Source organism: Myripristis murdjan, chromosome 5 (assembly GCF_902150065.1).
Source record: "Myripristis murdjan chromosome 5, fMyrMur1.1, whole genome shotgun sequence".
In the NCBI taxonomy this organism is placed as follows: domain Eukaryota; kingdom Metazoa; phylum Chordata; class Actinopteri; order Holocentriformes; family Holocentridae; genus Myripristis; species Myripristis murdjan.
Window position 1 is genome coordinate 31280226 of NC_043984.1, and position 60948 is coordinate 31341173.

Here is a 60948-nt window from a genome sequence, read left to right on the forward strand (position 1 = left end):
ATAACAGATGTTCGTAAATTTGGAGTAACTTTGCTATTTTATGCTTTTTTTTTTTTTGCCGTGAAATCATTAATGAAAATGTCATATTTAATGTCAGTTCAAGAGGGCATCCGTTTTGTTACGACCTCAGTCTGTTCAAGGTTCAGCCGAGCAAAATCTGGGCTCCTATCATTTAAAGTAATTTATAAATGTATAAATTTATTTCTGCTGTGTGTACGGTGCCAGAGCCACGTTGCCGTTGGGTTATTTTTATCGCCTGGGTTTCAGCCAATTAAAAACGACTTGTTAATTAAGCTTCACGTATTAGACACCTTGTCCACACTGTGTGTCAGTGTAGTGGACGGCACAGGCGTGTCCAGACAGCAAAGAAATAATAGAAAGAAATAATTCTGACCCTCAGAGCACCACATTTTTTTAAAAAAAGTGGTGAAAAACAACTCAAAACGCGTGCACTCCTACAGTTTCAGTTGTTGTGTTGCCATGATAAACCGAATCATATCAGATAGAAACTTCTGTAATTACAGAGTGGTAATTAATAATTGCAAAGCTGCTACTGTGCATCGTATTCCATGTGTTTCCAGTTATAATTAAAGCAGAGGGACACAATGTGACTTTATTGTTTTTAGATTAGTTTACATTAATTCTCCACAGTATACCATCAGAACATACCAGGTGGTGTGTTCTTTTTTTTTGTGATGCAGGCTTTAATGACTTGCTCTTACAATATGTAAATTATCAAAAGGAGTGGGAATATGTTGAAAATGTTGAAATAAACGCTGATAACCACCTGGTTTTTTATGTTTATGAATGGGAAAACACCCTACCATGAGGGTACCTGGCCCTAATGTAACACTAAACCTGTCATTAAGTTTTATGTCTGCCCTACATGGTGATCTGAACAGCCGATTATGATTTCCTGAGCACCACCGTCTTCTTTAGACCGCCGGATCTGAGGTGTCATTAATATTTTGAGCAAGACAAAACAAAACAAATGCACATGACACATTTATATAGGTCAGGGAAATTTAACATCTTAGTCAAGGAAAGTAAGAGAATTTTACATTTTGACACGAGAAAAAGAAAGTAGCAACGTTTAATGGTAGAAAATAGTTGTTATATCTGTTATAATGCATCTTTATTGACGATACTGTCCCTTTATGAATCATATATGTTTTTGAATTGTAAGAATTCACTGCATATGGTGTGTTTGTGGCCTCTTTTGTCCACAGTGAGAAGTGAGAGTCCAGAGTCTATTTGATCCTTTTTGTCTCTAGACTAGCCTGCTTCAGTCTCCACCTCCACCCCCACCACCACCACCACCTGCACCTTCGCTCCTACCCTCAGCTGCAGACCCTCTGGGGCCCAGAAAGTGAGCCCTGGCCCGGCCATAATGCCCCCGTTGTGCTGGCCTGTTGGCTGCGGAGCCTGGGAATAGATTAGAGGCCTCCTTTCCCGCTCTGTGACGCCCGTCCAGCCATACCTGCGTGCAAGACAATCTCCCAAGAATGTCCCGGCTCGTCTGAGGGACTGTTGTTGTTTTTGTCTCTCGCCATTCCCAGACTGCTGCGAGGCCCAAGGCCAGACCTGTGGGAGTATTGGCTTGTCGCACCGAAAAACAGAAATACATTTTTTTCCTTTTAGTTTATGGGGGAATTCTCCTACTCGGCTTACCTCTCTCCTTTGACTCTTTTTTTTTTAATAGAAAAGCATTGTGTGAGATTGAGGTGAGCAAAGAAAGAGAAAGGGGGAAATATGATGGTCAGTGAAGTCTACTCAGAGGGAGGAGAGAGGGGAAAGTAAAGGGAGAGAGTGCGAGATGTGAGGTGAGGTGAGGAGCAGCGGGGAGGAGGAGGAGGAGATTGGGGATTTAGTTTGGGGGAGAGGGAGGGTGAGGAGGAGAGGAGAGATGGAGCGGGGAGATTTTGTCTCCCCATCAGGGTGCTGTCAGGTTTATAAATAACAGTAATCAATGGCTCAGCTGGCTCTGTCCTCTGCACTAATTGCTTTAAGTGCTTAAAAACCAGCGCAGGCCCTTTTTTTTTTTCCAGGAGAGGACGGCTATTGAGCCACCACTGTGCTTTTGTCTCGTCCGCTGCTTTTTGCTGTTTGGTCCAACTTGTTGTTTTCGAACGCGGCGGTCACGGGAGTGCAGCTGCTTTGTAAAGAAAGACGTTATTTTGTGCTTACTAAGGTGGCCTTGGCCTTGAACCACTTAGTCCCCATTATGATGTATTTATTTGGAGTCTTGATGTTTACTCGTCGCTGTTTTTCATTCTTGTGCTTTGTTGTCAGGTTGTATGGCTGTTTTTTTGTTTTTTTTGTTTTTTTTTTACTATTATGATAAATATTAGTATTATTAGTTTTATATTTAAATACTGCAAGAGAAATCTCTCTTAACAAGTCATTAAGTGTGTAGTGAACATATTAAGTCTTAAAATCTCATTTTCTTAAAAAAAAAAAAATCTTGGAAAAAAAAAAGTGAGATGAGATAATCCCACTTGTTTTCAATGCTAATCAACTTGTTTCTGGAATTTCCTTGAATCGAGAGTCATTTTCTGGATCCTAATGGGTTGATCCACCTTTTTCTGCCGTGTTTCAACACATTTATACTCGTTCCCAGAAAAACGCCTTCAATAAAGTGAAACTGCACTGGCATTTAGTGGGATTATCTCATCCCACTGGCGGATTTTAAACAAGATTTTTAACACTGGGTGAGTCTAAATGGAGATTTTGCTGTGCGGATTTATTTTTTTTTCCTCTTTGTTTTATTTTTTTCCACTTACAGCTGAAGTGCGACTATTTTTGTTGCTGTTTTGTGTTGTCATTCATTGCTTTTGTACCGTCGCTATCATTGCTGTCATGCATTGTTAGGGTTTTGCGGTTTTTCTCTCTGCATGGCTGTTTTTGTCTTCCTGTGTGTTTCCTGTCATTTTGATTTTCTGTTGCAATTAAAACAAGCATATATGAGTACAGCATCCATCAGTGAGAATTAAGCACAAGAGATAGGCACACAAGAAAAAACGTGGACTGGAAAGTAAATTGGCAAGCATGCAACCACAGCATGACGTTGTCCCACCTCCATGTTTGTTTGTGGACGTGTTGTAGCCATGTGTTCTCACCGTGATGTCGTGCATGTGTGTGTGTGTGTGTGTGTGTGGGTGGCTGGAGGGTGGCAGGGAGTTGTAATCGTGTCATCAAGTGTGTTTGCAAATCCAACTCGTGTCAAGTGTGTGCTCACGGTCTTCACATCATCATCAAGTGCATTCACCTCAACCAGGGCGAGAAAACTGAAAAAAAAATCTGTTTTGTTCAATTATTTTGAAACGAGGTGTTGTAATTTACTTTTTGCCTTGTCCACTTTCTCACTTTCGACTTCCATTTCAGTCGGCGATTTCCCGCAGAGCCCCCCGAATGCGTTTTGATAACTTCCAGAGCCCAGGCATGGATGTGTTGCATTCGGCTGTGGATTATTCATGTAGGTGGAGAGTGCAATCGCGATGGTATAGTGAGAGAAATAGAGCAGAAGTTTCTCCCCAACTAAAAACACAGCATGTCTTGTGGCTGCATCGGGTTCTAGTTGATATTTTGTTGCTGCGGTGGTGAAATTGGTCTCTGTCCACGTCTGCGATGGATTTCCACCTGTATGATTGTTGAACACCGGACATGGGGTGATGACCTTTTAACTGTTTCATGGCAGGACAGCAGACCTGTTTTCACGGGACGATGCAGGACTCATGTTGGAGAGAGGAAATTATCAGGCTATTATTACACCATGTAAATATAGACAATATGTCTATTTGCTGCTCCAAATCATTGGTAGCCTTCAGAATTTTTATCTTGTTATCTTAAAAACAATAATTAAACAACATGCAATAAACATAATGACTTAATTAGGCTAATAGTTTGGTTCAAGTCACGTTTTTTTTTTTTGCAAGAATAGAAGGGATAATCAGAAGTGTTTACTTAGCAACCAAGTCAGGCAACTGTTAAACATAACTGTTTAAACGAACCGATCGTAAATTAAAGGTGTCTCACTGGAAATTATACTAATCGTTAAAATGCGGGACACTGCTTTTGTCGTGCAGGATGCGGGACAAATGTTCTGATTTCATGACTATCCCGTGGAAGGCGGAAGATTTCGATGCAAAACTACGGCTCTAGAAAGAAGCCCTTGCTCTTTCACTGTGAGAGGCCGGCGCCACGTTTACCGTTGCTGTTTAGCTTGCCGAGACATTTTCTGCCATCAAATTTCATTGTAGCTGCTGGAAATATTTCATCATGATGTGCGCAGCGTGTTGCTAGGTTATCCACGAAATGATAAAAAATACATCTCCGAATGACAAAATAACACAAGAAATGCACGAATTGCCAATAATAGTTTAGTGTTGAAGTGGTTTGGGTGGATTCTTCCTTTAAGTGAGTGTTGTACCCTCTTTTACACTCTGTTAAGTGAATCCTCACCATTGGGGATGCAAATCCCACCAGGCCGCTGGACTCCTGGTTACTCCCTCACTGTAAATTGCTCTGGATAAGAGACCAAATGTCTGAAATGTAAATGAGTGTTCAGTCATTAGTTGATATTGAGCTCTGCAAGCTGTTGGACTCCTTGAAGAAGTGAAGCTTTTGTTCCAGCTCTTTCCCCATACACCTTATTCCAAGTAGTGTGAACACAGCAGTTTCCATCCATCTTCACACGCACACACACACACACACACCTCCCAACAGCATTTGGGCCAGGGAGTTGTCCTATATTCCAGCTCTGCTTGGCACGTATCCACTGTCTTTGGGCTAACAAGCACAACTCTGTCCATGAACATCAGTGGAAGAGCCAAATCTACTGCAGCGCTGAAATTCAGCTGGATTGTATTTTCAGCCCATACAGTACATCTTTCATCCTGATCTTTGAAATAACCTGCCTGAGGTACCTGATTAGCAAACTCAGTATGTTCTTTTAAGACACAGCTGAACTTTTACATTCCTAAACCCCCATTTAACCACCAACTTGTTATTGCTCTCATTATGGAACAACAGCTCTGGTCATTTGTTTGCTGCGAGTTCAGCTTGGTTTCTGAATATCGCAGAGTGTGTTACAGTAATGGAGTTAGCAGTGCAGGTCATCCATTTACTACTGGCTGTTTGACAGTGTGTTTGTTGTTGCTTTTCTTGTACAGCACCCAGTGACTTCAAGAAAAGTGCCATAAGTGTTATCACCATTATTGTTCGTCGGAACTGTAGTAGCTTTTTTAGCTTTACCTTTGTTGATCCCCCTGAAGGGGAAAATCAAAATGACACAGCAGCAGTGGCAGTAAGTTCACAGCAAAGCCAGAAATACAATAAAAATGTAGCAATAGGAAATAAAATAGGAATAGGAATAGGACAACATAGATCTATATACATGTGCAGTGTCTGTGTGTATATAGTATATTTTATGCAACGTTTGTGTGTATGTACTGTATGTATAAGCCCATCCAACTGCACGTTATTTAACTGTGAGGGTTATTAGTAGGTGCAGCTGTAGTGGCTCAAATAGTAGTAATAGCATTAGCAATTGTAATAGTAATAATATCAATGGCGGTAGCAGTAGTAGTAATAGTAGTTGTAACATCAGCAGTAACAATAATAATTGTAGTAGTACTCTAATAACAGCAGTAGTCATACTATATAAATAAAGTCCTGCTATAAAAATAAATTACTGCTGGAAGGAGTAGTAGCATAGGAGTAGTAGTAGCAGTAATACTAGCAGTTGTAGTTGTGGCAGTAGTAGTGATAGTAGTAGAAGTAATAGCAATAGTAGTAATAGCAGTGGCAGCAAGATTAGTAATTGCAGCAGTAGCGCTCAAAACAATATACAAGTAGTAGTAGTTTTGTTTCTTATTATTGCACATAATAAAAAAATGCATAATACAAAAGAATACAAAATACATGCAAATCACAGAGACTGGGAGAAGAAAGCAGTAACTTAAAAATGAGTCCTACAACATAAAAACGAACAAACAAACATTAAAAATCTAAGGAAAAACATAATAATCAGCTAGGCTATACTTTACTGAGTATAATAATAGTAATATATATTAATAATATAATAATAATATTGAAACTAAGTAGTAGTGGCCATAGTGGCAATAATAGTAGCAAGTATAGTAGTAGTAGTATTAATAGGGATGGTGGTAGTAACACAAGGAATGACATTAGCAGTCATGTATTTTATTTTTTACCCAGAAATATGTGAATATACAGCCCAAGTGCCTCGTGAACATGCGGTATATTTTGAAATTTTATCCAAAACACAAGCGTATATTTCTGATATTTCCCTTAACTCTAAACTATTCACACACCCCTGGCAAGTTAGCGCAGCGCTGAGTATGAGTGCTGATTGATTTTTCAGGCGTGTGAAGGTGAGCACTTACTTCCACAGTACGCACCCAACAGTGCAACGGCTGCTTTTGTGCTGATCCGTCCTGCTGTCATGAAACAGATCCAAATCAAAAAGAACAAAACCCCCGGGACACCCTTGTGGCTTAGCGGGCTAAGCAGCGTCTCATGTCTCTTTTGTCTTCTTATGTTCTTCATTTCATTGTGGGTTTTTTTTTTTTTTTTTTTTTTGTTCGTTTTCCCCGTGTTTTTTCCTTATTGTTGCTCAAGTTATTTCCCCACTCTCCCGACCTGTCCTAACCCTGGTTTCTACTGTTCTCCGCTCCATCCGTTCATCTTTCCTTCTGTCTCTTTTCACTCCCTAGACGCTCAAGTTTCTTTTTTACGCTGACCCGCCAAAAAAACTTTGTAAGGTTTAGTCTTTTGTGTATAAAATATAATCATGCTTGTGATGCGCTGCTTTCGAATTATGCCTTTTGTCACTCTCTCTGCTATTTCCCCTGTCTGTGGCGTCTCATGCATCAGAAATTAAATCAACATTACCTAAAATAATGAAAGATTTAGTGGTTACTACAAGTTTACACCTTTTTTTTTTGGGATTAGCGGGAAGATTCCCGTTGTTCAGTCCCAGCCTCCATGTGCTGTGAGTATTCTGACCAATTCACATAATGATGGTAAGAAACATTTTAGATTTGCTGCTCACTGAAACCAACCATGCATGAGTGTTCTCAGTGCCTGGTTAACATCCGAAGCGTTGTCTTTCTCCAATGAGGCTTGCCAGTTTGGCTCAAGCGAATGTGTGTGTGTCTGTGTGTGTGTTGGTGTAGAGCTAAAATGAAGTGAAACCAACTGTGAAGAGATGACTAGGCATGCCAGGTAAGTGCGTTTGAGTCTGTGTGTGTGTGTCTGTGTGTGTCTGACTGGTGGTTTGAAAATTTGCATGTGAACCTAAGTGTTTCCAGGCACCATTTTATGTTTTTGCAAGCCACGTTTCCTTGTTATCGATTTGACGCAGACAGGTTTTGACGAGGTAAACCCGGCAGCCCACTTGACAAACAGACTTACATGGGATGTCGTGATCATTCCTGATGGCAGTCTCAGAGCGGTTTAGATTGGCCGCTGTGGTTTACAAGCGTGTTCCCACTTCAAAATCAGCCACAAGTCCCACTCGTTTCCCTAGAGACAAAGCAGATGTCTTTTGTGTTATCTCACAAGCATTCTGCAATTTTACAGTCTTACATAACTTTTAAGCGGGATTTCACTGTCTACCGCGTGATATCATCTAAAAGGGCCGACTGAACCCCTGCCATAATTAGAGCTTGGTATAATGATGTCGCTGAAAAGAAGACTTCAGCGAAGAATGCACTGTTAGAAGATGTGGGGTTCTTGAAAAGTTGTTTCATATAGGCCCTCTCAGAAGAGCCAATGGGGTTTTCATGGGAATTCAAATCAAAACACAGCAGTGCAGAGGGTCTGGCGAACTCGAGACCAAAATGAGGATTTTGACGGGGCAAGAACAATTATCCGTGTGAAGATTAGTGAGGGGAATTAGCGGTGAAATGGCCCTTTAATTCTGTGACATTAGCGCTAACAAAGAAGTCTCGTGGCTGTGTTTATTTAGCATAATAAAGGCTGTGTAGAGCGAGCCAAATAATGTGGGCTGGCCAGACAAAAGCAGTCAATCAAAACTCATTAGGGACAGGAATAAGAGACAACAAGGATTTATAATATTTGGTTATGATGTTTAAAGAGACCAGCTCCAGAGCTCTGAAAGTAGAAAGGACGCGCATATTGTAGTAAATTTCAAATGTTTGCCTTTGACAGTGCAAGTAATAGGCGTGCTTAATATTCTGGGCAGTGAGTGGTGATGGCTCATCCCCGGTGCTAATATTTATGGCATAAGAGTCAAAATGGTTTACTTCAGCTATAAATGGCACGATCTACATGTCGTTTCCTTGACACGCCGCCGAAAATAATGCCACCACCTGTAGACAGATACTAGAGGTCAGGATGCTAATGTCAGCCTGAGTTGTGTCGTTTGACACAGTTAATCTTGTCTGAGGGGATAAACACTATCTCTCAGCGGCCTGACAAGCCCCCTTTGTCTTGAGGAATCTGAAAGTCTCATGAAAACTTTATTATTTATCTTCTCCTCCAACACTCGCGCCTAAAATGGAGAGAGGGAAAGATTGAGCAACACAGGAAAAGAGAGGATTGGGGCCAAAACGCTGCAATAAAAGTGATGTATGAGACGTCACTCAGTGATTGGCTCGATACATCACCCTCACACGTGCACGCTCACGCACACATGCATGCACGCACACACACACGCACACACAGAGCGGTGTAGTGAACGGTAGAGTCCCGTCTGCCTGTAGGCTAATAGATGGGAGATAAAATAAGGACTTCGCAAATATGGGATGGAGCAATCCTTTATTGCACTGTATTAGCTCCACCAGAATATCCACCCACACACACATACACACACACACACACACGCACATAGACTTTTTTGTTAAGTGGAATTGTTTTAAAGCTGGAAGCAAGGGAGCATTAAGGTTGAGTGTGAGCAGGTGGTAACTAAGTGGGATAACTGAGACGATGGCTCTCCTGATTGATGTTTCTATTGCTGCTCATTGATGCTTGATGCTTACAATGAGACTTAACGGACCTCACAAAGCACGGAGGCTTAAAAATAAGAGCGGTGCGCGGCGGCGTAGGGCCTGCACCAACGTGGAATGATAGATGAATTTTATTTTTGTTCTTGCTATCCGTTCAGAGTGTAATCTCTCCCCGCAGATCATGCATTCAGAAATAAAGACTCTCGGGTGCTTAAGAGGAGAGGATGGCTTCCAAGTTGCAGAACGCTTTGACAAACTGCTTTCTGCCCGGCTCCGCTCCTTTAAAATGGTAATCTGCGAGTTCCTCGTTTTTTAAAATTTTGGTGTTGTATTGTTTGTGTGTGTGCAAAGAGGTGGTATGAATGGGCCACCTTCCATTTCTTGGATTGTTTTCTTGCTCTTGTACTTGCTCATGATATTTGCCCTTCAATTTTGTCCATACCTCACACACCACACACTGATAAGATTGTCACAAAATTTAAGAATGTGATGCATCTTCATCTCTGCATTACAAGAGGGGCTCCATCATTTGTTAGGGGGAAGGCTAAATATACACTTCCTCATCTTCAGTTTATTTTTTAAAAAATCTGGAAACTTCCTGCACCCCAGAGCATTTTTCCCAGGAAAGAGCACCCAGACTTTTGAAAAACAAATGCAACAAAAGCTTTTATGTGCTGTATACCGGTTGAATCACCGCTATAGCATTTGACAGAGAGTTGCAAAATGGACATTAATTAGTTTGTTTCATGAGGTGGAACAACTTTAAGAGAGCCTCAATTTTTTTTTTTTTTTTTGGCAATGGTATATGCATTGTGTTTATCCTCCAAGCATTATTTGACAACCTGGTCGCCTTCTTGAGTTTACATCGCATTGCACCAAACTGGGTCCCAAGATTATCTGGTCTTGTAAAAATCAATGTGTAAGCACTGAGGTTGGGTATCTTTTAAATATCATGCTCCACACAAGTGGGACAGCCTACAGAAACAGGCTCATCTTCAATCAGTTTCAACTTTTTTTTTTTTTTAATCTCACATTATGCAATATGAACGCTTGTATGTCTGCTGAACTAATGTGCTGTATGTCCTTTGTACTGATGTCTTTGACTAGTCTGTATAACTTATGCTGTCGCTGCATTTTATATATTCTGGAAATCAGGGTGTCCTTGTAAAGGAGCGCGTGCTCTCTGTGGTCCTCCCTGTTGAAATAAAGGTTATGATTTTGTTGATGATGATGAAATGAGTCAGGGAGAATGATGCAGTAATATCTGTAATATTGCTTAAGATGGTTGACCTCCGTCTCTAAGCTCTCAGTGTTTCTGAAGGTTTGTTTTGATGGCAGGGTGGCACGGCAATTAAAGAAACCATCCATCAGTAGGAGAATCTGGGTCCCAGCCCCCACCCAACCTCTGCGAGGCTCTCGAGCAGTAATCTAAAGACTTTGTTGATGGTCGCTACTCTTTTCACCATAAAGGCGGTGGAGTAAACAAAAGAGGCCGACAAATCGTGAGCATGAGGCAGCCTACCCTCGCTGTCTTGTACATTGTAAACACAACTTTTGCAGTGGCTTCATAATGCTAATTTTGTTTTTGTTTTGCAGACTTGTGTAAATGCCAAGTCAAAAGCTGAGGTGTCCGTCTTTGAAACTGCTGCTGAAAACAAAATGTGGCACGCACGGTGACATAATCAGCCTGTGATGGGATTTCAAAGGTGACTGACAGCCATTTCCCAGACATCAAGTGGCGTGTCTTGTATGTAGTGCTCCTTTGCCATTTATTTGAAGGTATTCATTGTTGTACTCAGTCCAGGTGCTCATAGTGTGTTGTGTTATCCCTTACGAAACAAAAATATATTGCAGTATATCGGAAAATATCATGTGATCTATTAGATAATACATTTCCATATATGAGAACTAGTCTTTATATTTTCCAATATATTGAAATATATGCACAGACCATACATGTCTATATACTGATAATATAAAAAAATATATTGCAATCAAGACCAAAAACAGCACTATATTTTTACATGTAATAGTTTGTCTTTATATGTTCAAATATACTGCAATATATGCATATACCATCTATCTATCTATCTATCTATCTAGATAGATAGATAGATAGATAGATATCGCAACATATATAAAAAAATATATTGGGATTTTTTTTTAACATTGCATATTTTCCAATAAACAACCATGACATATGCACGGGCCATGCATGGCATATATCTGTACATATATTTCCTATACATGTTCCCAAATAATTGGAAAGTCATAGATCATGTATTCATCCCATATAAATCTAAATATATTATGGAGGATATATAAATATAAAATGACATATATTACGGGATATAAACATATATATTCATATGCAATATATTGCAATATCTGAAATGCGCAATTACTTATGCATCATTCCATATATTGAAATACATTACAATATATTTATGCAATATATAAATATATTGCATCAATATATGTTTCACCAATGTATTATTCCATGTATTGCGAAGACATTTTCAAATCTAAAATATATTTCAATATATTGTAATTCCATTTATTAAATGTAATATATACTAAAATATTACCATGTATTTCATTTAATATATTGGTAAATATATTTTCTTTCCTTAAGGGATGTGCTACTTGTATCAGGAACCCTCTGTGTCAGTAACTCCTGGTGGTCCAGGACAAATTTCTCTACGAAGACTAATAAAGTCAACCAACTAACTAAGTCCGGGTTGGTGAGACTAGTATCCAACCTGCTGCAGTTCCTCTGAGCAAGACACTGAATATCAACCAACACAAGCTCTCCTCTTCTTTATTTGACCCTGACCCCTGGCCAGTAAAAAGAGAATTAAGTTTTTCACTGTTTCTGGAATTAGAAAAGTCTTCAGTGAAGAAGAAAACATGACTAGTTTGAGCCAATGAGCAATGAAAAATCTCTAGCATGCCGAGAAGCATTAGCTGCTGGAAGGAGGAGGTGGTGAGGATGCGTGTGTGCGTGTGTGTGTGTGTGTATGGTGTGTGTGTGTGTGTATATGTTAGGAGGGGGAAGGGGCTCTCCTACAGTTTCCCAGAGAAGACACTTGAAGTTGCCCATTCTGTTGCCCTTGCCCTTGCTGTTGACAGTGCTGTTCCTTGCACTTGAAGATGTCAAATCTTTGTGTGTCTATGTGAATGCATGTGTGTGTGAGTGTGTGTGTGTGTGTGTGTGTGTGTGTGCGTATGTGTGTGTGTGTGTGTGCGGAAATACCATTGCCGGGATAGAGACAATGGCTCCGTGAGAGACACTTAAGATGGCAGTCACCATGACAGGGTCAACAGGGAGGGAGAACACTGACACTGACATCACTCGACCCCTGATGACCGCTCCTCCCACACACACAGACACGCACGCACGCATGCAGGCACTCACACACACACACCTCAGTCCTGTTCATACACATACACGTATAGAAAAGCAGCCCAGTGCCGAGCTGCTGACTGGAAACTTGTACATTTTGTGACCGTCAGCTTGAGTCACTGCGACGCTGCTTTACTCGTTTACCCGAACATGCAGGGCAATCCTTGTGTTGTCTGCAGGACAGACACACACACACACACTTAAATGTGATTACGGAGGAGAACGTTTAGATCATTTCTCTCTTTATTCATCTCTGTATTAGTATCATAGAGCAAAGGAGGAGGGAAAGTCAGGAGGGTGAATCATGAGTTGACTAAAGCAGGTGAGACACAATGGAGGTAGATGAAAGAAATGGAGAGAGAAAGGCATTAATGTCCTCCTCTTCATTTTTAACCTTGACCTACCTATGCTGCTCCTGAGCTAACCACTATCACAGTGATGCGCGCTCACCTACACACACATGTACGCACGCACACACACACACGCACACAAATGATGAATTCTGCAGAGGAGGTCATTTATAATTACTTACACAGCACGACAGTAGTCCTGCTTCGCCACACACAATCAAAGGCAACTCACAGTGTACAGCATCCACTGCATGCACAATAGCAATCAGTGTGCAAGGCAATCAAGTAATCAGATTTTTAATAATGCATCTCCCACAGGGGGACAGTTTACAACAGTGTAGGCTGAACGTTAGATAATAAGCAAAAAACGGATATAAAAAAAAAAGCAAGCCATTATGCTCACATTTTACTGTTGCATTGCACTTTTAACACCATGTTGTTTTTTTTCCCCTCCCGGCAGCAACAGCAGCAGTGTGTGTGTGTGTGTGCGCTGCCGACTGTGTGTGCCTGTCATAGAGTGTGACAGCTCTATACGTCGACTCCAGCAGTAAGACAGGTTGCCACAGAAAGCCTGGAGAGAGCTGCAGGCTAATGCTCAACAGCAGCACTGCAACGCTGGAACTATGGACGCCTTTGTTCCTCCAACCAAGAAGTCTGGAAACTTCTATTTCACACTCTGGCTGAGTTTGAGCTCAGAGTCGGGGAAAGCTCTCTGCAAAGCCCGCACCTGCTCTCTCTACCTCTTGACTCAATTTCCCATTCTGTCACACAAACACTGTTTCACACCTGTACTTGTGTTTACTTTATTGGCTAGGACTTTTTGTCACACATATTTAACGATGCCATGTGCAGCCTTATAAAATCAACAAACTGTTACTACGTTCATTTTGAGGCGCTGAGTGAAGTTACAGAAAAAGAAAAAAAAAAAAAAATGCCGCAATCTGTGTCTGCATTGCATTTCGCATTGTGTGTCACTAGGACAGATTTCTCAAAAAAATCTGATTGCTTTACAACCACACACGGACACTGTTTGACAGCACAGCATGGGAACTGTTTTTAGTTTGTGAATGGTCAGAATGCATATTAGAATGTATATGCATATTGTCCATATCGCTGCAAAAATAAATAGATAAATAAACAGGGAAAAAATCCGTTTTAACAAGTAGTTTAGTCTCATTTTCAGCGTTAAAAATCTTGTTTTTCTCATAATTTTTTTTTTCATGTTTTAAGAAAAAACATTTTTAAGACTATGAGACTAAACGTCTTGTTAAGATGCCTTTATGCAGTGCATTTTTCCAGAAAATGTCTTAATTTTGAGAAACACAGAATGTTACACATAACCTCTTTAAAATTTATATGCAGAATAGTCAAGAATAATTTCCATTGTGGTGCTTGGTCCTAAAAAAAGAAAATGATGATGCATAGCCAACACTGGGCATGCTTTGACTCCTTAATTTTATTTGATTATTTTTTTTTTAATTATTATTATTATTATTTTGGCTATTGGGGGGGAATGTATGCAGCACACTGCAGTAAAAATAACCCTTTAATCCCTACAAAAACACATCCCATCCAAGTTTTACTTGCATTTGACGTGCATGCAATCACTGATTTGCCCTTGGACAGTCTGTAGCTGGATTGCGTCAATAACTTAAAACATACCAGAGTAATATAACCCAAAATGCACACATCCTATAGACAATGTACTGATATCCCAATGGGGTTATCTTATTAGGTGAGAGTGTTGATGGGACATGAGTCCATCAGTGGGAGTACAACTTAGCCTTACACCTCTAATTACATTTTTTCCCAATTTTAGGAACGACATAAAATCACATAAACAGGACCTGAGCGGTGACGACTCCCACAATAATTCTATTCTCCCATGGGCAATTTCATAACATTAGCATGCTTCGGGGTCCCAGCCATGTCTTCATTTGGTACACCGAAAATGGCAATTTCAGGAGCTGGAGAAATATTCATGTTAAGAGGCTCAGACACTGTGTGAAAAAATAATGATTTCCAGAATATAGCTAATCTAGGGCATGACCAGAACATGTGTGTCAGCTCACCTGGGATGGAAAACATCTATCACAGGACTCGCTTGTCTCAGGATAAAAATTGGGCCAATCAAGCCCGGCTAAGGTGAAACTCGCTGAAGCACGCTGAAGGCTCTCTTGAACTATCCTCTACAGCGGTGGCTCCCAAAGCGGGGCCCGGGGTCTTTCCCAGGGGTCCTTGAGAGGGTTCTAGAGGGGTCCACAGCAAAACGAGTGAGGGTTTAATTTGACCAAAGTATCCCAGTTAGAGGGTGTAGAAAACTATTCTACATACAAATTTCACTCTCACCACTTTTCCCATTTCCACATGTCAGAACTGCAAAACAATCTCCATCTTAACTAATGACTTTGTCTAATATTCAATCTTAAAATCTTGTTTTTGTCAAACAAGGTCACAAAAAAATCTGCCATTGAGATAATCCCACTTGTTTCCAATGCAAATCAACTTTTTTACAGACTTTTCTTGAATCAAGTGTCATTTTCTTGATCCTTGGAGGCTGATCTGCCTTATTCTGCCTTTTTTCAACATATTTATACTTGTTCCCAGAAAAAAAATATGGGGTTATCTCATCCCTCTGCTGTTTTTTTCACTTGTTATGAGAAAAATAAGATCATACTGCATTTGAGTCAATACTAACAAAAAAAAAAAATCTTCCTGTATGGCTCTCCTGGATGAAAATCTTATCAAATGGGGGTTCTTGGCTTACATGTGTCTATTTCAGGGATTTGTGACACGAGAACATTTATGACCCTCAGCTCTACTGTAAAAAAAAAAAAAAAAAAAAAAAAAAAAAAATATATATATATATATATATATATATATATATATTGTATTGGATCATTTGCTGCTTCTGTGAGATTATTCAGTCACTGTAGTGATTATTTACCTCGGTCTAAAGACACACAGCCTGTCAGAAGGTATGATTTTTGCAGCACCTCCGCAGTACCTCCTGCATCAAACAGTATTTTACAATGACACACCCGCATCTCAATTGCTGTTATTGCAGCTTAAGATCCTAACCATTCACGGTGTTGTAGTTTAAAGCCAATGTGAATCTCAGGGTCAAATGTGTGAGAGCCTGTAATTTCATGGTATGTGGTCAGCTCATCCAACGCTGTCACCTTGTGGCAGAAAGAAAAAACTGCACTAAATATGCATCTCGAAAGCAAAAAAAAAAAAAAAAAAAAAAAAAAAAAAATTCCCATCTTTACAAGCCTCTTCTGTGTGTAAGCAGATCTGTAATGATAACCTCTTTTGGCGGCACGCCAGCCACGCTGCTTTAACCTTTCCCATGGGATCACACCGGATGTCAAAGGCTTCTCTTCTTTTCTTTGCCTTCCACAAAGCAGTGTTTAGCGCCGTGCATTTGATCATCATCAATATGCGTTTGGTGACAGTTTTGTCGTTCAGGTCTGCGCCGCGTTCAGCAGGGTTGCAAGAGCAGCTCAACTGGTGCTGAACTGCAGCGCTCCTCGGCAGGCTTGTTTCCGGGGGGTTTGTATGTGTGTCACAGAGCCACCCTGTCCTCTCTTTCACCCCGAAAAAACAGAAATACTCCCCCTTCATCTCGCTCTTCCACCCTCCTCCCCCCCCCGCCCTCCTCTCCTCCTCTATCTCCCTCCGCCTCCACCCGGCTTTGATCCGCCCCTGCAGCCACGCTGGAAAGATGACAGAGTGAGGAAAGAGAGAGTGGAAGAGGAGGGGGAGAGGAGAGAAAGAGATGACAGCTCCTCAACAAGTGTGGAGCATTGGAGGAGAGGGAGAGAGAGAGAGAGAGAGGGAGAGAGAGAGAGAAGAGCAGAGTGCTATTCTGATGATGAGGCTCTCAGCATGGGAGGAGGAGGAGACATATGCAGCATCAAGAGGCACTGGAGCTGGGTTAAGCACTGCACACACTCAGTGTCTCTCTTTTTAGACACACACACACACACACACACACCCTCTCACACACATTAGGTTAAACGCCTCTGTTTACCCTCAATCTGGATTGTCGACAGTCTCTCTTGCCATCTGCCCTGGTTGACAGGGATGCTGACTTGTAACACATCCAGTAATAATCAGTCATAGAAAACTAGAGGGTAGGAGATCCACATTTGGCTGCATTAGCCTGGACAGATGTTCACACACATGAGGATACGCACACAGCGCTGCAACTCCATTCCCACGAGTTTGCATCCCACTGTATCCGCACACACACACACACACAAAAAAGAGCTGCTGGGTTTTGTGCACATAATAGCCTCCCACCTCCTGAAAGACAAAATTTTCTGCTATGTAAATGTTCACCTATATGCAAAATTCAAACTAGGCTTCAGCCACTCTGCACTCCAAACCAGTCCCTATTTTGGTTAAAAGCACAAAATGGCAATAGGGACACATAGGCTAGATGAGGACTTTTATTCTGAAATGACACAACCCCCCCTGCCATGTGATGAAACTGATACCAACTCTTACAAAATGACTGCTAACATTAAGGTAAAATGTATTTTGTAGAAACACTGGCAACACTTTGCTTGCAGTAGCGCCTATAAAGCATCACAAGGCATTATGAGCTCAAGGCGCATTAATACATTAATCATTCAATGATAGTTATTATAATCAGTAGCTAATATAATCAACACAGTGTGCAAATATAGTGGTGCAGATACTTTATGGGGTTTTCTGACAATTTATATTATGGTAAGCTTTGTGAATTGAACATATTTAAGTTTATGTGGGTGTAATGCATTATAGCAACATACCTTAAGGAAAGTGTTACCTTTTCTTTTAAGACACTTGCATTCTAAAAATATTCTTGCCTTGACATTTTTGCAGAGGAAATATATTTTGCATATGTTGCTTTTTTCAATAGATAAGTAGAGTAATTCACGTAGCATTTCTCAGAAACAGATGTATAGTATTGCAGAATTAAACCCTTCATATTCATGTACGTTTACAGAAAGACACAGAGAATATGGCATGAACAAAGATGAATATAATGTTCATGAACCCTGATGGGAAGTGGTTTCTGACGGATCTCAGCTGGAATATTCTCTGACATGAAGTCGGTGCAGTCATATTGTAAGATTTGACAAAGTAAAAGCGGTCTGTGTTCATCGTATGACACATTTCTTTCTTGATGGAGGTGACGTGTGACGCTTCCCCAGATCAAAGTGCTGCCAAGTGTGTATATATGTATTATTAGCATTAATACATATATACACATGCTTTGAAATCACATGCAATATCGCAAAAAAAGAGAATTTCTGTGGATTTAGCCATTTTATCTATTTTAAATGAATTTTAATTTGTGTTTCCATTATTTTTTCATTTATTTATTTGCTTATTTTCCTTATCCCTGCAAATATTAGTCATTATTAGAAGCTTTTTCTACTTTTATCATAAAGATGGAGGTTTATTCAAAGTCCCTCTGATCCCTGTTACATCTCATTGACATGCATCTTGTACCCAGATTGTGTCTTGCCGTAATTAACTCGATTAAATCAAGCCAAATCATATTTACATTTAATATCAACAAGCATCTCTATTAAACAGAGTGAAATCGACTTCTTCGCACAGGATATTTCCTCTCATAATATTTGCATCTTTTAAAACTGACATGTCGTCTTGCTTGTTCCCCATCCACCACTATCCCGGCAATTCATTTTTGACAAGTGTGTTATTGTCTGAGCTGCCTGCCGCCTGTTTGACTTGGTTTATTTCTGTTTATGCAGTGTCTGTACGTCTGCGGATTGGTCTCTTCTGTGTGTCTTGGATCTGTTTGCACGTGGAGGTTGTTTGTTTTTGCTCTATTACAATCTGACTATCCGGGGCGGGGATTAATGCCATGCGGAAAGGGGAATCTACGCGAGCGATCAGGGCTAAATCTTGACCTCGTGGAGATCGGCGCAAAACATTTTTCAGAGCTGCCACCACTGAGGGGGGGATTGATTTGTTTTCATTTTAATTTAGCGTCCCTTATTTCCTCACCTCGGGAGCCATCTGGATCTCGCGGCCTCCCTTTCCCCCTCGCAGCACGGAGCCCCATGAAATCCAGATTGCCTGTGAGGTAAATTTTTTATCGCCATACCCTGTAAATACATAAAAAAGACAGATAAACAGCTGTGCAGACACGTACACACACACAAATAAATGACAAAAAAAAACCTCCCTCCTCGTTCAAGGAAAAGGAGGAAGGGACCTGTTGTCTTTTTACAGTGTCTGACACTTTGCTCCCACATTTTTTTTTTTAAACTCCATCCATCCCTCTTGATCGCGTCTCATCCCAGTTCATACAGATGTTCATACAGATGTTCAAACTCCAAACCGAGCAAATGAAACTGGCCCAGGAAGAAAAAAACAAACAAACAAACAAACAAACAAAAATAGTGTACGGTAGGTATTCTGTGTGTGTGACCGCGCTTCATGATGCTTTGATGGGATCAGCGCCTGGCATTGAAAAATCAAACATGCGGAAAGGAGGGACTATATTTTTCGACACGTCCCCTCGCCGGCGAGCCTCACCTCGTTAAGAGTCTTGAGTCTCCACGTTGGGAGGGAGAATAATTCTGCAGATAGCGTGTGATTCCAGTTCATCTGAGGAGTTTGATGTGGAGTCTCAGATCACGTCTGGCCTTGAGTTTAAAACACCGCCCTCGTCATCCGCCTCTCTCTTCTCCACGCTCTGCCAACTGGCATAGAAGGTGCCAGATTAACACACTGGCACACATGCATTGGAGATGTTTGTGTGCACATACATCTCAGTTTGTGTGTGCGTGTGCGTGTGTGTGTGTGTGGCGGGATAATTGCCTGGATTTACGGGTGACAGGAACAGTTTACTGTGTCATTCGGATTTTCAGGGACAAGGGTTCAGTTACCGGTGAATGTGGCTGACAAAGAACCCAGGAAGACGCACACACACACACACATGCATGCATGCATACACACACACACACACGCGCGCATAAGCTGACTTGGACGCGTAGGAGTTGCATGGCTTAGTGTTTGTATGTGCCAATGATATCTGCCATTGAATGTGTGGGATGGAGGAGCGCACCTACAGATAAACACAGACAGATGCTAGATCTTGCAATGACATACAAACACACACACACACACACAACACAACACAGCAAACCAGTCCTGATTGGCACACACACATCTACACGTGCACATGCACAGGGGCCCAACATCTGATAAACATGTATTGGAACAAAGGCGGTGCACTCAGCGTTCCTGACTGTCCCACAAATGAACTCCTGCTACTGAGATTCACACTAAACCAAGGGGAGTCTGATCAAATACTCCAATTCCCTACTGTTACCCCTTGCCTAAACACACACACACACACAAAAACACAGGCCATGGGACGCCGGTTGAATACTAATGTGGGACCTATTTACATTTCAAGCCGCACGACTGTCAGCATATCTCTGTTCAGGCAGAGAGTGGGGAATTGTCGAGAACACACAGTTCTTGCATCGCTCTTAGTTTTATTCCAACCTTTAAACCCGCAACATCATGTTAGGATACTCTTGCATCAAGGGGTGATAATGAAACTTCATTCAGCTGGGGGGATATTGCTTCATCTTTCATTTTGTTTACAAATCCCGTGTTTACACGAGTCGCCGTCCTCAGAGAAGCTGGCAGAACTTTAGACGTGATGCGTCTCCCTTTAGATGCATATTCTTGTTTTTTCTTTTTCTGTGTTTTTCTTTATTCATTCCATTTTATTATTTTCTCGCTCCTCGCCGCAGACTGACCCACTAAAAGCAGTCAGAACCTGCCGCGTGAATGGAGGAGCCTTTCAAAGTCTAGACCTATTCAGATATTCTCATTAGCTGTCCTTCGCTATAAGAAAGGCTCAACTCGTGCTTTTCTGGGGCCCTTATTGACGAGGCGCAAATAAAATCAAGCTAGCAAGTAAACATCGGTGAATAGATGCTTGCTTGGCGGGCGTCAGTCGAAGCTCACAGCTGCCTGCAGGATAACAGCAGGAGAGAAACGCCACTCCTCCAAAAAAAAAAAAAAAATGCAATGAACTGATCACATGATGGAGGTATGTAAAAATCTGATCATCTGCTAATGTGATAGTGCATTATTTATCAAATCATTGTGACTGACTATTGATTAAGCAGGAAATATTACGGTTAAACTGTCATCAAACACCACTGCCAGGCTGTAGGTTTGTTTGTGTGTGTGTGTGTGTGTGTTTTTGCGCAGCACTGTTTGTACACGTGCACGTGCCGCACATACATCACAAAGTTCTGAATTAAGTTAAGCCGCTCAACCTCCTCCTCATCTATCTCTCTCTCACACTCCCAGTATTTCTTGAATCTGGCTCCACTTATCCGCAGAGTCGCCCGCAGCAACTCATCTGAGAGCAGAACAGAGAAAATGAGGGAATAAACTCCGAAATGGAGGAGGATGATATGTAAGAACAATCATTGTGCCAGGAGGCATGATAAGCCTTTGAATGGGAAGTTCATTTATGGAAGTTCTTAACCCTGTTGCTTTTTTCGCTGTCTCTCTCACAGAATCGCCGGGTTGTTTGCAGACTGTCAAACAAAGAGTTCGGCAACTGAGGGTGTCACAGCCAGGTCAAGAGACGTTTTAATCAGACTTTCAGAGACATGCACACACACACACACACACACACACACAGAGAGAGAGAGAGAGAGAGAGAGAGAGAGAGAGAGAGAGAGAGAGAGAGAGAGAGAGAGAGAGAGAGAGTTACTGAGTTAAACATTTGGCCAGCAGGCATCCACCACCAGTGGCTGACTAGAATTAGCAATGTGCTTTGCACTGGCAAGCAGTAATCCAATTATCCTGCTGGCCAACTGCAGTCCTGCATTGCCCTCTCCAGGTGGCTCAGTGAAGTGAAGAGTGATAAAAAAAAAAAAATAAAAAAAAAGGCTTGTTTTAGTGAGCATTTGGGTGAGTCTTATTCTCATCAGCCCACTCGTATTTGCAGGAAAAAAAAGCTGCTTATTTCAGCAGATTGGTGTGTGGCTCAGTGGTTAGCAATGTCACCTCACAGCATGAAGCATTTTTGATTTAAATCTCAGGCCTGATCCTCTCTGTGTGCAGTTTGCATCTGTGGTCCAATGACATGCAGGTCAGGCGAATATGGGATTAGTATGGCAGGTGTAATATATGTAATATGCTGATATGGTATGGTGTTAATGTAGTGATATAGCATGGTATAAATACAAATATGATTTGGTAAAGACCTTTGAGACTTTGTGATTAAAGGGTTATATAAACAGACTTGGCTTGGCGTCAGGGCTGGGTACTGGCAAAGACCTCATGACAAAACATGCATCATGACACCTGGGTCACAGTTTATTTGCAAAAATATATTATTAGCAAAGATAAATGTCAAAAAAAAAAAAAAAAAAAAAAAAACAATCCATGAATCCAAATCCAAAATTGTGTTTCTAAAGCCACATTGCCTATGCATCAGCCTACCAGTGATTTTTTTGATTGGTATGACCTTGAAAAAATATGGTTTAAAGTAATGAATACAAATGGAGATATCTGATTTCACAAATGAACTCGTCATTTGTATGATGATACATTGAAAAACGCTACAGAACTGATTGAGAACCTACCACATTATGCCTGGATAGAGTAATAAAATATACAACATATGATGAAAAGGTAATATTGTGATATTCAAAAACACAGATTTTTTTGCACAGCTATACTTTTTTATGTGATAATCTAGTTAAATAGTAATCACTGCAGCGACGCTGTGATGCTTTAACTTGTGCAGAAGAATGTCATATATCAGAATACAATATTACCCATAGTATAGTCATGGCCTTTGCCCTTTGCAAATGCACAGCTCAAATATGTGCTTTCCGTTGAAAAGGAAAATTTAATACCGATGTGTACTTGACTCATACGTTTCATTACACACGTCGCACATTGTCTGTGGTTACGATAGTTTTGAAAACTATCGCACAGGTGTGTCATTCCAAACCAGGCGTGATGAAAATGATATGCCCAGTTAAAGCAGCAACAACTTCAGACGCTGTTTGAACTCGGCCAGTGACAAATGATTAATGAGATATTAATTAATGATGCTGCAAGGATTCATATTTTCAGATGTCATATTTCATCTACGTCAAAGTCAAATTTACTGACATAGCTCATTCTTTATTGGCTTATAACCAAGAATCAGGGTGTTAAGGATCAAATGGCTTTGTTGTCATAGGCACAGAGCAACAGGTTGCACTGCATTCAGTGTATTCAGTGAATGCAATGAAACTCTTACTTTGTTGTCCTCTCTGATGACCATATTTAAAGAAATATAAAAGAAAACAAAGGGGCAAAAGAAGAGCCAATACCTGCTGATGATTACTAATTCACATTTAAAAAAAAAAAAAAAAAAAAAAAGAGTTTAAACAATGAGACCAAATAAACTCAGCTTAATCCTGTGCTAATTTTGCATACTCTGACATATCAAAACTGTTGTGCCACAGATTACACAAATATCCACTGAGACTTTGTGATTGCCTGAACACAAAAATATAACAACTCATGCTCCTAATACCTCCTTTAAGCTCCTAATACCTCCAACTCCTGTCTTAAAACGCGCTGAATGTGCAGGCACATTTTCTCGTTGGGACAGTCTGAATAGGTGTTATTTTTCCCCTCAAGTCATGTATTATCACAGAGGAACAGCAGCTGTCTACCGCCTGTTATGTCTATGCTCCATAATCTCACTTGGTAAGCATTCAGGTATCAGTGGGCACTGCAGTCCGACATGTCAACCACAAGGTGGCAGTGCAACACAGGTGGAGAGCCCCCTGAAATGAGGCTGGTGGAGTGTATGGTGTGGTGCACTGCCAACTGATCCTTTATTTCTGGCAGCAACTCAGCCTTTTATCACATAAAGCAGTCAAAGAGGGTAAAGCTAATTCTTTACAACCTCAGCAGCTGCTGGTATTTTAGAGAATATAATGACCACCCGACCATTAATTTAATCAATAAACTGCACATAATCTGGGTTTTTAACTAGAGGACGACACCGTTCTCTATCTGCTGGACAGAAATCGAGCAGAAACTGTGTGTTAGTCATCAAAACCCAGCGGTGTGACAGCAACATGCCAGCCTGGTTCAAGGACTTTTCCATAGTTGCACGCTCAACAACAACAACACAGCTTGGACCGAGGAGCGATCCAGAGGCAGCCGTGAAGCCATGACGAGAGAGAGGAGATACTCACTTCCCTGGTTGCCATGGCAACATACCTGCTCCTCACTCCAGCATCGTCCCTGAACACAGAGACAGAAGTCTGTCTGATGTGCAAGAAGCAAGAGGGAGACCGACAGACAGAAAGAAAGAGAGGGAGAGACAAGGCATGCATTTTTAACAGTTCCTCAGCGCATAATACACAACTCTCAAAATACTGAGCAATATCTGGTATTCTCACCAGGATCCAGAAGCCCGTTCCCCAAATCCCAACTTGATATGATTTCTAACAGTTCATTGTTTTCATTGACACTTAGCACAAGTGTGCACACATATGCACGCACATACATCCTCCCATCACAATGGGAGTAACTCACATTCCAAACAAGCCCTTAACACAGCCTACAATTTGACAGAGCCCACTCGAACTCACCACACATGTGGGTGGACTTGAAATTCAATGAGCCTCAAAAACAAAGGTTACTTCCACCCAGAGCCTCAAAAATGAACGGGAATTCTCAGCAAACTCTAGCTGTTGTAATATCACTGCAGCCCTCTAATGATATTTATGACGGCTGAAAATGTAGCAGGAATGTTTTGTTGCCATCTTAAATTATGACATTATTAATTTAAATTTAATAGTCCAAGATTATTTTGTTAATTTTTGTTAATTCATATCACAGAGGAACTGCTTTGATGAGGTTTAAATCTTGATTGGATCTTGATTGAAAACAAAACAAAACACACACACAAAAAAAACTTACAATCTGAACAATGAACAAACTTTACCTTCAGGAGCACAATGAGTGCAGTTCATACTGTCTGCCCATGAAACTGCCTATGAAAATCGATAAGATACAAGTGAGTGAGGGAATGGACGGACGCCGTACATATATTGAATCTTGCAGACAGTTTACAGACAGTTATCAACCGGTCAAAACTCAGATTAAACACATGACATTAATTTAAATCCATCAGGATTATCATAGCACTCTGGGAACACAGTTTCTCACAGCCATGCCCTGCAGGATACCACACACCGTCCTTGTGAATGCAGGCTATATGTAGATTTGCTCTCAGGTGTGTTGCAAGTGTGATGAAATTTAGTTTCCAGTGGCAGAAAGCGCTGGAAACGTGAGGAGTCCGTGCATGTGCCCTGGCGGCCCACGGCACAGTAACACACACTTTGCCTGCTACCTGCATCTCCCGCTGCAGCTTCAATCTGCCAGGTGAGACAGGGGAGGCTAGACTCAGTATAATTTCCAGACTCCACCGAAACGCCACAGTCAGCCTGTTCACTGTAACACATTCCGTCATTACATATACATGATGTTTGTGCATGCACTGGCCCATGTTTGCAATGTTGCTTTGTGGTCTTTTGGGACCCAGACTGAATGTATGCATCACAACCTGAGGGCCTCTTTTTGTTTTCTTAACAGTGCGCGCTCAACCGAGCATGCTACGGGGGGCAGGGTAACTAGGCTAAAACGGGCAGTGACGAGCAGCGACATCCGCCAGTGAGCGCCCGAGTCATCGTTCAAATCGGCCAATGGGAGCGGCCAGGCGACTCTCCTCTCCTGTCACAGCCAACCGGAGGCGGAGCTTGCGGCCGAGGCCCCACCCCTCCAGGCCACGGGGTTTGGTTGCACACAGGCTGCAGTTTCAGTTTGTTTTATTCACCATTTTGAGTAGCTGAAGGTAAAAAATTAACAAAAATTGCGTTTGGAGGATAAGTCGCTCCGGTAATTTTATTTTTTCGCGCTAGCTCGGGCGGTGGAGTTGTGCGCCGACCTCGCCCCCCCCCCCTCGGAGTTTTGCAGAGCGGGAATATTTAGTTTTTTTATTTTTTTTCCTGGGGCTTTCTTCTTCTCCCCCCCTTTTTTCTTATATCCTTAACCTCTACAGTATTCCTGCAAAATGTCAAGACCAGTGAGGTAGGTTTCTTCCCTCAATCGCCCTCCGCTCTGCATAATAACGACGCGGTGCAGGGCAGGCATCGCAGACTACACGCACGTCTCTTCCATGTCGAGCTTATGACCAGGGAATAGTGTTGTTTCATGAAAGATTTATGCAAATTTCTGGGTGCGTGTGTGCCTCTTATGCGTGTGTATATGCGTGTCTCTCTCTCTGTGTGTGTGTCTTGTCCGTGCACCAGCATTTTCTAACATGGATCCCAGCAGCAGCAGTGTGTGGAGTGTGTGGACTGTTCGCCATGTCTTGCACTCACACACACATACACACTCACACACACACACACAGTGAGAGAGAGAGAGGGAGAGCCATTGCCCGCCGTCCTGGTGTGTCTAACGTGTATCATGCTGGAGAAAACCCGATCCATGATGTGCATTGTTGACTGCTATGTAGGCCAGGCGGAAAATTAGGCAGTGTGATTTAACTGGTTTACATTACACGGCTCGGATATGCCACGGCCCTGATATTATTATTATTATTTCCCCCTTTTCTCTGCGTGAGAATATGGCTACCCATTCATCCAAGGGAGGCTCTGAAATGCTGTTATAAAAAAAAAAAAAAAGGCAGGAGAGGAGGAGGTGGTGGTGGTGGTGGTGGTGGCGGCCTCTGGATTTGATCTTGTTACCGCGCAGACTGGCGTGCCCATGTCGTACCCACCTTTTTCTTTTTTTTTATTATTTCCCTTCACATTACGCACAGAAATACGTCGCGTTTGGACTCGGGAGATGCGTTTATAAACGAGGAACAATGGACGTGCATGTTTTTTTTTTTCGCCAGTGGAAATGCTGTAGTAGGGGAGGAAAAGAGAGGAGGGAGAGCGGGGCTACATTTTCACTGCTGGCAGTAAATTAACACTGTTGGCTGATGTCAGAAGTAGGCGGAGAGCTTGCAAAAGTCACCACACCCCCCTCGGCGCAAAATCCCCGCGATGACTCGGGCGCACAACGTGTCTGCTGCTCCTTTAAGAGGGCCCGAAAATGTGTTTTTAAATGTCGTTTGCAGCCCCTCCATTAATATGTGGTGTGTGTTGTTTTTTTCTTTTTTTTTGTGCCATGTGATCTTCATCTTATACCTGCATGACACTGCTGTTCCTTCCCCCTTTGCACGTGTCTAATTTTACATTAAACAGGCCTTGTAAAACTGCTAAATGTGACTTGATCAAACAGGGAGGCACTGGAGAAGCAGTCAGCAGCACTGTGTCACTGTTTTCTGCCAAAGTGAGATGATCATAGTTCACATTATAAGGAGGAATGACGAATAATAGCAATGCAGTATAAAGTGTATTGGAGTGCAGTTTAAAGTGGCCCCTGGTGTTGTGGCTCTGTCATTTTTTTTTTGCCGCCCCTCCCCTCTGCACACTGGCTTACGATTGGTATTTCATTCAGTTCTGAGTCTAAACAGGCATAATTTATTATGTAATGATGATGGTGGTAATAATAATGTCAACAATAAGCCACGGCTTTGATAACACTCCATTAAAAAGGCCAGCTTTTATTTAAATAGCCTTTTTGTTTTTAAGTGTGACACATTTTGTTTTCTCTATGTAAATGAAAGCCGGGCCTTTAAACTTCAAATGGATTCTTGTCATATGTAGGATGTATGGCAGCGCCTCTTTCCTAGTTGTTTGAGCACAGAACCGTTTTTATTTTATTATTTTTTTAGGAAGGTCTGAAGACTTGCCATGCCATTGCCTAAGCTAGTCCAGCCTTGCTTTTGTGTATGTGTGTGTGTGTGTGTGTGTCAGTTTCTATCATTTTAATGGACAATAAAAGAACAGACATACCAAGAAACAAACAAAAAGAACAATGGACAGAGTTATTCTTTTTTTTTTTTTTTTTTTTTTTTAAATCACATGAGGGAAGCAGTCAGGATCAGTGTTCCCTCTAGACCGGCTCTAAGTGTGCCAATTCATCACATTGATTAGGTCATATCTTATTATTCGTTAGCTATTGCCTCTCCTTTTTCCCAATAAATTGGTGGCATAAGAGGGTTTGGAAGCTTAGGTGGCAGCTGACAACAAATTCACATGTCAAATCATACCTCACTAAATTTTTACCTTATGTTGACAGTTTTTTTTTTTTTTTTTTTTTTTTACCCATACTGATTGCTCTGAGACGTGTTTGGGAATGTGTGGGAGATGCTGCCAAGTATGCCACTGGCTGCTCCTGCCCAGTCTGAAGACGTGTCTGAGGCCTTCCCTGTGCTGTGTGTCAGCGTGCCCGCCTGCTCTTGTAATCTAAGCGCTTGTAAAGTGGTTTATGGCCTCTTACCCCCCCCCCCATCCACCCCCACCCCAGCAGTCCAGCCTGCTCATTTAACCTTGCGAGGATCCACAGATAATTACTATTGCAGAGAATGCTTGCCGAGGAGCTGGGATGCCATTGGTGGCGCTCAGAGTGGGAGGAGGGAGGTTTTTTTTTTTTGTTGTTTTGTTTTTTTTTTTTTTTTCTTCTTCTAGGATTTTCAGTCACCATCGTCCCTCGGTTCTGTGTCAGCGTTGCTATGTAGCCTCTAGGCGTGTGAGTTACAGTGAGTACCTGAACTATGTCCAGCTGCTGTCACCTGAGGCTTTGCTCATACACTTTCCCAAATGAGCTCTGGAAACTGTAGAAGGTAGACCAGTGTCCAGTTCATCGCCCCCACTCGGAGGCTGCCTCTCCAACCAGCGCGCGCACCCAAAACGCATTCACACATGGCTGAGAGGTTGCAGTCTGCTGAATTGCTTGATGTGACAGATAACGGTTTGCTTGTTGCCTCCTTTTTAGAAAATGAATCATGCACATGGGTATGTCTAATTTTAATCCGGTTTGGGCTGCACGGCCACGTTGCTCAGTGTGACATGAGCCTCTCTGATGCGATGTGTGTACTTCCTCCACAGGAACAGGAAAGTGGTGAACTACTCACAATTCAACGAGTCTGACGATGCAGGTAAGAACAGATGGAGATGTGTTCGTGTGGGCATGTGTGCGAGGAGCATACTGACACTGAAGTTAAATCAATATCAGGCCAATAACGGGTTGAGATTATACCACAGGATTGCCACAGTTTATAAAAATCAAAGACCACATGTAACATTTCAGGAATTAAAGCAAAATTACCACATATTCTGCATTTGTAACACCTAAGCAAAGCAGTGGGCAATTTATCTATTTTACCAACACCAATATGGGATTTTAGATTTGTTAATATTGTGAAATGGCATTAGTGTTGCCTTTTCCTGCTTTTTTTTTTTTTTTTTAGCTGCATTACAGTAAAACAACATTTTCTGAACTTATTTGACTCTTTCAGCTATGCTACTATTTGCCTTTACCTGCTGGGTCGCCGTCTCCACATTACTAATGATTGTTTTATCATAAATCTTTTGTGTGTACTTATCTTTTAAAGCCAAAAACATCTCCACATTATCGCCACAATATCAATATCAAGGTAGCCGGTTAAAGATAGTGTGATGTTTGATTTTGTCCATATCGCCCAGCCCTACCTTAGTACATGAAATTAATATAATACATTTTCTCCTGTAAACCAACGCTCTAAACCTACTTTTCTCCAGTATAGATAGATATAGACAAATAGATTTACTTTATTGATCCCAAACTGGGAAATTATTAAATTTCCCAGTGTAAGTAATGGATCAGTTGTTGTTCTGTTTTGGGCAATGGAGGGTTTAGCCAGTGGAGCAAGAGGGGAAAAAAATGTTAAAAGAAAAGAAGAAAAAATGTAGTTGTGTGTGTGACTAGAAACTAAATCCCGGTCCTTTCTCTGCAGATGAGGAATATGGAGGCGACAAGCCCAAGAAGGTGCGCACGGCCCCTCGTGAGCCGAAGCACAAGCGCTCAAAGAACTCACAGGATGACAGGTGAGCTGGTTGTGGGTTGGCAGCGCTGGATTCTCAAATTCGCTGCCGTTTGACTGCTGACTGTATCACAGCAGTATGACTTGGCACCAAAACAAGACAGCCAGTGCCAACATGCCATGCCTCTGTTTCATTAACTGCACTATGTGTAGCGTTTTAGCATCAATTATTGTCACATTAATTTTGAGACGCAAGTATAATTGCGAGGAATAGTTCAGACAAAAGTGAAAATTTGTCGTTTGTCTTCTCACCTTCGTGCCAGTCGAAGCGCTGGCACAGTAAACTAGTGCAGCTTCACGGCGGCCCTCTCCAAAACAAATGGACTGAAATGAGACGGTTTAGAGTCCCAAAAAGGGGCACAGCATTACCATAACAGCGCACTCTCAAGCGCTGCGAAGTCAAACGGTTGCACTGTGGGTCCAAAAGTCCACTATTCACCTCGTTATCCCCCAGATTTCCTGCTCTCGTTCCGCATCGCATCGGCCATCACAACAATAGCGAGCACATGCTGCCTCGCTGTTGGAAATGTTGTAATTACAGTCGGATCACGCTTGAGTGGCCCAATAAAGTGGTAAATACAAATGGGCAAAAGTGGATTTAGCTTCCAAGATGCCAAGATGTGACATTCTTTATTTAACTTTTAGGTGCCACACATAATACCTTTGCCGGTGGAGTTATGTAAATATCAATTATTAAACCAGTGTGAATATTCTCCCCTTTATTCTGCTGTTGCTGCATAAAGTACAGTAAATTAGTCATCAAAAAAGGGTCTGTTTTGGTATTTCTGACTAAAAATGCTTGAATACATGACAAGTTGCACTTAAAACTGTTACATGAAGGCAGCAAGAGTGTTCCCCCAAATTGCTATAGGATGACCAGAGCTGTATGACGGGAAAATCCAGGAGATAATCATAATGATAATGATAATATTGGATTTTTGGATACATAATAAGAATTAAGTTGCTTGGCGAACTCCCAACATCATTTTTTGCCTTTTTGGGGATTCTGAAGGAGCCACCTTTGTTCATTTGGAGAAGTCTGATACCGAGCACTGCTAGTAAACTTAATGTGTATTATTTGAACGGTGTGTCAGCTGATGTGTGGTTCAGTAGGTGATGATCAAATTTAAGTGGTGGAATGGTAGGAATTTTGGAAGGAATTATTATTATTGTAGTTGTTGGTGTTGTTGTTTTTTAAGCAAATGATCCCATTCGTGTGAAATCCGGCAGCATCACTGTCTTTGACATTGTGTGCTGTAATGTGCTTGAGCATAGTTATACATTCTGTTAATGGAAATGTACATTGCACATGTGCCTGCATGTTCATTAACACTCAGTCTGCTGGTCAGCTTCTTTCTTGGCTTTGGTGGGAAATGTGGTGGTAAATTGCTTTATGGTGCAACGTGAGAAAGTTTTACGGCACAAAAGGGAAACCAAAACATCTTTGAGTGCAACTAATTAACAAACCTATCCTGCTTCCGCTGTTTTAACTTGCAACAACAAACCGGGGCATCTTTCATGTCTTCACTTTCATCTTTATCATCTATAACAAAGGCTAAAACATGCCCAAAAAAACTCAGCAGCAGTGCACATTTTGATTTGGATTTTTTTTTATATTCATTGAAGTGCTTGAAGATGAAGCAATGCAAAAAACTAAAAGGGATTTAGAAAAGTGAAATGGAAGCAGTGTCCAGTGGAGAGAGTGGATACCTGACCTGAGCCTGCTGGGACCCGGTGGGTTGGGTTGGACCGGGTTCGGGTCTTGTTGCCATTATTTTAGTGAAAAATGATGGATCTGCTGTCTGTCCTGGGCCACTTCCTGCGCAGCGGCGGTGTTAAGAGTTTAAAAAGATTGCCTGTCGGGTTCGGGTCGGGCTCAGTTACTGTTCCCTCGTCTCGGGTCGGGTTCGCACAAAAATACGCGGCCCGGTCTGCACTCCAGTGATACAGATCCCTACCCGGTCAATAGCGGACATGATACTGTGTTTCCTTGAGAAATACAAACACAGCCAGGGGCAACAACATTTGGGTGCCATCGTTAGCATTACAAGTCAGCAGCAGAACCGCGGAATATTCCTGAGGGCTTGAATTAATGTTCAAAAACTGAATTTGACTACCAGATCAATGATGTGAAATTCTTTATTCATTATAGCACAAAAAACAACATGGGCTCTCCTTTGGTTTTCTGTTCCCCCTGAAAACACGGATAAATGGGAAATTATGAAATGTAATTAAAGTCAAGTGAGATTTGAAATAATTATTCAGCTCTTTTCCTCAAAGTTGTTTGTTAGAGTTCCAGTTGCATCAAATCAAATCCACCCACAGGTTTAGTGCTTCCATTTGTCTCATGGTTTTTGAAGAGCGCCTCTAACACCGAGTCAAAACGCCTTGTCGTCTTTATTGACCGATAGCATCAAAGGAGGGATTAGACCGCTTCAGTGACTCTAATGGACATAAACATGGTGGAACGGTCAAATATCTCATTTACACTTTGTCACTTCATACATTTTGAGGTGTCCGGATAGCGGCTGGACAGCTGAGAGGCCGAGTGGAAATGCATCTAAGACTATTAGGACTGGATTTTAACTTAACTGGATTTCTCAAACCACATTAGAAGGGGTTGTTCTGGTCAAGTGGACATGCGCCAGACTCCACAAGCCACATGCATCACCTGTACGCCACCTGAAATGTTGCTGAAATAATGCACTAGCGCCAGTGGGAGAGAAGCACAGCTGCTGAGAAACTTCACCCACATTCATAAGAAGCTAGAATAGTGACTGCACTCCCTTTGGTGCCCGGTTTTCCCAATTTTGCCTGTGGTAACTCCCTCTGTGATGTTTCACATCTCTTCCAAATGGCGTAAGCAGCGCCGGTCAGTTCCAGCGTTTAGAGTGCCGACGCTGCCAACCCGCTGCACTGTAGATACATTTGGCGCACAAATAGAGCGCGCTCAGAGTCACTGCTGGACTGCAAGTGAGGCGAGGTGCCTCCACCCACGTCCAGAAAGGTTATTTAGCGCAAATATCAGACGGCTAAAGTTTCTTGGGTCTTGTGGTCATCTGCATTTTGTGCAGGAAAATGCAGTCGTATATCTGTTTGTCTAACTAAGAGGCATCAATGTGGCCAGGTGTAAGACGTGGAAAAATCATACCTGGATATTATCTGGATGCATGACATGACACCTGTAAATTGGGCCAAATTTTTATGTCTTTACAAGCCACAGTTACAAACAGCAGGGCTGAGGCAAATTGGAGCTATACTTTTGTGATAATTTTTATCATATATATTTACTTTTTTGAATAATTACTGCGTAATTTAGTTAAATCATGTTGATGTTAGCCAGCATGACAGCTGGCTGAGTGACTGACGTTTGATCATCAGCTGATTGTACGTCTGCCAGGCAAAAACAGTTCAAAAAACGCAACAAGCTGCTCTGTTTTGCAGACTTGGCGCGCTTTATTGGGCATTCAAAATGCGCCCTGTTTATTGAGACCTCGAGCTGCTATCTGCCACATGTGGCACAGTTGCCGCTATTGACGTCGTTGTCTGTGTGCAGCAAAAGCCAAATGCAGTTCCTTTGCTGTTCACATGAACTGAATGAATGAAGTAAAGTCAAATTAAGTCATGTGGAATGAGTTTTTCTCTCACATGTGTGGGCTGCAGTCATCACACAGCTTTTTAGCTGCTCTATCAGATTTTTCAGTAAGTAAAAATACATTAACTAACACACCAGACTGCTTTTATCACCCCATTCTTAACAAAATGTGAGCAAAGACAAATATCTCAAACGTCTTATTATTTCTAAGGTTCAACAGTGCAAATCATGAACACAAAGACTGTGATCTCCTGTAAGTTAATTTTGAAACTTAAAGGGATGTCTGATGCTAATTTAAGTAACATTTAAGACTAATAGCACCCCCAAATAAGCCTCAACAGTAAAAAGTAAACAATAGAAAAGTGATGCATGGAGAACTGGCTGCATTTGTTAGACCTCTGACACTTTATTTAGGACTCAAACGCCACATCTAAAATGGCAGCACCCACTCTAAAAATTGGCAGTTTTTCTGTGTCCTAAGCCGGTTTGGTCAGTCTTGACCTTTCCTTCCTAAAGCTGGAAACCAGAGTGAAGAGCTGAGGTGGTTTAAAATGTGAAGCTGCTCCATCGACAACAAACGGAGCAGCGACTCTGTTCGGCCGTACGATTCTAAACCGAGCGCCTCCACCAAAAATGAAGGTCATATTCTCATATTACAAACAGGTATGAACCAGAATATAACCCACAGAAAAACGTTCTGGGTTGACAGTCAGTGAGCCGTTCATTGTCTGCGGAGCCGTGTCCAATTTTACGCCCCAGTGACATCACAGATTCATGGGTTCCTCTTTGGTTTCTAACTTTAGGAAAAAAAAGCGGTGCATGTGGAAGTATCGGCTGACCTCTCCGAGGGCACGGGAACGTGAAATGTCAAAATGTGCGGTATTCCCCTTTAACCATATATTGGCGGCTGCAGTTTTTCATTGTGATGTGGTCGTATAAGACGCCGCGTGTTGCCAGTGCAGCTCGAAGGCCGAGGCTCTCGTACAGCACTTTAAGGCAGTTTGGCCAGTTCTCTCTTGATGCCCTTTTTTTTTTTTTTCTCTAATTGGCAACCCAAAACGCTGCAAGACTTAAAACTCGATGGAACTATTTCAGTTTTAGTTTTCTCCTGATTCTGTCTTGCCGCCTACTTTGTCTGCTTGCTAGTAGCGAGTTCAGCTGGGCGCACAGGAGTTGTAATGACCCGAGCTAAAACTTGTTAGCCTTGTGCTATCCAGTGATCAAACGGTGCAAGAGAAAAAAAGACCAGTCTCCTATTTTTTTTTTTTTTTTTTTTTTTTTAGTCTGCAGCTAAAATATTAAGGAAAAAAAAAAAAAAAAACACAGATCAACCACCGCCAAACTGCATTCTGCATTTTCAAGCAAAACATTTGGCACGCATTCTTTTTTAGGAAGAAATGTTTCATTTCAAAAAAAGGAGGCTATAAATACTTAGTTGTACACAGCGTCTCAATAATTGATCGTTGTTTCGTCTACTGTAAGGCTCGGGTTCCTGCTTCACCTCCCAGCTCTGAGTCTGCTGTTTCATCCCGAGCTGTAGGATGGTTGGTCAGGCAAATCTTTCCATTATACTAATTAGTTATGTGTCGATTATTTATTTATGGCAAATGAAATGTAGATTCAATCTGTGCCTTCGAAACGGTCTCCTTGGCTACCTGTGCTGTGGTTGCTAAGATGTTTTTTTTTTTTTGTTTATGTCTTATTCTTTATTGCAGTGAGGACTCTGATGACAAGCTCTCCAAATCCAAAAACGATTCAGCAGGTAAGTCAGGTGCTGCTTTTGTGGTTTACTAGTCAAGGCGTTGTGGATGACAGGCACCTGTTGAACCAGAGGGCCGGCCCGCCATCTTGACTCCTCCCCTGTATCGCTGCAGATGACTTTGGCAGCGATGAAGACAACGACTTCGGAGAGGAGGACGACGAGGACGGGGGAAGCGACTACGAGGCGAAACGAGGGAAAAAGGGAAAGAAAGCCAAGGTGGAGAAGCCAAGCAAGAGGACGCCGAAGAGAAAACGGCCTGCAGGTATATACAGTCAGATTCCTGCCTCGCCATGTGAGCCTGATCATGTTTGAACTGCGTGGGCGTCGTGCGTCGGGACCGCACGGATTTTACAGAAATATTTTTTGTGACTGTGATAATCTGAATCATTAAATGTGTACATCACAGTTTATGATGCGCCACCCTGATACATGGTGCAGTGTTACGTTGTCGTGGCAGCGTGTCTGTGTGTAGACGTTATCATGTAACCACAATAAGCCATGCATAATGAATGACAGCAGCCTCACACTTAACCCACAGGTTCCCCCTGTAGACTAAATGATCTGATGGGATTTTGGAGCACCTTGCCACAACTTGCATGTTTTTTTTAACTATAAATTTTTAATGCCAGAAGATGCAGAGTTAACATTAATACCACTTCTGAGGACAGTTACATTGACATGGAAATATTAGCCCATGAATTAGCCTAATGACCTCATTAGCATAACTGCTTACATGACTGTGTGCACCTCATGCACATGTTGTGTTGCAATGCATAAATTCTTCAGAAGGTCTTAAGAAAATAGTTCAAAAAAATGTGTGGGCGGTTTGGGCCTTTGCAAATGATTTGCCCAAAGGGGGCCCGACATTTACAGGTCAAAACATGATGACATATTTTGGTGGAAGGGAAGGTTGCACTTCTACAGTGGAGTGCTCAACCTCGAATCCAATGGGCCTGTTCAACAAATATCAAAAGGTTAGCACATCCAAAATTTCACATATTGCAAATTTCAGTCACATCATGCTAGAGAAATGCTTACGGCACAGAGCCTTCATCAGAGCAGCTGAAATTTGAATATGTTGTCAACCTTGACTTGAATATTTGGGATGTGTTGCCTTTTCACTTTTTTTTTTTTTTTTTTTTTTTGTTGAAGAAGACATATTTGTTCTTGATTTGCCGAGAGAGAGAGACTGTGTCATTTCTGGTGGATGTAATGTTTACTGTTGGCTTGTATTTTTTATTTTTTTTTCATCATTAAACAGTTGTGCAGTCTCTCAGGTTATGAATCACTGTGTGTGACGCTCCGCTTTCCCGCTGTGCAGATGACAGCGATGATGACAGGGAGGTGAGTCGTAAGGTGCGTACAGTGCGCCAGGCCGCCTCCAAGGCTGTGTCCAAACAGAGGGAGATCCTGCTGGGTGACGGAGGCAGCGAGGACGAGGAGCGCGAAGACCAGGAGGAAGGCTACATGGACCGTAAGTACAGCCGCACTGTGTGGGGGCAGGGGAAAAAAAAAATGTGGTTTTGGCGAGAAACCTGAATAAATGCATATATTTCGAAGTTTTCGCAGCAATATCAAATAGATGTTAGAGAGGGATTTATGACCTGTTTAAACTTCCTAACACTCGCTCTAAACAGCTCATGATATATAATAAAAACAACTAATGCCATTTTTTTTTTAAATCAAAGCAAATATTTAAATAAAAGTGCAATCATTTATTTCTAATCATTTGTAAACGGACTTTGGGACGGTTTAAATTATTTTTCAGCGGGGTGGATAAAGTTAGTCTGGAGCCCTGGTGAAACTCACTGAGGCCTAACACACAGTTTGAACAACACACACTGCAGTAGATGTAGATTTGTAAAACATTATGCTGCTGCTGTATGCTTATGTGACCAGTGACTGCAGATCCATAAAGAGTCTTAGATTAAAGCAAGGCCTGAAAATATGAACGTTTGAAGTCGCTTTAAATGGATCATCTATATTAGGTGTTTTTAGTTTGACGTTTCACTTGAGTTTTTGATTCGAGATCAGCAGGGATGCACCAATCTGAGGTTATTAGCGCCGATACTGGAGTCGTTGCAGGCAAAATTTTAGGCATTTGGTGTCAGCTGTAGATTGTTTGATCAATGGTCTGATCCATTTTTGTAAATGTATGTGTTTAATTTTAGATTCCAGTACATCTGTGCAAAATTTTGTGAAGTATTTGCTATAAACAAGCTTTGTCCACCACTGATCAGCAGTTTTTCATGTCGGATTTTACATCAAACCAGAGGTTAAAAACATTTAAACTACTAATTGCAGGCTACTCTTTGCAATGCAAGGGTTTGGAGGGGTGACAGTAGAAGAGCTAATTAGAAAACAACAGATTTAAATTGAAAAAAACACAAGTACAAGTTCTCACAGACAGAAGGCCAGGTGTGCACCGAGGCAGAAAATAGTCGATGCACTTGAAAAAATACTCCAACATTTTGGGCAGACCACCCGTTTTCTGACCTACCCACACTGAGACAAGATGTTCGATACCATTTTGTACGTCCCGTAGTTCGGTTCCTATGGGTAGCATTTCACATTAGCTTAGCATAAAGACTTGAAGTCTATGGGAGTCGTTAGCATGGCTCTGTCAACATGACAAAAATATATTGTTGTTTGTTTTTTGTTTTTTTTTATTTCAAGATGGGTAGTTTAAATGCACATGTTAAATTGTGTAAGTAAGGCAGCTTTGGGGTTGCTATAAAGTTTATTTTTTTCACTTTGATGGAACCAAGCTAACGACTCCCATAGACTTCAAGTCTTTATGCTAAGCTAACACAAAATGCTACTGCTAGGAACCACACCACTGGACGTACAGAGGTGAAAATGGTATCAAACATCTTGAATCAGGCTGCGTAAATCTGAAAAGGGGTATTTTTCCCAAAGGGTTGTTATTGGATTTATCGCACCAAATGACCAGGCCATCTTGGTGCTGGAAAATATATATTTAGTTATTTAATGGATCACATGGAACTTCTCTGACTCTGCTCCAACAAGGTATGTGAATGCCTTCTGGCTGCTTCACAGACGTGACGGCCATTTGTTTCTCTGCAGTCAAATGGAGCTCAGACATTTTCTGCAGGTCACCGCTGAGTTTGACCACCCAGGATTCACTTGAGCTCGACTTTTCAAAGTGAGGTGTTGAAAAATAAACACTCAAGTTAATTACAAAAATACTGGATCAATACTTGGCATCAGCAAATACTCAAAATTTCATAACCCATGTCAATATTGAAGTTAAAAAAAAAAAAAAAAAAAAAACAGGCTGAGAACTTTTCTAGCAATTAAATTCTATCTGGTGCTAACAGGGGCTTTAAATATCATACATGGGATTTCTGGAAACTTGCAGATGGTCTTTATTTAAGCTGTAAGCTGAAACTCTGCAGATAAAACCCCGACAGGTATAACAAACTGTAGGTCAGCAGGGCTGGGTAAAAATATAGATTTTCCGGTCAATTGCAATTAATTTCAACAATCCAATATCAATTTTTAAAACCCAGAGGTCTATGTTGTAATCTATGCTTTTTTTTTTTCAGTGCATGTGAAGATTTGGCTAAAAGGTATTTGTAGTTTGCCTTCCATTTTGTAGACTGTAAACAGACTGCAAACTGTTGACCAGGTGACATGTTTTGAATGAACAACAGTGAGGCCAGTGCCATCAGAGAGCAATGCACAGGGTTTCCCCCAGGATTTTTTGAAACTGTGGTGCTGAGGTGGACGAACCCCCCCCCCCCCCCCCCCCTTCTTTTTTTTTTTTTGGAAAAAGAGCTCTAAGGCTCTATTGTAGTTCAACTCGGCCAGAGGTGGCCCATTGATGCTGAGCAGCATGCCTTCACCTACACATAAATACAATTTAAAGTGAGTGGAACTTGGTAAATTGAGAAAAACCAAACCTGGGTGGGGCTTGGGCTTTACTTGGTGCTGACTGGATTTACTCACGGCGCGATGTGCTGTCAACAGAAAGCAAACAGCCGGGCACTAGGCGTCCCTAGCAACACGGCCAACACTACCAAGCTAACGCTAACGTGCTAGCTAACGTTAGCTAACAGTAACAACACACTTTTTAGCCGGCATTTTTAGGGTCGCTAACGTTTGCTTTAGGGAACGTTAGCGACCCTAACGCTAACAACAGGCTTTTTTAACAACACACATTTTGATGCCCCGGTCATGGTTGGTAACTTTACAGGAACGTCCTCTCACTCGGCCCTCTCAGTGGAGACACGGCAGGTGAGAGGGCCGAGCGAGAGGACGTTCCTGTAGCAGCTCCTACCCCCCAGATACTACCAGGAACACTGCAGAAGCCCCAGTCGCAAGCCATCCACAATCCGAAAAAGCTCCAGCCCCGTCATGTCATATTTGGCTTTGACTATGACTGAACATTTGCTCTCACTTTAAGGAAAAAAATTCGGGATATATATCTTAAATCGATATTCAGCCAAAATATATTAGGATATGACTTTTGGTCCATATCGCCCAGCCCTACTGTCGGTCGCAATGCAATGTTAACATTAATAACATTAGGGTCGTTTTCACAGGCTTGAACAAAAAATGGATTAAACTTAATCTTGCATAGGTACCTTGCTCTCGCCCTTTTCTCTCCCTCTGCTTTTTACCGCCTCCACTCTTGAGCGCGCAGCAGTAGCACAAAGCAGGCGGGTGATAACTCCGGTGCGTTTTCAAAATAAAATTAATTGCGGCGTAGTGTAACATGTCGTGATATTTAATTTATCATTTAAAACTCTGATCATAGTAAGTATATGTGCGCAAATATATGCTATGTGTGTATGTAGGGTCGTTTTCACAGGTCATTCATACAATATACTTTAAATTGTGTTAACACCCGAAAAAAAAAAAAAAAAATCATCATTCCCAAGCCGTGGCGGCTTTTATTTAGCCGTGGCGGTGCGCCACGATCAATTACATGTAGCGGAAACCCTGATGCAGATATCTTAATATATTTTTGATTAAAAAAACCAAGATGTTGAGGAAGAGTTGGACACACACAAAGATAGAGCTGCCAGAATTGGTGTTACGACTGAAATATCCCAAACCGCACGATACAGAATCGAACCAAAGTCCAATCAGAGCTGAATTCAGTCGGGACACCAGTGCCAGTGCCCTATTAATCAGTTTACTAACAGAGGAGTCCACAGCGGTTCAGCGTAGACTCTCCGGCAGCCCTCCGGTACATTTATCATGCCCGCCTGTCCTGTGTGCAGCCGACGAGTCTGGCAGCGATGAGGACTTCATGGTGGAGGACGATGACGACAGCGACTACGGTCACTCCAAGAAGAGGAGCAAGAAGGTGATTCGACGGGGGCGGCCGGAGAAGAAGGAGAAGAAATCCCCCAAACCACGACTAAAGGCCACAGGTAGGACGGAGACACGTTTAGAAGTAGCTCTGCCCTCAGTCCTGTATATTGGAACCAAAATTATTTAAAAGAGTGGAAAGCCCAAATACACTACCAAATAATAATACACTCTTTAGTAATTATAATATTAATAGCTAAGAATGTATCAACAATAAATCATCATTATAAATATTGATTGATTGATATAAGGATTGAAATGCAAATGGAAGAAATGCAGAAACTCATTTTTAGCAAGAAATCATCAAACCCTGATTTTATTAGCCAATAAACATGGCGGACTGTGAATTTTTTTTCAATCAACAAAAATTTTCAGCCTTAAGCAAATGTAAAACTGCTGGAGGCAAATTTTTTTGTTATTTCCAGTCAGCCCATCTATTTTAAATACAGCAGAATTCATTTTAAAAAAGGACAGAACCCAGACTCCCCAGCCTGAGCCACGATTGGTGTGTTGTGTCATGGAACCAGATGACGGAGTCGATAATCTTCTCTGAAATTGATTTTGATATGAATTTGTGGGAAATTGTTAATGGTTTTGCCGCCCTCCCCTCCCCTCCCTTCCCCCCCCCCAGTCACCCCCAGCCCAATGAAAGGCAAGGGCAAGGGGCGCCCCAGCACCAAGGCCCTGGAGAAGAGCTCACCCAAAGAGGAGGAAGAGGAGGAGCCCGAGAGTCCCCTGGAGGAGGAAGAGGAGGAGGCGGAGAAGAAAGAGACCTCCCCCGCCCGCAAGAAGACGAAGGAGCCCGCAGGAGGGGAGGAAGAGGAGGAGGAAGAGGAGGAGGAGGACGGCTCGGAAGAAGAGGCGCCCTCTGGAGAAGACTAGAAGAATGGCACCCGTTGAAGCCCCTCCTCGATTTCTCTCTTTCTCTCTCTCGCTCTCTCCCTTTTCCTCTCTCTCTCTCTCTATCTATCTCTCTCTCTCTATCTCTCTCTCTCTTTCTCTTCTCAAGGTTTTGTTGTCTTTTGTTGCTCTGCATTTAGAGAGGGTTTTTGTTTTTGTTTTTTTCTTTTTTTCGTGGTGGCCTGGCTCAATGGTTTGGACTTCATGTGCTTTTCTTTTTTTTTTCTTTCTTTTTTTTTTTTTTTTTTTTTTTTTTTTTTTGGCTTCTCCCCCTCCCACCAGCACCACCACCCTGCCCTCCTGAACCTCACCCCCCCACCCCCCATTATAGCTCAAGACATTGTGCTCATGTGAACATACTGCGTATGTAAGGAGCTGTTTCCTATCCTCTCTCTCTCTCTCTTTTGTATTTCGGACAGCTACAACACTCAGCTTTACCCACCCTCCTGTTCCTTGCCATTCCCGCTTTTCACACCTGGTTTAGTAACACCCTTTTTATCTTTTGTAACGGTGTACATCTCTGAAACGTTTCCACAGACATCGGTTTCTGCCTTTCTAAAGAGCTCAGTGCTAGTGAGCATCCGTCCTGAGCCGTCGCCCCCCAAAAGCGTGGACGCACCAGTTCACCCTGCACAGGCTTGTGTTTGTGGGTTTTCTGTGTTTATGTTTATTTTCCTTCCTCGGGATAATCAGCGATCTGACATGGCCGGCTATGGGTAGAGCCCGCCGCTGGATCCCTTGATTTCTTCCTGTCTATCCATATCAGATCTGTGATAACTGGCGCTGTGGACCCGCTCACGGCGTCCCAGTGCCACCGACCGCAGCGCTGTATCTGCTAAGCGATGTTACCCGTCGGTTCAGCCGCCGAACCCCCCTCGCTCCTCCTCTCCGCTCTCACTTTAGGTACTTTCCGCTTTTAAAAAAAGAAAAAAGGGGGCATGTTTTAACAGGACGTGACAGGATAGCTTGTTGGGACGTTTGAACGGTTGGTTTGTTCAGTTTAAGCCTCCTTGGTCTCTGATTTTGCTTTTTTTTGTTGGTTTTTTTTTTTTAATTATCAGCCAGCTTTTTCTCGTAATATTCCTGTTTGTTGTATGATGTGAACTAATGAGCCGGTTTGCGCGGGGCGTACCTGGAGGAGAAGGAAATGAATAAAGTGGGCCGTCGCGTTTTCGGACAGCCACGCCGGGCTGCTGCTCGTAGATTCCTAACGGTTATCGGCGTGTTTTTCGTGGGCCTGTCCCGCGGGGTGGTGGGTCACTGCTGAGTGTTTGCTACATGCTGGACTGGCACTACCACAGACCTGCATGTGTGTGTACATACGCGTGTGTGTGTTTGTGTGTTTTTGTGTAATTGTTAAGAAGCGTATGCTTGCGTGGGTACTTGACGTAAGAGGGTCTGGCATTTTTTTTTTCTTTTTTTTTTTTTTTCTCTCAGCCTGAAAGGGCTCCCATCAGCTGCTTATGTGACTTAGTTTATATTGTATGTTAGGCTTCGAAAACGATACACCATGCTACGTGAAGTGCCCCCACCCTACCCCACCCTCCTCCAAAAACACACGTTTCCTGTAACCCTGCATGGCCAAAGCATCCTCTCACCATTCAACCCTTTGTGCCAGGCATCCCTAATTCTTTTTTTTTTCTTTCTTTTTTTTTTTTTATTATTAAATACAAGAAGAGATGTTTCTTTTTCTTTCGAGAGTCCAAAAAAAAAAAATGAATGTTTTTTTTCTCCTGTTGGTTCATTGTTCTAATTCTCTATTCAGATTTTTTTTGTAATGTTTGTTTTTTAAGAAAAGAAATAAAATGTATCTTGATTTTAAAGAGAAAAGTCGACCCTATCCAATCTGTTCTGCCTAATGTTTGGCCTAACAATGGGCGGGGGAGGGCGGGGAGGGAGACCAGACCAGCCATCCCTCCTTATTCACCCCCCTCCACCTCCTTCATTCTCTCTTTTCTGGCTTCGCCCACCATTTCGGTGGGAGCAAACATGTTACCACCCCCCAACCTGTCCCCACCCACCCTTCCCCACCTCCCAGCAGAAAGCCAGACCAGTTTTCCCATCAGCTTAACAGTCCCTGTTGGTATCCATGTTTTAGAGTTTTCTCTGACTTTTTTTTTTTTTGTTGCTCACAACTCTTTAAATGTTAGCGACAGTCCATATAGAGGTGTATATTTCACAACTAACATTTTAAAATCCAGAATGATATGGTACTGAGGCTCAGAAATGATGGAGACATTGTTGTTACTAAGTGGGCAGCTCAGTCTATACCCAGAGGTCAGCTCTAGGCATTCATTTGTCTATTAATGCCTTAATTTTCATTGAGTTACTTTTTAATGGGGAAATAGTGGCTCCGGTATCATCAGTGGAGACGAGGCTTAAGAATGTAATCTGTCCTAATGTTTTAGGTCTTCGCCACAAATAGCAAATTAGGCTTGAGTGGGTCAAACAATTTGTACGATCAGCAGACCATCCAAAGCCATAAAATGATCTCGACACTAGTGACTTGGAGATCAGGTACAGCACTTGTGAGATTGTCTTTTTTTTGCGGTGATAAGTAGGGTTTGATGTCAAAGCAAAAAAACAAAAACAAAAAAAGGAAAAAAAAAAAAAAAAATCAAAAGTAAAAGCTGCCATTGTGATCTTGGGAACATATACTCATTTATTAGGCATTTGTCGGGAATCAACCGGACAATACCCTCCTCCGATTTGTCCCAAGACTACAAGTTAGAAAAGTGTCCTGGATGTTTTCAGAACACACTCAAACCCAGTCTTTGGTTCTGAAGCACATCCGTTTGATTGTTTGACTGTCCTTATTCCGGCGGATTAGTGTGTCTTTCAATGTACAGCGCCCAGATTGGCACCAAATCCGTAATAACTTCTGTCATTTTGAGACGATTGGATAGGAATAAGAAAACCAATCGGGAGTGGGGGGAGGGGGGGGGGGGAAATGCTGTTGTTTATACAAATGTAGTGCTCTGAGAGCCCTGTTTGCAGTTAAAGTAGGGATCAGCGTCGAATACTGTCTTGTAGTCCACAGTACTGAGGGCTTGAATGGAAAATACTCTACTGAGCAGCAGGGTTTCCTATCCATCATCCCATAGGAGACACATAGCATAAGGCTATGAATTTACTCTCTTTCATCCATTCTACAGTTTCTTCTGTTGTACTGTTTTTTGATTTTGTTTTTCTATGTACCTTCAATTGTACTGGCAATGTAAATGTAAGCAAAGTTGTGATTCCTACAGGTGACGAAGTGGAGAAGCTTTTGTCAGTAGTGTGGAAAAGGAACGCTGAACTCTTGAAATCTTTTTGCATGTTGTGGAAAAAGTGCGAAGCGATGATGATAATGATGCTGATAATGGCAATATTGTGGTCTTTCAACAACAACGAAAAAAGTATTAACGACAACAATGTTGATAATGTTTTGGTTTCCCAGCTTCTAATAAAGGCAACCTACTTTTTATACGGATTTAACTACTTGTTTTCTGACGTTGAGCTCTGTGTGCTGTACGAGTGTCAGCTGGTGAGAGACGATGTGCCAGAGAGAGAGAAGGGGGGGGTTCTGTTCAATCTGGCCCAATAAGAGGCAGTGCTCGCTCTCAGCCACACAGTGGTGCTGTTTGTAGCCCGGTGGCCATGGAAACTGCAGCACACTGTGTTTGCATGCACTCCTGCCCTGATGAAGAGCCTGCAGAAATACTCAAATGTTCACTAGATCAGTTTATAGGAAATATCCTGCCAATAATATTTCTCTGGATGTGGGTCAGCCAGTCACACTCATGCTCTAGAGCAGTGGTTTTCTAGGGTCCAACTGAGATGTATGATGTTTTTTTTTAAAGTTCATTAAACACTGATACTCATGCCCATTTATATTTATATAGATAGATTTTTTTTTTCTTTTTTCTTGACTGAACCGGCTGATAGTTTGAAAATTATGCAAAATATATTGGAAGCTATTGCTAGAGTACAAATGAAAAAAATGAATATTGCAAATACAAAAAAAGGTACTGTTAAATAGTTAAAAATCTTAAAAAAAAAAAAATGCCAGAGGAAAACCCTCATCATATCAGAACAGAGGCATGGGCACAATGCAGATGTCTGCCTGATATCAGTAAAATGATAAATTGATCTAACCCTAATTTTAATTTTAATATTTTAATCTCATCACATTGAATATGTCGATGTTTGGGGGGGGGCATCTAAATAATTTAATTCTTAACTTAAGCCAAAATATCTTCATAACAGCATCCCTAGAGCCAAATTACATAAACGGCATGATAAAAGTCTTGCTTGAGAGTCTGGAGCATGAAGAAGTTTGACCAGAGCAGGTTCACTCACTGCCCCTCATGTGCAGCTTCACCAGCAGTCAGGTTTGTTTCAGCACACCAATCTTTTCATTGCTGCCTGAACAAATAAAAAACACAAAAATCCTTTAGGATTGTGCCCAAATAGGAAAAAAAAAAAAACCCTGATTTGACAGCAAGCCGAGGAGAATCTATGAGAACGCACTGTGTTGCTGCACCACAGAACAAAAAAAGCAAAGTTTGCTTCCCGAAATGTGAACATACACACCACTCAGAGCCGGGAAAGGGCGAACAGTAGAACTGGCCTCATAATCCTTAACTGGTGGTGTTGTGTGTGTGTGTGTGTGTGTGTTAGAGAGAGGGAGAGAGAGTGTGAGTGTGTGAATGCTTGGCCAGTGTTTGTTCTCTGATCTTGCTTGCTTTTCTTACACTTGTGTATGTACATCTTGGCTCCTCAGCACTTTTTATTGCTGGCGTGTTAACACTTCACTTTACACACACACACACACACACACACACAGAGAGAGAGAGCTAAGTGATGATTTAGGTCACCGTAGGACAGGCAAACTTCCTGAAACCAACCTGCAGCGTGGACACCGTGCTCTGAACAGCAAGGTGAGTTGTTCGCTCTTTATTCATCACCATCTGCTTTTCGGCCCCCAGACAGTCAACGCTAATTACAATCAATGCCGCTGATGGCTTTGATTATTCACCGTTTCCCTCCGTCATGTTTGAATGCGCCGAAGCTGCTGACTGGTGAGAGCCTCGGCTCCTCGTGTGCCGGTCTAGTTTGGTTCGGTTACACTTTTTCCTCCCACAGGAATCGGAGCAGGATGCAGTTATCAGGTTTATTATGGGCTCAGCAAACAGCTCGGGTCATGATGGGTGAAGTCTGGCTCTAGTGTTCGCTGTCAGGCTGACAGAAGATCTTAAATCTGCAAAGTGTCCGAAAGAGAGACACCCTTAACTTAAACTGCAATTACAAAGGCCTTTCTTTGCTATCAGGACACATGTTCAGGATGTTTGAATGCTACTTTATGCTTGTGTGATTAAAAAAAAAACACATTTTGGGAGTTAAATATTTAAGATAAACTACATAACCATTTGCTGGCTGGTTAATCAAATATTTGGCACGCTGTATCTCAGAATTTTACACCATACGGATAAATTATACCTCAAGTCATAAAATTCAAAATCTCCGTTTCCTTGTTGCACTTGTTTTTCTCTTTCTCTCTGCCACAGAACAGCACTCCCAAATCTTTTATCATTTCTTACACCAGGAAGATTTTTCATTGTTTCCTCCATTGAATCATCACTTGGGCTTTATTTGAAGAAGGAATCAAAGACATCACGCTGCCCGTAAGACCAAACCCTCCTCCTGCCATAGGACGGCTGCTGTGCTGTAACGAGGCAGCAGATCCACCCACAGGTTTCCCGGGTGGGGGGGGGGGGGGGGGGGGGGGGGTAACTGATCCTTCCTCCTGAGCCGGGATCTCCTCACCTCTTGACAGACAGGTCCTTGTCCTGTCACCGATTCCTGACAGGAATGACGGGAACAGACACACACGCACACACACACACACACACACTGCTGAGCTTCAGCGTGAACCTGTGATCGGACTAGGTGAGCTGCTGTTGACTTTTCTAACTTGTCTTTAAGGGCTATCAAAGGGCTTTTGTGTGGCGAGTGAGGCAATGGAGTGGTTGATTAGTTAATGATTCACGATGCCCGCCAGGGGATGAAACAGTTGTTGTTTTTTTGTTTAATAAGTGACTGAATTGATCTTAACGCCCGGGGCCACACATGAAGGATGAGGAATCAGGGAAAAGGTTGTTATAAGGATCACACAGCTCTGTAGTTGAGCGGTTTTATCTTTAAAAATGTCTGTGTCGCCCATCTTGGGGTGTAGATCCCATCAAAGAACCTGACTCTGATAAAAAGGTCAGGTCAGGTCAGGACTGCCTTGACAGAACTGAACATGTCAACATTATGTAAGTGAATGCACACTCTCTTCAGTCTCTGCCATGAACAGGTATTTAACTCCTGTGGGCGAGGCCGATTATTCACACCCCACACGACACACAAGCCAGGGCGCTATTAAATTTCTTAAGAACACACCGCTGGTTAGGGTGTCGAGTGGGACGGGAAAGCTGTCAAGTGACTTACAGTTAAGAGGACAAATCCAGAAAGCATTTACAGTGCCTGGGGGGGAAACCTGTGATTTGATGTCAACAAGCCTTTTATTTTGCGATACATTACTTCTCGATGCACCAGACTGATCTGATAAGAAACGTGCACCATAATATAGGTCAGTGAGGATGAGGATACAGCTGACAGGTGCCTTTTCTTCTCTCAGGCCCTCTAAGTTCATGGCGGACGCAGACGGTGCTTCTCTCCGTCTGAGCTCCACATGAAGAGGTGAAGAAGATGTGGAAGCGGCTACAAGTTTGAAAAATTTGCTCATGCTCCCAAAACAATCATCAGTATTCCTCAGCCATCACATCCGCTGCCTCAAATGTCAGTAGAGAAAGAGATCTTGACAGAAATCTGAAGAAGACTCTCTCCTATTTCTGCATGGAATGAAAATCTCCCCCAATGTGGCAACCAGCCCACAAAAACAGGAAAGCAAATTGATTTACATGTGTTGGCGAGGACCGATTGACTCGCAACATGACTTTTTGCATGCACATTGAAGATATGGTCAAAAAAAGACAATAAAAAGCTGAGGAAATACATTTGAAGCGAAGAAATCGGGTATGCCGGGGGAGCATCAGTGGGCCGTGCAAGGTCTGCTGTGTAAGCTGCTGCTGGTGAATGTGTTAACATGTGGGCTGGAGGTGTGCATGGCTGCAGGGACCGTTTACATCCCACCTTTGCTGCTGCAGGCCGGTATGGAGGAGCGCTACATGACCATGGTGCTCGGTAAGTGGTTGAACTCTGAACTCTGGGTGACGGCGGGTGGAAAACTTTGCTATTACTGAGCGAGCCTCACCGCTGCAGGTCATGGAGGTAGCTCAGCAACAACTGCAGCGCTAAGAACAAAAATGCATTATCAAAACAAGGGATGCACAGTAATATCAGTATGTCATCAGCTGATATCGGATTCAAAATAAAAAAATAAAAAAATAAATAAAAATTTGCCCTGGTTGTGGCTGCATCATCCAAACCTGTTTCAGCAGGATGAATCTTACAGTTTCGCTTGAAAGAGAACGTTACATAAAAATAAATTTGGCATGTTTTCCATGACCCAAGTTATTCTTATTTTGCTCAGTGAATGTGCACATTTTGAAAAGCAATGTGTTTTATGTCTGCATCTGCCAGTGGGCCTTCACAATAAGAGCAGGCATAATAAAATGTTCATTCCACTACAGGAGAGCCTTAATGTTCCCTGCAATTAGGGGGGAAATAATATGTGCATATATCTCAGTATTGACATCGGCAATCTGTCAAAAGAGATGGAAAATATCAGCATATCGGATAACGGCAAAAATCCAATATTGTGCATCCCTAATTAAAACTGGTATATTTTGGCACATGGCCTTTATCAGCTATTTGTCACAGAGGACAAAGATTTATCAGTTTAACCAACAGTCATGACAAAATGGGTTGGCTTTACTGGAAAATCTACCAAGTGTGACTGGTGTTTCCTACTTTCCAGATTTTCCTGCCCTTTCCATTTCCCTTGCTGGTGGGTGAAGTGGTGCTAAATCAGAGGCTTTGTCCCAGTGCCCACATTTGCAGCCTTCAGTGTGTATTCATGCACCGTCACTACATGTGGAGGACTGTACCAAACAGGGTTCAGGGGGGAGGAGGAAGTGTAAAATTAATGAACGGCAATACCCTCAACAATTTACTGCTGCCCATAATTCTGTAACTTTGATTCAGTGACAGGCAATGTTATACACATATCATGCATTTTAATTTGGAAAAGCAAATACTCTGCCACTTAAAAACCGTAGGCCTTTGTGGCAGGCGCTGTGATTCAGGGTTAGGATTAGGATTTCAAATAAATTCATGTTTGCAGCACAAGCGTTTGCATGCTGAATCATTTGATTTGAAGTGTGCTTCAAATGAGTAAAACCAAGAGTCCTCTGAAAAGGCCTAGTTGGGGAAGAAAAGCATCAAAACCCTCACCATAAAATAAAACCTAAAATAAAATAACATTTTTTTTTTCCAAGAGAGAGGAAAATGTTTCAGCAGGTTCAGCAGATTTTCCAAGTCGTACAACTCTTTCACACTTTCAGCTCCAGACTTCATGCAACTTTTTTGGAAATATTCAGCTTTACTTAGCACATTCCTGGCATAATTCAGCTTTTTGATATCTTCTATACTTTTTGAATTATTCTACTTTTTTTAACAACTCTTTCATATCTTCCGCTACAAAGTGCATTGCAACTTCAAACGGCTCACAAGTTTCTTTTTATGAGTCTGATATCTTTTATGGTTTTTAAGAAATCACAATCTAAGTTTTATGCAACTTTCCGAGATTATAATGAGTGTTATTGTGTGTATTATGTCTGTCTAGAGTGGGTGATGTCATCATGCACTGTAGTCCTCCCATACACAGTCCCATACACAACATTGAGATTTTTCTGTTTTTTCTGCCTGTGTCATTTTTAAAGCGATACAGCTCCTGATTTTCATTTTTAGTTTTTTTTTTTTTTTGTTGGAGCTGTTTTCAGCTCAGTGTAAGCAGTAAATCTGCCCTGACACACACACACTTACTGCTGCATGTGTTTAAACTGTCAGTGCTCCCACAGTTGTCAACATACATACACATAAAAACATAAAAGTGTTCAGCTTGTACACTATTTTACTCCCCTCACCTCTCAGCCATTCATTTTTTTGCCCTACCTGTTTGATCCCTGTGTGTTTTGTATGATGAACCAGCCTGCATGTAAATATGACTGTGTGATCATTTAATCTGCAGAGGTGAAGGGGCACAGTTTGATCGTTTGAAAAGCTGAGTGTTAAACTTGCTTTGATTACAGTTAATTAGGAAGGTGCCACTTCAGTACTGCCACTAGGGTTAAGGTTAGGGTTAGGTTATCTCATCAAATCACACCCAGAAGACAATAAAAACAGTATTTTAAGAAGATACACAGAATGACAGCCTAGAATTTAATACATCACTGCTGGACTCATACACGCTGGTGTTTCAAATAGGTTGCTACAACAAATAGTATTTTACTGGTAGAAGGAAAAGATACATCCAACCCAGAAAACATTCCAATGGAGGTAAAGGTTATATTAGGTTATTATGATCTCTATTACAGTGAAATATGCCCATTATAAATTAGGCAGGTTTGCTTCTTCAATTAATGTATTTCTTTAGCGTTTTGGCTGATGCTGTTGTTTTAACGTTTGGATCACAGGATCGTCTTTCTTTCACATAATTCTAGGGTCACAAACACTAGTGCAGACTTCCTTTTTTTTAAAGATTTTTTTTTGGCATTTCTGCTTTATTTGACAGTCACAGCAGAGACAGACAGGAAAGGCAGGGGAGAGAGAGAGGGGGGTGACATGCAGCAAAATGGCCTGCGGTTGGACTTGAACCCAGGACCCTGAGATCAGGACTCACTTATCCAGTGACCCACCAGGGCGCCCCCAGTGCAGACTTCCTTCCCTTTTCTGACCAAGTGCGTTGCAATGTGCTTTGAGAAAACCACTGAACTCGTCCAATGAGGGGTGCTGGGACAAAGCCACAGTTTGTGCAGACAATATAACAGAAGTAACTCAGTGTCGTTCCTCCTGTCAGCTGTGGGTCCAGTTCTGGGGCTGATCTTTGTGCCCATGATCAGCTCGGCCAGCGACTCATGGCGTGGCCGTTTTGGTCGACGCCGGCCTTTCATCTGGGTGCTGAGCATGGGAGTTTTGCTCGGTCTGCAGGTCATTCCCCAAGCCTGGCGCCTGGCCATCCTGCTGGCCCCACAGCGTCCTCCCTGGCTGGAGGCAACACTGCAGGCGGCGGCTGTGTGTCTGCTGGAGTTCTGTGCACAGGTGAGGCTGAACTCTGCACACATCAACACCGTGCAGCGTTGTTTCTGAGGCATGACAGCCCCAGGGACCTCTGGGAGAGCCATGAAGACTCTTGAATATAAAAATCAAATTTTATTAAAAAATAAAAAATATATTGAATTTGACTGCGGCCCAAAAGAGCCCTAAAATTTGGAATTATCTTAGATGATTCAATTTCTAGGTTTCTCATAATCTGAAGTTTTTGTCCCCCATGGTTAGCTCAATATAATAACTCATTAACAAGCAAAAAAAAAAAAAAAATGCAGAAAAATGGGGGGAAATTTTGGAAATAGGGATGTCTTATCTGTTGCTTTCTTGTTCATATGATATCTTACAAAAATGGTGTGCATCCTTATTTATTTATTTATTTATTTATTTATTTTAATAGCACCATGTCATAACAACTGTACCAAAGAGCTAGATTACAGTTAGCATTAGGGTTAAAAATTAAGGTTCTGGTTCTAGGTTATTCATTCGTTCATTCATTCATTCATTCATTCATTCATTTATTCACTTATTTATTACAGCTGAAAATATGAAAATAAAAACATATCAGTCACTCCAAAAAACTCCCAGCATGAGTTGAGAATTGAATCCAGGTCATCAGGGTTAAAGGCTTGCTTCCTTTGAGTGACATTAAGTGACTGATTATCAGAGAACATAAGCTTAATTTCCATAGCTATGCAGATGACACACAGCTTTACGTCGCATTAGACCCGAGTGACGACCAAACCCTCTCCCGTTGGACAGCTGGTTTGACTGCAGTTAACAAGTGGATGCGGACCACTTTTCTTAAATTAAATGGTGAGAAAACAGAAAATTTATTGATTGGTCCGCAAGCCAAAAGAGAGCTAGTTCTTTCCAAACTCGGCAGCTTATCTCCGCAGGCTAGATCAGAGGTCACAAGCCTGGGCGCTATCCACGATTCAGACTTGAATTTTAAATCCCACATCTATCCCACATTCAGCTTCGTTTCATTTAAGGAATATTGCAAAGGTACGGCCGTTCCTATCCCAGCAAGATCCCAAAAAACTAGCTCATGCATTTATTTCCAGCAGTACTGCTCTTTTCATTAGTATTCTGAAACAATCCACTGCTAAATTTCAATTAATTCAGAACTCTGCTGCCAGACTTTTAACTAGAACAAGAGTGAGCACATCACCCCTGATCTAGCTAACCTGCATTGGCTCCCTGTGTCTTTTAGGATTGATTTTAAACTTCTTTTACTTGTTTACAAGGCTCTTAATGGATTAGGACCGGCCTACATTACTAATTCTTTGTTGTTTTATAATCCTTCATGGCCTCTCAGATCCTCCGCTGCTGTTTTTTTAGATGCAAACTATCACATAAATTTGAAAATTTGCAGCTCAGGCTTTTTTAACTACACACCAAAATTATGGAAGTCCCTACCCAAAGCTATAAGAGATGCTCTGTGAACATTATTAAACGATAATTGAAAACATATTTCTTCAACATTGCTTCTAACTGTCAGGCTTCCTTTATTTTATTCTTTTACTCTGTTCTTTTACATATTTGAGTTACACCCCCTGTACGACAGGTGTTATATAAATAAAGTATTATTATTATTGTTGTTTGTAGTAGTACTAGTAGTAGTATTAATAAGGTAAAGGAATACACCCATCCATCCCCTGTCGTTGCCTTAGAGAATCATCAGTGATCTTTAAGATAAAAATTTGGATCAAGCACTGTGTTCATTCTTGGCCCATATTACTAACTAGGTTGACTTTTATTAGGCATCAGCTAACTGTTTGATTGGCCGCAGGCCTGTCTAACCCTCCTGGTGGCCCTGCTGTCAGACCATTTCCCCGGAGAGGACGAGAACCGCAGAGCTTTCTCAGTTAATTCCCTGATGACCAGCCTGGGGGGCTGCCTGGGGTAAAACACTCACACCTCTGTCGTATCTGCCTCAGTGGACTCACCTCCCTCTTGCTGTCCTTCTACATGTGTGCTGACGTGTGGGTGTGCATTCTTAAATCACTGCTTCTCTGTCTCTGCTCATTATCTCATTCATCATGATCTTGACTTTGTCTTTTCTGTCGTTTCTGCGGTGATTGTTCTCACAGAATCAGTTGCATGCGATGCCATATTGGCTTTCAATCCTATTTTTGGCAATCATATCCTTACATTTGTCTTTCTGGGCCTTATTTACCACTCTTTAACTTACATTTACATTTAAACTTTTAGCTGATGCTTTCATCATGCAATGACCATCATTGCAAGCCACCAAAAGTACAGACTACAAATTCCATTCCCTCTTTTTTTTTTTTTTTGCTTTTAATTATACAGTCCAGACAAAGACAGATTTGACAACACAGGACAAATTATTCCACACAACCACCGCAACACCCAACCGTCATTCATACTTAACTCTCTTTTTTCACCCATTCCAACATCCTATTTTCATGTGGTCGCCATCATTACAAGCCAACAAAAGTATGGAGTGCAAAGGTCACGGCTTCAGTGGCCTTCCTGTGATCGTGGGATGATCATGTAGAGTGAAGAGAAACAGAGCAAAACCTTCAGAGAGAGAGAGAGAAGGGATTTCATTCTGTTGCTCACCTTTCGGCTGAAGTTCATGCCAGTAACTTTAACTCTTCTCTCAGGTTTCTGCTCCCCGCTGTAGACTGGAGCCGAACTCCCATGGCAGCATACCTCGGTGGCCAGGAGGCTTTCATCTACACCCTGCTCACCGTCGTTTTCCTCAGCTGCCTCCTCACCACCGCCTTCATCCCGGAGGAGCGAGGGAGCAGAGGAGGCGAGGGGAAGATGCTCGGTGTTGTGAGCCCCTTGAAAAGCAGGCAGAGCAGATCCTGGCCTCACCTGGGCCTCCGCCCAACGCAGTGTTTGTACCTCGCAATGGGACGGTGTGCATCGGCGTGTGTGTCGGCGCTGCCCCGTATGTACGGGGCGTGCGTGCGTGTGCCGGTGGTCATACGGAGGCTGTTTGTGGCGGAGCTGTGCAGCTGGATGGCGCTGATGAGTTTCATGCTTTTCTACACTGACTTTCTGGGAGAGGGGTTGTACCAGGGGATGCCGGGTGCAGAGCCAGAGTCACAGGAAAGGAAACACTATGACGAAGGTAGAGTAACATACTGTGTAACATACTGTGTATCCTCCTTTTTTTAACAAGAAAATGACAGCAGGGACTTTAGGCAACACAGCATCCTGTCCTTAATCTTACCAAATAAATCAACAGGCTGAATCTGGTGCCTCCATGCACATATACATCCATCCATTCGTCCATCACTGTGGCATAACTTCCATCTGGGCGCTCAGATTTCCTCCAAATTTGGTGGGAAGGTTGGTCGTGGGCCAAATTGGCAATGGCTTACTTTTTTGCCTCTTAGCTGAAAGGAAGTGTGGCAGAGCGCATGACATATCACAAAAAGGCTCATAACGTCACAAACCTTTGAGCAGGTGTGTCTTGGGCCGCTGAAGACCTGATTAATTCTGCAGGCCGCTCAGACAAAAGGGGGCGTGGCATTCCACAGAAAGTAACAATACTTCTCAGTAGATCAGTTGTAGCGCCATAAAATTTTGAGGCAAGGTGTGTCTCAGGAACAGCATGTTGACCTCTCACACTGATCGGACCACACCCACTTCCTCTGAGGCCACGTCCACTTCAGTTTTTTCCAATTTGGTGGGGGTCAGGGGTGGTGGATATGTTCACATGTTATTCATATATCTCTAGTTAATATATTCTTGAATTGAAATTGTTAATTAAATTGAATCATACCATCCATCCACTTGATTTTCACTCTATTATTCTTTGCTGTACCCTGTAATTATTTTCCACAACTCAGAATTTGAGAATTACCTTTAATTTAACATTGTGTGATTAACTACACTTTTGCCCCATAAAGCATTTAATCCTCTGAATTTTTGGCACATTTAGGTTATTTTATTTTTTTTGCTCTCAGTATGATTATTAGTATGATTATCACATCCCCACAGTGTGTTTTTAATCAGTGTATGATGCCTTATTATGATTGATAAGCCCCATTTCAAGTGGGGCTTATAAATCAAAGTGGTGCTTTGGCTTTGCCTATTGAGGTTCAACTCAACCAATGAGATTTGGTCAACATTTAACTTTTTTTTTTTTTTTTTTTTTTTTTTTTAATGTATTTGGCTGTGCTTTAATCACATCCATTACACAGTACAAATCATACATACAAATTTTGTTGGCACCCCTAAAGCATCAGAAACTGGTCCAATGTAAATTGGCCAGTTGTGGAGCCATTTGCAGCAAACAGCCAATTAGCAGAAGAGAAGAGAAATGGGATCTGGCCTAACTGTGTCCACTTTGTGTCGTAATTTCTCGTTGTGTCCAGTTAAAATAATCATGTTTGATCTCTGTGCTCTCTCTGGGAAAGATGATGCAACATTTTTCTCTTTTCCAAAAAAAAAGTGACTTTTTCCTCTCTGAGTACATTTTAAATCAGCTACTTTTTACTTCTTCTCAAGTATGTTTTTACACCCCTTCTTTGACTTCTACATGAGTATAACGTCAGCAAATTAACAGTGCTTCTACTTGAATAGACTAGATCTACTCCTCTTTCTGCCACAGAGAAGTGTGTTTTACAGTTTTCCCGCCGGTGTCTGGGTGTGTGTGCAGGGGTCCGTATGGCCAGCGTGGGGCTCTTCCTGCAGTGTGTGGTGTCGGTGCTCTGCTCCGCGCTGGTGGACCGCTGGGTCGCTCTGCTGGGAGCCAGGGCGGTGTACAGCAGCAGCGCCGCCCTGCTGGTGTTGGTCACCGCTGTCATGACCGTCTCCAGCAGTGTCCTGATGGTGACTGTCATGGCCGCCTTGACCGGCTACATCTTCTGCGTCCTGCAGGTCCTCCCATACACCCTGCTGTGTTTCTATCACTCTGACAGACAGGCAAGTCCGTCTCACAAACACACCTCTGCATATGCATTTCACTGCATATGGTGCTTTTTTGAAAACTGAGTAATTCTTTCAGTCATTAATGAAGTAAAAATACCAATTTTTTGTGGCTGCTGATCAGAATATGAGAGCATTTGAAGAAACTTTGGCCTCTGGAATCTTCAGATAAGCATTTGTCATTATTTTTGACGTTTTTGACATTGAAAATAATTATCAGTTGCACCCTACTCTCTGAATCATAACATTAAAGGATGTAGAGGAAGGAAAATCAACCTAACAAAGCATAAACACTGTATAAAACGGTTCATCATTCACATAATGATCATCAGTTGAGCGTTACTGTTTGCCTCGACATCAGTTCATACATCATACGAACCATATCACTGCATGCAGGTGGTGTTGCAAAGGATAAACACACATAAACCTTTTTATTTGCGGTATACATTTCATCGTCCTTTTTTGGACAGATAAAAAGAGTGTAAATCACAATAAGTGGTGTCAAGCTGATGTCACTGTCTACTGAGCTAAAAGAAGCAGAAGTTCATGCTTTTTGATCAAGAAACTGGTGTATAGAGGAGGTTTTCCCACAGCATCACCGAAACCTTACTTTTCATTTTAGTAGATTATTTCACTAAATTGTGTCCACTTCTTTCTCCTTTTCCGTCTCTTCTATTTTCATTCTTTCTTCCTTCAGGCTTTTTTCGCCCCCTCCACGTCCAAACCTTCCCCGGTCTGTGAGCGTGGTGACCCAGCCGTCTCCAAGTCCCTCTTCTCCTCTGATCCAGCCGCTCTTCGTGGTAATGGTCACCCGGGGGGAGTCACTCTGCCAGGGGAAGCTCCTCCTGCCGGCTCCCTTGCTCTTGATGCAGGAGATGGAGGAGAGGGAGACTCCACACCAGTCTGCCAAAGAGGGATATGCTTTGACATGGCGATACTGGATAGTGCCTACCTGCTCTCACAGGTAAGGCCGGGCAGGCAGATTTTTCTTTTTTTTTTTTAGAGTAACTAAAGCCCAAACCCAAATCTCTGTGAAGCCTGACCTCTCATGGTGAAAAGTTGGGTGTCTGGTCTTTGGTGGCAGGTGATATCATGGCTTCACAGACATTTGAATTTGGGGTTTAGTTGCTCTTTAAATGTGTATATTTCAGTCCTCCACCCAGTCAATCAACTGACCAGTCAATAAATAAATACACCTAAACTGAGGATTTGGAAAGATGGTATATTTATGCATGTATATTCTAAAAATGGCCTAACTTATAAGGTTTAAACAGTTATATGACAGTTTAGTCAGTCATATGACAAATTTCCATCGAATGCCAATAGGTAATTCTAGATTAAATGTAATTGGACTATCATTATTTATGAATGTGACTCAATTGGGCCTAACGCCGATGCATTTCAAGTTTTAATTTTACTGTTCTAAAGGAAAATTTGCCATCTGACAGAAATAATTTAGTTATGTCTTAACAGGGTAATTTTGTAGATCTGACTCTTCAGATGATTGTGTTTTGTTTTTTTTTTTCTTTCAGTCCAGCTGATAGAAACCCAAACAAAATTGTGTTGATGTGCTACCTTAATGTTTTTGTCTTCATACCTAAGACAGTTAATTCTTTTCATATTTGTAGAATACAAATACACCATTATTGATGTGCGGCTGCTGCCTTTAGACATTTTTTGTTAAAAACCTGTTTTGGGGATTTGGGGAAACGTGATTAAACATGAAGTGTGTTAGGCTTCCCGGTTGCTGCTGTGCTTTCTTAAAAATCCGCCTGTAATCCAATTATTCGTGGTATTGCTTGTAGCTGTAAAGTAGAAGCTGCAGTGTTTAACTTTATTCTATTTTGAAATTAAATTTGGTAATTTAAAGAAAGAATAAAACGTAGTGTCTTGGCTTAAACCATCAACTTGCAGCAACTGGATGCATTCTGCTGCAATCTCACTCACCACTCGATCAGAAAAGTGAGTGATGAAAGCGTTTTTTAAAGAGATATGAACTATTTTAATTGCTCTCTTTTAAAAAAAGTCTCTTCCTTACCTATCGCAGGTGCTGCCGGCGATGTGCCTCGGCTCCATAGTGCAGCAGGCTCGCAATGTGAGGGCCTACATGGCCTCGGCCTTCTGCTTCAGCCTGCTGGCTTTTGTCTGCTCCACCCGCGTTGTTTACAGCCACGCCGACCTTCAGCGCTGAAAAACTCTTAAATCTCACATGGTCAGAGGGTTACATCAGCCGACGTTTACAGGACACAGCCTCCAGCGCAGCCAAAGTGATAGTTACTACGGGCAGAGGGAGATATATTTATTGTTTGTAGATTGAAAAGGTTGCTGTGGGGAAAGAGATGTAAGGCGCTTTTGGACCGGAGGAACTTTTTCATTTTATTTCACTTTTTTTTTTTTTTTTTATTGTCTGCACTGCAGGAACTGGGAATGATTGTAGTTCTTAGAAAACCTTTTTAGGGACTTTTTTTTTAGCTCCTACTTCAGGGTACTTTCCCAGCACAAGAGGAACCTTCAGTGTTAGGTGATTGGTCCAGATGTAAGTGTATGCTGATTGGTCGAACACACGAGCCAATGCAGCACCAGCAACTGCCATTTAAAAAGAAAAAAAAAAAAAAACCTCATGTAAAATGTTAGCCATTCAGCTGTTAATGGCTTACCAGCTTTTACAGCAGCATCTGAAAGGTGGGAAAAAAAAAAAAATCTATAATTTGGCTGCACACGTTTAATTGTTAAAAATATGACATAATACTCTATAGAAAAGATGCACTTTGAAATATTTAAACAGTGAAATAACCTTACATCAATCATGGAGGATGAAAGATCTTTTTCTTTTCCCCACATAAAACTACTGTCTCTGTGCTTTCAAAATCTGGTGCTGGGGTCAGAGATCAAAAACAAAAATGCAGTTTGAAGCTCAGATATTTCTCTCCCAGAGGGCCACAATGCCGTAAATCATGCTCTCACAAAGGTGTGTGTGAGGCTTTGTGTTGGTTTGCTGGGTTGGTTGTCAGCCACACGGTTAAGTTAGTGCGTCAAGGCTGCGCGCACACACACACTCACACACACACACACACACTCGTGCTACTTCACTCTCTGTGCCACATCTGGCCGGGCTGTGTGCACTCCTCGCCGTCCACAGCAGCACCTGAAACAGAAACAGCATATTTTTGTATTTCCACCTTAGACCGATTGCTTTACATTTTTGTATTTCCCCTGAAATATTTTCGTCACATGACTTAAAACTACAGCAAGCGATTGTTAAAGTTTCGGTCTCAGTCTGCAGCGCTGGGTTCTTCCCTCAGACTCGATGATATAAAGTACTGCCAGTTATTATTATAAAAGATTTTCTTTCCGTTTTCTTTCCTCTTGCTCTTTCAACCACGTCGTCTAAATTTGCAAGTTTCCAGTACTGATACCCACGGCACATACACAGCAAACACACATCTCCAATCACGGTGTCTACCATCTCATTATTGCTTTTGTTGTTGAATCGTGCACAGAAATTATATTGGTGCACTAACCCCTGGCTTATGTCACTTCAGTGTTCCTGACAGTACGAATGCAAACAGAAAAAAAAAAAGCCCTTGAAGGTTCTCGAAAAAGTGCCGGAGCTGTTTGGTCCGAAGGCGCCTGACGTCTCTTTTGAGGGTTTAGAGATGTTCAGGGATGCATTCAGAGGGGAAAAAAAAAATAATAATCAAAGAATGAAGGTGCTGGTTCCTGTAAAAAGGATAAAGCACTCTTCCTACATTGTGCAGCGCAGTGGCATGTTTCGTGTGTCCAATGTTTCTTTTCATACAGTCTATTCTCAAGGCCAGCGGTGATCTATGGATGGAGTCGGTGCTTTCATCACGGTCAAGGCAGCTTGTCTGCAGGTAAAGCGAGAGTCAGTACAGTAGCCATTGAAAGCTGTGGTCATTTACTGTATGTGTTTGTAACCCCACACAGGGAGGGGGTGGGGGTGGAGGGGGTCTGTGCATTGTGAGTCCATGAGCAATACCCTGCTGTGTACTGTTGCTTAGAAACCATACAGGAGTTTTTACACTCCTCGTGTAGTGCAGTATGCTGCAATCTTATCACCCATATGCTCCATTTGGCTTCTATGGAAAATCAGTTACAACCTGGCAACAAACAGCAAATAGCATAAATAACGTTATAAGCCGAGGCCATTTAAAAAACATAAGCACCTTCCAGGGCAAGTGTCCCAGTATTCTGAGCTATACTGGGAGGTACTGGAAATGTAGGTCAGTGACTAAGATGTCATTTTTAAATTATCTACCCACGCCCTGTCCATCTTTTGTTTTAC

At 42.0% G+C, this 60948-nt stretch overlaps 2 protein-coding genes across 2 annotated transcripts; both read left to right on the forward strand.

Annotated features, from left to right (window-relative positions):
- Positions 1-25612: 25612 nt before the first annotated feature.
- On the forward strand, positions 25613-41678 carry nucks1a (nuclear casein kinase and cyclin-dependent kinase substrate 1a). The gene is made up of 8 exons (XM_030052094.1): positions 25613-25922; positions 28838-28887; positions 29725-29815; positions 35122-35168; positions 35281-35430; positions 36490-36642; positions 40421-40573; positions 41143-41678. The coding sequence occupies exons 1-8, from the start codon at positions 25906-25908 to the stop codon at positions 41391-41393; spliced, it is 912 nt and encodes a 303-aa protein (XP_029907954.1). The 5' UTR covers positions 25613-25905; the 3' UTR covers positions 41394-41678.
- Positions 41679-48475: 6797 nt separating this feature from the next.
- slc45a3 (solute carrier family 45 member 3) lies at positions 48476-58841 on the forward strand. The gene is made up of 7 exons (XM_030052468.1): positions 48476-48641; positions 51478-51719; positions 53521-53633; positions 54362-54837; positions 56374-56639; positions 57340-57606; positions 58690-58841. Exons 1-7 carry the CDS (start codon positions 48476-48478, stop codon positions 58831-58833), a joined length of 1674 nt encoding a protein of 557 aa, XP_029908328.1. The 3' UTR covers positions 58834-58841.
- The last annotated feature ends 2107 nt before the right edge of the window (positions 58842-60948 follow it).

Coding starts and splice junctions, on each gene's coding strand:
- nucks1a (XM_030052094.1), top strand. Junction 35,431..36,489: donor GAAGAGAAAACGGCCTGCAG/GTATATACAGTC, acceptor CCCGCTGTGCAG/ATGACAGCGATGATGACAGG. Junction 40,574..41,142: donor ACCACGACTAAAGGCCACAG/GTAGGACGGAGA, acceptor CCCCCCCCCCAG/TCACCCCCAGCCCAATGAAA.
- slc45a3 (XM_030052468.1), top strand. CDS start 48,476: ATGCCGGGGGAGCATCAGTGGGCCGTGCAAGGTCTGCTGTGTAAGCTG. Junction 48,642..51,477: donor CTACATGACCATGGTGCTCG/GTAAGTGGTTGA, acceptor TCCTCCTGTCAG/CTGTGGGTCCAGTTCTGGGG. Junction 56,640..57,339: donor TCTATCACTCTGACAGACAG/GCAAGTCCGTCT, acceptor TTCTTCCTTCAG/GCTTTTTTCGCCCCCTCCAC.